At 33.2% G+C, this 63947-nt stretch overlaps 3 protein-coding genes across 6 annotated transcripts; all 3 read right to left on the reverse strand.

The window, feature by feature from the left end:
- Nucleotides 1-14715: 14715 nt before the first annotated feature.
- Nucleotides 14716-17955, reverse strand: LOC133668692 (uncharacterized). The gene is made up of 3 exons (XM_062088644.1): nt 16838-17955; nt 16624-16742; nt 14716-15096 (listed from the first exon to the last, which is right to left on the reverse strand). Exons 1-3 carry the CDS (start codon nt 17916-17918, stop codon nt 14881-14883), a joined length of 1416 nt encoding a protein of 471 aa, XP_061944628.1. The 5' UTR covers nt 17919-17955; the 3' UTR covers nt 14716-14880.
- Nucleotides 17956-21491: 3536 nt separating this feature from the next.
- On the reverse strand, nt 21492-25923 carry LOC133667971 (uncharacterized). The gene is made up of 7 exons (XM_062087690.1): nt 25557-25923; nt 25343-25433; nt 25113-25228; nt 24842-24901; nt 24694-24759; nt 21807-22007; nt 21492-21715 (listed from the first exon to the last, which is right to left on the reverse strand). The coding sequence occupies exons 1-6, from the start codon at nt 25611-25613 to the stop codon at nt 21816-21818; spliced, it is 582 nt and encodes a 193-aa protein (XP_061943674.1). The 5' UTR covers nt 25614-25923; the 3' UTR covers nt 21492-21715; nt 21807-21815.
- A 5959-nt stretch (nt 25924-31882) lies between these two features.
- Nucleotides 31883-47893, reverse strand: LOC133668408 (protein EXPORTIN 1A-like). 4 transcript variants are annotated; one of them, XM_062088226.1, is made up of 32 exons: nt 47446-47884; nt 47023-47139; nt 45439-45531; nt 45250-45321; nt 44837-44944; nt 44658-44740; nt 43677-43815; nt 43449-43517; nt 43290-43367; nt 43103-43165; nt 42972-43016; nt 42249-42356; nt 42017-42115; nt 41179-41382; nt 40533-40592; nt 39776-39886; nt 38861-38958; nt 38418-38526; nt 38134-38199; nt 37944-38042; nt 37770-37850; nt 37032-37121; nt 36061-36146; nt 35875-35955; nt 35613-35795; nt 35033-35099; nt 34127-34237; nt 33745-33852; nt 33521-33658; nt 33308-33445; nt 33106-33210; nt 31883-32461 (listed from the first exon to the last, which is right to left on the reverse strand). In XM_062088226.1, the coding sequence occupies exons 1-32, from the start codon at nt 47557-47559 to the stop codon at nt 32339-32341; spliced, it is 3246 nt and encodes a 1081-aa protein (XP_061944210.1). In that variant the 5' UTR covers nt 47560-47884; the 3' UTR covers nt 31883-32338. The 4 variants fall into 4 exon arrangements, with proteins under 4 accessions (XP_061944210.1, XP_061944208.1, XP_061944209.1 ...); XM_062088224.1 differs by having other exon boundaries at nt 41179-41406; XM_062088225.1 differs by having other exon boundaries at nt 42014-42115.
- Between the last annotated feature and the right edge of the window lie 16054 nt (nt 47894-63947).

Here is a 63947-nt window from a genome sequence, read left to right on the forward strand (position 1 = left end):
AAGTTATAAACCGTCAGTATGACCGGCCAACAAGAATAAGGAACAGCAAATGACCCGAATGGGTTGAATCTGTCTGTACACAACCTAAGACGCACGTTCCTTGATTCAGCTGAAAAGTGAGGATGCATACTGTTAAAGTGTTTCCAGGCTTCACCGTCAGAAGGATGAACCATCACTCCATCAACCGCATGGTGTGATTGGTGCCATGTCATGTGCTCAGTAGTCCTTGGTGGCATGAATAACCTCTGCAGTCTAGGTGTGATTGAGAAGTATCTAAGTTTTTTATATGCCACGAGAGTCTTCCCTCTACCAGTTCTGGGTTTGTAACGGGAATGCCCGCATGTCATGCACTCGGTCATCTCAGTATTTTCAAGGTAGTATAACATGCATAAGTTAGGGCATATATCAATTTTCTGGTATCCTAAACCAATGGGGTTTCATCATGGACTTGGCAGCATAAAAGTTCTCTTTCAGCCTGTTCCTTTCAGGTAAAATGCTTTTCGCCCATTCAATAATCTTGTCATAACCGGCCTCACTCAACCCGTGATCTGACTTGATGGTGAACACCTGTGCTACGACTGATAATTTACTGTGGTTCGTGCTACCATCCCATAATGGTTCGTCAGAATCTCTCAACAGATCAAAAAACCTTGTTGTATCTGCATTAGGTTCTTCTTCTACGATTGGACATTCCTTGACATTACCTTCAGTCATTCTCATTGCATCCATAACCATATTCCTGTAAGGATTATTGTTCTCATTTCCAACTTCATGCATGTTGCTAGCACTAAAAGTTGACCCAACCACCTGTTCTTCTATACTCTCATCAAGAACAAATAGTTCTTCGTGAGCATACCAACACAGGTAATCCTCCATGAACCCTTTGGTTAGAAGATGCATCGTTACAACATCTTGATGCAGAAACTTTAAATTTTTACACTTCCTGCATGGACACCTAATACCGCCATCAGTAAAATTTCTCGGAATAGATGTTGCGAAATTAATAAAACCCTGGACACCGTTACAATAATCCATCCTCTGCAATCTTTGGGGTGAGTCCCGATACATCTATGAACAATCATCCATGACTTCTATTGAACCTCTATAAAACATAAAAAAATATTGGTTTTCCTCGACATTATCCAACAAACTAAAACAACACTTATGTTAAATATTCATTATCAATTATCAACTATCAACGTTCATACATACAAATTTATACATATATAAATTTACAGAAATCACAACTTCGAAATAGAATTGATAACAATTAAACAAGACTCGTTAAACAAGCTATTAATTATTTATTTCATCACAACACATTTAATTCGGTGTAATTCAAACAAAATTTCAACAATTTACAAACAAATATGATTTGACAAAATCTAAAACAAACTATAACAACTACAAAATTATACATTCATACTACAAGTTTCTTTGACAAATAACAATTAAACAAGTACAAACGTTAACAAAATACATATACTAAAACAATAAAATTCACATTTAAATATTAAAACTAAAAAGGATAGATTTACTTACAAAAAAATGATAAAATCTACAAGAAACGGATAGTGTGACCACGTACAAGATATAAAAAACTTGAGTGCTTGTGTTGAGAATAGTGGAGAGTTGGGATGGGTGGTTGGCTGCAGTTTAGGAGGGGAGAGGTGTGATGGGAAAGAAGAAGAAGGAGAAACAGAGAAAGATAGTGTCGGCAGATGGGTGGGTATATAATGGTTTTTTCCGATGGAATCACCAATAGAATGAATCCGTCGGTGATTCCATCAGTGACAGTGTCACGTCACTGTACGACTATCTCAGTTTAAATCCCTCGGTCATTCCATCGGTAACATCGTCTGATGTCACCATGCCGTTGTATATTTCCAGACAAACTACATACCCCGTCGGAGAAACGGGCTGACAGATTTGATCCGTCGGTATATACTGATAGATTTTGAGACGGAATTATTTCTATCGGTAATTATTATCGACGGAAAAGTCTGTCGGTAATTCCGTTGGTTTTCTCCAGTTTTCTGGTAGTGGCCAGCAAATAGGTTTCGTGAAGAAACGAGTTCAAATTACATTTCGAAGCATCTAAACCGATATCCAAGTTTTTATTTTAGTAATTTAGCTCCTCTAAGTCAGAGCTTGAAGATTTCATGCAAGGCTATTTCTCTTTTTTTGGGAAAATAGTTATTGAAGTACTTAAATGTAAACTGCCAACTTAAGGAAGGACTATTTTGTAAAATAGAGACTAGGGTTTCTTAGCATATAAAAAGAAAGAGAGAAGGGGCTGGTAGCCAGCAGAAAAGAGGAAGAGCAGAAGGAGGCAGCAACCAATAGAGAATAAACACAAATTCTCTCATCTACAAACCCAAAAATCATGCTCTCTTCAATCTTTAGAAGTAGTTGTTCAATAATTATGCAAGGCTAAGCTCTTTTCTTGGTTGTAAGAACGCAAAAACCTTCGGATTTCAAGAACCGTGAGATTTATTCTTCCTTCTATTTTCAGTTTATGTTATGAATGAGTATGATTGTTTTCCTATGCATATTTCCTATGATTGTTATTGATGATTGCTAAAACGGACTCTAAGTTATTTTTGTGAACAATCTATTGCTAAGTTTAATATCAAAACTGAAGTTGTTATATATGAACTTGTGAAGCAACTAAGCTTGATAATTGTGGCGGAACTACGTTATTGAACTTAGGGAGAAAATTTGAACAAAATGACACAAGCTGCGGATAACTTGTATGTTAATCTTGATGAAATTATCTAGTTCTTAAAGCTACCATTAAATTGAATCATTAATGCGGACACTTTGATTGTTTGTTGGTTAGGATTAGTTATACGGTGGATCTAATAATTAATTAACATTAAGAAAAGATAAATTTTCAGAACATAAACTGTAATTTTCATTTCAAGGATCGGTTCTAATTTCCATAGGTGGATGTGTGCTTGCGACCAAGATTTGTTTTCTTGATAAGTTTCGGTTTTAATTGATTTTGTTTGCTAGTTTAATTGCTGCCATAGTTTAGATAATCACAAACCAAATCCCCCCAATTATATAACGTACAACATATAAATCTGACTTGAAACTTCCTCATGGGTTCGACCCCTTACTTGCTCTATATTATCTTGTGTGTTGTGTTTGAAGCTAGGGTAACTAATTTGTGCGAACGTGACATCGCAACAAATTTTGGCGCGTTCAAGGTTCAAGGTTCAAGACTTACCTATTAGGCGTTCAAGCATTTGATCCATGAATGGTAATGGGAAATGATCTTTGCGTGTAGCAAGATTTAGCTTTTTGTAATCAACACACATTCTCCATCCACTCGAGATGCGAGTAGGAATGAGCTCATCATTTTTGTTTTTCACCAACGTGATTCCGGTCTTTTTAGGCACCACATGGATTGGCGCCATCCATTTACTATCCGTGATGGGATAAATGACTCTTGCATCTAACAGTTTCAAAATTTCAGCTTTCACTACCTCCATCATAGACGGGTTCAACCTCCTTTGCATTTCCCTTGTTGATTTCACATTGTCTTTCAATAGTATGTGATGTATACACATTGAGGGACTAATGCCCTTGATGTCAGTTAAAGTCCATCCAATGGTCGTCTTGTGATCACACAGTAACTTCACAAGTTTTTCCTCTTGCGTATTTGTCAAACATGTTGCTATAATAACAGGAAGTGTATTGTTGTCGCCAATGAATACATCAAATTATCGGGCAAAGGTTTCAATTCTAACTCGGGGGCCTGTAAAATAGATGGCAAAAGCTTTTTATGTGAAAGTACTAAATCAACAAAGACATTACCATGGGGAACAGTTTGCAAAGATTGCAAAGCCAATGCTCATTCGTGCACGTTTTGGGGAACACATATGTGCCTCTCCATCTCTTCTATCTCGGTAAAATCATAGCCATAGCTCAAAGCTATGCTTAATCCATCCTCACATTCAAAATCAAAAAATTGTTGCACACACTTATCAACGTGGTCATAGCATGTGATAAAATAAACATTGCTATAAGAATATTTCATTGCATCATGAAAATTAAATTCAATCTTTTCATCTCCTACTTCCATAGACAAAGTATCCTTACCATAATCAATTTTTGTATTGACAGTTTTTAAGAATGGTCTCCCAAACAATATAGGAGTGCTGTTTGATGAATCACATGAATCATGTTCCATATCAAGAATATAAAAGTCGCATGGAATGACCAAACTATCAATCTTGACTAGGACATCTTCTATAACACCAAGTGGGTAAACAAAACTATGATCCGTAAGTTGTATTACAATGCTAGTTTTATTCAAAGGCTCAAGACTAAGAAAATCATAAACATGTTTGGGCATAACACTAATAGATGCACCTAAATCGCACAAGGCCCTTTTGAAACTAGCATTACCAATAACACATGGGATAGTAAACACACCTGGGTCTTTTTGCTTCAAAGGCATATTCTTTTGAACAACAGCAGATACAACTTCACCCATACTTATCATTTCATGACCTTTCAGTTTGAAAGCTCTTTTAGTAGTACACAACTTCTTCAAGAATTTGGCATACTTAGGAATTTGCTTGATAGCATCAAACAAAGGAATGATGAGTTCTACTTTCTTGAAAACCTCTAAAATCTCTTTTTCTTTATCCTCTTTCTTTGACCTAGAAGAACTCACAGGAAAGGGTGCAATTAAGTGAGGACTTACCTTTAGAGTGTTGGTCGTGGTTTTAATTTGTAAAAGAGAAGGATGTTCCTTCTTTATACTCAATTCAGTTTCTATCTCTTCTTCTTCCTCCATCTCAATTTGTTTCGACCTTTTCTCTTCAAGTTCTTTCCCACTTCGCAGTATGATCACATTAACGTTCTCTTTTGGATTCAATGTTTGGGAGGGTAATTTTCCATTCATTTGTGCTTCCAATTTCCCCACACGTGAAGCTACTTGCCCCATTTACTTCTCCAAGTTGTGAATACTTGACCTTGTTTCCTGTTGAAAAGACATGACATTTTATTGCAAGGTCACAGTGTTAGAAGCCAAAGTTTTCATCATCTCACGAAGATCATCATTGGATGATGACCCTATAACATTGGAATTTATGAATGGACGGAGTTGTCTTGCTTGATAATTCTGTTGGGGATGGAATTGTCGGCCTTGATTGCCTTGTTGAGGTGGGTTCCCATAGCGTAAGTTGGGATGATCTCTCCATCCAGGATTGTAAGTGTTGGAAAATGGATCATATTTATGTTGGGGCTGTCTGTTAAATGCTCCATCAATTGCATTAACATGTTCAATGTAATCTTCTTGCATTGTTGGGCATATATCTGAAGCATGTTCTTGTAAGGAGCATATGCTACAAACTTTCACCTGTTGTACATTGCCACAAGCCAAAGAACGCACAAGAGAAGTAAGATCATTAACTTTATTCTCAAGGTTAGAAATACTTACCTCATTTACTTGTTTGTTTGCGAAGTCTCCACGAGTGCCAAATTGTTTTGAGTTGGCTGCCATGTTTGAGATCAATTGGCGTGCAGCCTTGGGTGTCTTATCTACCAATGCCCCTCCACTTGCAGCATCAATGATACTACGGTCAGTAGGCATTAATCCTTCATAGAAATATTGAATGAGTAGCTGATTGGGTATTTGGTGATGAGGGCATTGAATACACAATTGCTCAAATCTTTCTCAATACTCGGAAAGTGTCTCTCCATGAGATTGCCAAATCCCACATATTTCTTTCCTTATATTAGCAACTCGAGATGCTGGGAAATACTTCTCAAGGAAGATCTTCTTCATGTCATTCCAAGTTCCAATTGAACCTGGGAGAATGGAGAAAAGCCATGCCTTTGCTGCCCCTTTTAAAGAGAAAGGGAAAGCTTTCAACTTAACCTGTTCTTCATCAACTCCATTCGGTTTCATGCCAACACAAACCATAAAGAACTCTTTGAGATGAGTATGAGGATCTTCTCCTGCAAGACCATTAAATGTTGGTAGCAAATGTATAAAACCAGATTTGAGCTCAAAGTTTACATTATTGTCGATGTTTATGCACAATTGCTGATTTTCCATATTAGGAGCAGCAAGTTCCTTAAGTGTTTGTTGTCGTATAACAACCATAGTGTTAAAACGAGCTTCCTTTCATAACCTGTGTAAAGTTTTTTCTATTTCGAGATCCAACTGCACTTGACTTTGATTAGTAGAACGGGTTACTGGCATAAATCACTAAGAAAACTCAAAGAAACCAACCATACAAAAGATCGAAAACAATGTAAATTGTACGAAAATCCTACGCTAGAAAACTAAAACTCCCTAAAAACCCTAGAAAATAGCAAAATTTGGCCTCGATAGGATGAGGCTAGTGGTACCACTAGTCCTGTTTAGAACGTCGTTTCCCTTCAGCAAACAAAAGGCCGATACCTAATTCCACCAAAAAATCTGTTTTGAATAGTATCGCTGCCGTAAGTGAATTGTACCGCAGCAAGCAAAAATTCTGTTTTTTTCCCAGAAAAAGAAATAACAATCACAGCAAATAAAAATATTAGCACAAGAATCAACTAAAATTACTTCCCCGACAACGACGCCAAAATTTGTTTCTATGTCGCGGTCGCACAGATTAATTACCCTAGCTTCAAACACAACACACAAGATAGTATAGAGCAAGCAAGAGGTCGATCCCACGAGGAAGGTTCAAGAGGTTAGGGTTAGTTATACATCGGATCCGTCAACTAACCAATGTTAAGAAGAGATAAATATTTAGAATATAAATTGATGTTTCGTTTCCATGATCAGTTCTGATTTCTATAGGTAGATGTGTGCTTGTAACTAAGGTTTGTTCTCTTGATAATTTTCTAATTTTATTAAATTTTGTTTGATAGTTTTCCGTTTTCTTTTGCTTTAGCCTATATAACTTCCACACCCTCCCCCAAATTGCATATCATCTAGCATAAAAATCTGACTTGAACCTTCCTCATGGGATCGACCCCTTACTTGCTCTATACTATCTGTGTGTTATGTTTAAAGCTAGGGTAATTAATTTGTGTGACCGCGACATCGCAACATTCTTAGATTGGGTGCTTAATACTGATTTGGAGCTCCCAACGGTTGAGACACTATGGGCCGCCCGCAAGTTCTCGGCCGTAATGTTGGAGAGCCCGTACACCAGATTTTTATCGGGTCCACCGGATGATCCTACACAAATCCGGATCAAAATCTAGATGAGTCGAAGGATCGTCCCTATATCTCTCCCTCAATCGGCTATTATAGGTCTCCTGAAAATGAAAAAAGAAATCATCTTATTCAATTCAATAAAAATAATAACTTATGAAATAAAATGGTTGAACAAACATACCACAAAGTGTTGAGCACGATTGTCAATGAATTGTTGCGCTCCCTTTTGGCGGTCTTGATTCTGCACGTGCGTCTCAACAAACAACTCCATTGGGCTCGGCTCACGTCCAAGAGATGTAGCCTGTAAGGAAAAAAATTAATTAAGTAACAACAAATTATTTAACAATATATTTTATTTAAATTAATCTTACCATCCGTTTCGCATGTGCAGCAAACAAAACGGAGTCGCCGATGTGCGTTGCCACAAAGTGTTGAGCATGGTTGTCAATGAACTGTTGCTTCCCCTTTTGGTGATCTTGATTTCGCACGTGCGTCTCAACAAACAACTCTATTGGGCTCGGCTCATGTCCAAGAGACGTAGCCTGTAAGGAAAAAAATTAATTAAGTAACAACAAATTATTTAACAATATATTTCATTTAGATTAATCTTGCCATCTATTTTGCATGTGCAACAAACAAAACGGAGCTGTCGATGTGCGTTGCCACAAAGTGTTGAGCACGGTTGTCAACGAACTGTTGCTCCCCCTTTTGGCGGTTTTGATTCTGCACGTGCGTTTCAACAAACAACTCCATTGGGCTCGGCTCACGTCCAAGAGACGTAGCTTATAAGGAAAAAAATTAATTAAGTAACAACAAATTATTTAACAATAAATTTTATTTAAATTAATCTTACCATCCGTTTCGCATGTGCAGCAAACAAAACAGAGTCGTTGATGTGCGTTGCCACCGAGCCATGAATTGGCCTGTTCCGGTTGCTAGCACCAGACTATGAGCGTCGTATGAACCGCTCAGATGTCACGTGTGCAAGATATTGCGGCCATATATCTTTTGGGATGTATAGCGGTTTGAAATCCCTCCAAACCGCCACGTCATTCCATCCTTTGAGATTGTTATCTCTCGTGTTTTTTTTTGTTTTTTTTGTGCTTCATACCAAAAATCACCCAACCTACTTCTATAGCGAGAAATTAGATTTTGAAACATCAATTTTTTTCAAAAAAAATATTGTATTGTTTTCAATGTTACCTAGTTGCCACATGAATTTTCCACACCCTCCTCACAATAATGTCATGCGCACTGTCCTAGTTGAATTTGTCCTGTGTATAAATAATTAATTTTAAATAAAAATAATAATTTATTTACAATTATATCAATCATTTATTAGAAATAAGCTGGAAATTAGAAATTAACATCAACCTCAAATCTGTCAAACCATCATCGATTTAAGGTATCCATTCCGGATGTCTGGATACCTGACTCCATTGAAATAATGGAATCTCCATCGATGATTTAAACGCCATATTACTCGGGTGACCTCAATGTTTATGAACCTAAAAATAAATTAAATTATGTTATAATTAAGAAAAACTAAAATCGAAACAAACTTACATTAAAAGGTCACCCTTCCACTGTGTCTTGTACTTGTAGGTGAATTCATTCCGCTACGAAGGCACGCTGCCTCTGAGCTGTGAAACCGCGCTGTAAGAGGCAGCATCGGCTAATGGCGCAAGTGCCTCTTCTTGATTGACACTTAAAGATATGTCATCCTCGTTGCTAGAAGAACTAGTTGCGACCATATATGAGCGACGAACTATTGATTTCGTTCTATGTATCTACACAATTTTATATGAATAATTATATAATTAAATTTGATTGTTAAAAAAAATTTCGGTAGCACCTCCTCTATACTGGAGACTACCCAAACTTTTCAAACCTACAAATATTGACAATAGCAACAACCAATTGAAAACAAGAAAACCCAAAAACTCCTACTAAAATAAAATTAACAATAGCATAACTAGCCAAACTAGTTAACCAACACCATATAGCTAAATCAAATTAGCCACATTCTACAAACCAAAAATGCTTATCATAACCATCTCCTACTTGATTTCATCAATCCATCAAAATTCCCCAAAACATGCCTTTTGTAACTAACTCTTCCTAAACTATCCTCAAAAGGACACCTCGCAATCACAAAGCTCAATTCCATAATAAAAAAATCAACAAAATTTACAACACAACACCTAAACATGATAAATTCAACAAAGGAACATTTTACAAAATAAACAATGAACAAAACATAAACACAAACAAAACCTACAATTCCTCTAATACAAGCATTCTAATTTATGAATGGTGCTACTCCAAACAATTGCAAACAAATCAACATATCCAAAAAACATATTCTAACAATGAACAAAAAACAACACTCAACTTCTTTGCGTCAACATCAATAAGACTATCATAAAAAACATGAAAATTTGAATTATCTTCCAAGTCAATCGAAGGAGCAACTTGATATGGTTTAACCAACTCACTAACATGAAAGACTTCATCTCGCACACTTGTGTCTTTGTTCTCATCCTGAACAACCTCGACACGACCCCTAAGTTTTGTTTTTATAACAAATAACCAATCAACTCTTGATCGATTCTTTCTAAAGGAAGGGGTGTATGTGTAATAAACTTGTTGACATTGCTTTGTGAAAAAAAAAGACTTTGTTTACGTTGCGGAGTCTAGCTTTTGAGTTGATTTCGACCAGACCGTAGTGAGGATCAACTCTGATTCCTCTGTCAGTCGTGTCATACCAATAACATTTGAATAAAAACACTCTATTATGCTCGCTATGATATTGCAGTTCGACGACCTCTTCTAATCTACCATAGTATTCAACTTCTAACTCATTACTAGTCGATCCCTTAACACAAACACCATTGTTGTATGTTTTTCTTCCATGCCTGTATTCTTTAGTATGGAACACATATCCATTGACGAAATACCCGTTGTAGCACTTAACTTTTCTTTCAAGGCTCAGGCTTAGTGAAGACAATGACTTAGCAACACTCCTTTCCATTTGATAAACCTTGTATGTAATGTACTGCAATGAACAGTAAACGTGAATTTTATAATGACAAGCATACAATAATTTTGCAAGTGATAATGAGTTTGTGATAATACTGACATGTGTTTTGAACCACGTGATAAATTGTTCATCTAATAATTGAAAGATCTAGGATTCGGTCAGCTGTGAGTTATTGGACAACAAATATTGTCGACGTTACCTACAAGTGATAATGAGTTTATGATATTACAATAAATAAATAGTATATTATTAACAAAGTTTAATTAGTAGTACATATATATACTTACTGAATAAAAGGTCTCAGCTCATCATAGTTAAATAGAACATAATTGTGTTCTTGTCTGAACTCTATTTCTGACAAATATCTTCCCCTTATGACATTTTTAGGTGTGGGTTGTCCAGGATTGGAGAATATTGACAAGTTTTCACTGGAAGGCACTTCATCACCATCATCATGTCGTGGAACACAATTGATTCTCGTTCTCAGATGAGGTTCAAAATAGTACGAGATAAATATTGATATCTCCTCAACAATATAGGCCTCAAATATCGAAGCCTCAACACGCATCTTGTTCTTAACCTTTTTCTTGAGGTTGAATAAGTACCTGCATTAAATTAATCAAATATTTTCAATTAAAAAAATAAAGAAAATACTTTTATATATGAATTACATTGCAACTATAATATCTAACCGTTTGAATGGGTACATCCATTTATACTGGACCGATCATCCAACTTTTGTCTCGAATAGTAGATGTATGGGGAGATGCTCCATTGAGTCAAAAAATGATGGAGGGAATATCATCTCCAGTTTGTATAGTGTCTCGATGATATTTGTTTCAAGACTCTCAATATGATCAACATTCAACTTGGTGGAGCATATATCTCTAAAGAAATGACTGATCTCCATGAGTGCATCTTATATCCCTTTTGGCAACAAATCACGATAAGCTAATGAGATGAGTGTTTGCATAAACACGTGGCAGTCATGATTCTTCATTCTATACAATCTGCATTCCTTCATATTAACCAACCTTGATATGTTTGAGGCATGTCCATCAGGGAAACGTAGACTCTTAAGCTATTTGTAGACTAGTAGTTGTGCGTTTTTCTCTAACATGAAGCTTGCTCTTGGTTTTGCGACCCGTGACCTATCACAAACCAACTCTATATTTTTACGGTTATAGAACAAAGCTATATCCAATCTAGCCTTGATGTTGTCCTTTGTCTTCCCCTTCACATCCATGACGGTGTTGAAAATGTTCTCAAACACGTTCTTTTCTATGTGCATGACGTCAAGGTTATGGCAGAGGAGATTGGTCTTCCAATAAGGAAGCTCCCAAAAGATACTTCGCTTTACCCAATTGTGGGTCAAACCAAAACCAGGAAACTTCTGCTTACCTAATTGAAGATCAAACACAATGTCACCGTACTATGATACAACATCATGCAATTCTTCACCAGAAAAACACGGGGATGCAACATCCTTTTCAACTCTACCAACAAAGAAATCCTTTCTGTTTTTTCTGTACTTGTAATTCGATGGTAAGAAACGACGGTGACAATAAAAAAAAGAAGCTTTACCTCCGTTTGTTAGCGTGAATGCCTTGTTTTCCATGCAGTATGGACATGCTAGTTTTCCATGCGTGCTCCAATCAAAAAGCATTCCATATGCTGGAAAATCAGTGATAGTCCACATCAAAGCCGCCCTCATAACAAAATTTTATTTCCTCGATATATTATAAGTCAAAGCTCTAGAGGACCACAACTGCGTCAACTCATCAATCAACGGTCGAAGACAAACATCTATATTCCAGCCCAGGCTGCTCGAACCGGGTATGATAGTAGATAAAAACATGAACTCCGGCCTCATACACATTCCTGGTGGCAAGTTATAAACTATGAGTATGACTAGCCAACAAGAATAAGGAGCAACAAATGACCTGAATGGGTTGAATCTATTTGTACACAACCCAAGATGCATGTTCCTTGATTCAGCTAAAAAGTAATGATGCACACTGTTAAAGTGTTTCCACGCTTCGCTGTCAGAATGCACCATCACTCCATCAACCGTGTCATGTGATTGGTGCCATGTCATATGCTCAGCAGTCCTTGATAACATGAATAACCTTTGCAATCTAGGTGTGATTGGGAAGTATCTAAGTTTTTCATATCCCACTAGAGTCTTTTCCCTGCCAGTTCTGGGTTTGTAACGGGAATGCCCATATGTCATGCACTCGGTCAGCTCAGCATTTTCAAGGTAGTATAACATGCAGAAGTTAGGACACATGTCAATTTTCTGGTATCCTAAATCGATGAGTTTCATCATGGACTTCACAACATAGAAGTTCTCTTTCAACCTGTTCCCTTAAGGTAAAATGTTTCTCGCTCATTCAATAATTTTGTCATATCCGGCCTCACTCAACCCGTGATTTAACTTGATGGTGAACATCTGTGCTACGACTGATAATTTACTGTGGTTCGTGCAGCCATCCCATAATGGTTCGTCAGAATCTTTCAACAAATCAAAAAACCTAGCTGCATCTGCATTAGGTTCTTCTTCTATGATTGGACATTGACTGACATTACCTTGATTCATTCTCATTGCATTCATAATCATATTCTAATAAGGATTAGTGTTGTCATTTGCAACTTCATGCACGTTGCTAGCACTAGAAGTTGACCCAACCACTTTTTCTCCCATGCTTTTATTACGAACAAATACTTATCCGTGTGCATACCAACACCGGTAATTCTCCATAAACCCTTTGTGTAGAAGATGCATCATTACAACATCTAGATACAGATACTTTTTATTTTGACACTTTTTTGCATAGACACCTAATATCGCCTCCAGTAAAATTTCTGGGAATAGATGTTGTGAAATTAATAAAACCTTGAACCCCGTTATAATAATCCATCCTCCGCAATCCTTGTGGTGAATCTCGATACATCCATGAACGATCATCCATGACTTCTATCGAATCTTTATAAAATTATGATGACAACATGTATTAATTAACTATGTTAGGTAAATAAATTTGCAAAAATATTGGTTTACCTCGAGATTATCCAACAAACTAATTACAACTTCTCATAAATATTAAATATTCATTATCAATTATCAACGTCTATACAAATTTATACATATAAATTTACAGAAATTACAACTCCGCAATAGCATTGATAAAAATTAAAACGGGCCCGTTAAACAAGCTATTAATTATTTCACCACAACACATGTAATTCAGTAATTCAACAAAGTTTCAACAATTTACAAACAAATACAATTTTACAAAAACTAAAACAAACCATAACAAGTACAAAATTATACATTCATATACTACAAGTTTGTTTGAGAAATAACAATAAAACATGTACATATACTAACAAAATACATATACTAAAAAACCAATAAAATTGACATTTAAATGTTAAAATTAAAAAAGATAGAATTACTTAAAAAAAATAATAAAAATCCACAATAAATCAAAACACAGATATTGTGACCACAAAACTTAAAGAAATATGACTTGTGTTGAGAAGAGGGAGATGTTTTTTTTTAGGGGGGTGGTTGTTTGCAGTTTGGGAAGGGAGAGTTGGAATGGGAAAGAAGAAGGAGAAATTAAGGATGAGAGGGTCGACAGAGTGGTGATATATTAACTTTTGCCGATGGAATCACCGACGGACTACTTCTGTCAAAGATTTCATCGGCAATTCTGACAGTGAATCGGTCATGTCACTGTATGAAGATCCGGGTTTGAATTCCTCGGTGATTCCGTCAGTAAAATCGCCTGCAAAAACTTCCACGTCAACGAACCGTCTTTTTTTTTAATTCTGAATATTCCATCTGTAATTCCGTCAGTAGATACTGATCGAAGTATTTCGTCGGTATATACCAACTGAATTACAGACGGAAAAGATTCTGTCGGTAATTATGACCGCAAAATATCGATAGAATTATTCCGTCAGTAATGCCGTTGGTATTAAGCGAATTTCTAGTAGTGAATCACCATCATTGATAAAACTAATTAATCAAATATATTTAAACTATGTTGAGCAAGTGACATTAGTGTTGTTACCCGTTAGTCTACGCTTTGATTGTTTTTTTAAATCTAGATTTTACAAAATAAAGAATAAATGGATATGATTTAAAGCATATTAAAAATGAAAAAAAAATATTAATTACCTTATATTTTTGTCCCACCTAACACAAATTATTAAAATTGAGAAAAAAATAAATTCAAAATAAAGATAATAACTTGAAGAATTGGGAAAATAATGATAATTTATGCATAGCTCACATGAAACAACTTTGATTAAATATCCTCTAACATCTCCTTTTTACTTCTCTCAATCCCGTGCCATTATTCACCTCAAACACATATTTAGCATGGAGGTATAATCTTCAACTAAAATAAGAAAATAAGGACTATATTTTATTTTGTCAGTGGACGTGGAAGCGCTAGAATCGCCAATCAATTGAATGCACGTCTTCTCAAGATTTCCTGACAATAGCTCTAAACACGTACATGATTTGCAAGATTCACAGGCTGCAAAATCTGCAGCTTCTCTTCAGGGAAGCAAATATCCATAACATCGCACGAACATAATCAGAGACATTGTTAGGACAGAAACATAGGATAAACTAACTGCAGTTCTACTTCACTCCAACAATGGTCATAAGAAATTTAAGCTTGTCGTTGACCTCCGCCAGATCGGAAGGATCCCTGAATGAGGCGGGTGGTTCCACTCCGGTGAAAACATACAGTGCCTTGAGCTCCTCAATACACGTTCCTCGCACAGAAGCTTTGTACCCCACTATTGTGCGTACTGCACGAATTTGTTTCCATATCTTGTCCTCACTGTACAACACCTGCAATCAATTTGGATTTTATACAATTCAGTTTGACAAAATATGCTGGGAGTTTTATTTCTGAGATTTCACCAACTTTGACGTTAGGTACTTGGTGAGTCGGAAAGCTGACCCTTTTCCAGAGCTCTATCATTTCTAACACTCAAAACCAGGACCAGAACATAGACATTGGTGAATATGATCATCAATTTAAACATTTATGCAAAGTGAGGTTTTAGAGGTAATCACCTAGCAAAATTTCAGTAGCCATCTCATACAAGATTTAACTTTGTATGGAGGATACTGTTCAAATTCTCAATCTTGCTTTAGCCAAAACGGGAAAACTCATGGCAGAATGCAATGCAATGTATGCAACAATACTTTCACTAAATTTTACACTGTCACAGAGACGCCACTTGGACTAAGCGAACTTTTAGAGGCTTCGAGCTCCAAAAGGATTATGCAACAAAAACCCAAATGGTTGCCTAATAAAGCTTGGGTTGAACTTCCATAAAACCTCATTAGAAAGAAAACCAAGAGAAAGGCCGACTTCTCACTGATATGAGATACCAATAAAAATAGTTTCCAAAGTGTTTTTTTTTTTTTTTTTGCTCATTTGGTAAGAAATGAAGCTGAAGTCTAAGAACAGAAAACCTCAAACAGGGCAAGATAGCCCCAACAACATCTACAACATATGGAATCAAATTAAGAGATAATTGATCACATAAACCAGAACATTTAGCACTAATAATTGCTCTCGCAAGAGTTGTTGAATCCATCTCTCAACTTAACTCTTCTAATCTATGTTATGAGGCCATCTATAACATAAGATAATCTTCCCATAACTTTAATTGATGAATAAACCCTCCACTAAACCATTCAACCCAAAGTTGTCAATGCCATTTTAGGAGTATTTTCATCTAAACCAAGTCACTTCAGCCTTCCATTCTGGAATTAATGTTGTAGTATGTAAAATATTTCTTTATATATCCATGACTCAGCTTGTAAATATAGTATTATTAAATTAATACATTTTTAGAAAATATATAACCAAATATATGAAATAGTGTAAAATAGTTGTCAAATACTTCATAGATCCATGAAAAATACTATGGTTCTAATTCAGCTAAAACCTGATCTTGTAACTAGTGCCAAATCTATCTGTGAGGTAGTTAATGCAATTCCAGCTCAAAATTAAAGATAGGCAGACATCACAGAACATGTAAATGCAATTCCACCTCATAATTACTTAAGTTTGCTTAATTCCAAAAGGGAAAGAAGATTACAGATATATTAGTCGTTTTGTGTTAGTGGGGGAAACCTAGGCCTTTCCATTCAAAACTTGGTTTGTCATCCAGAAATAACAGAATAAAAAAGAAAGAAAGTAGAAAGAGCAGTAAAATAACTCGATAATAATGAACATAGCAGCTTAATCAACCCTTCAAACAAATCTCATGCATAAAGAAGATTAACCAACAACACATTTTGGCATGCATGGGAGTCTCATATTTGTTTTAGTTGTTTATGGCAATCCATAGCAAGTCATACCTTAACATTACCAGCAGCCAAATGGATGTCATTTTCAGAAGTAATTCCAGTGCATTTGGAGTCATCCACCGTTGTTGGAAGAGTAACCTCATAAGCTTTGTAACTTAATTGCTCACTCCCTGCAGATGAAACAATGGACTAAATTGAAGAACGCTAGTTACAGATTGAATTTCTCACAGTGCAACAACTATTACTACAGCATAAATTAATTTACCTTCAGGAATTCGGTAATCTGCGTAAGAACACTGAGGACCGACTGCTTGTTTATCATCAAACAAGTCCAAACCACTTTCATCGGCAATTTCTCTTGCATCCTCGTTTGGAGGAGTCACAACTAGTTCCTTCTCTCTAATCAGTTGAAGGTTTTGTTTAACATAGGCAACATTCCCTTGCGCTCCTCCCTTGGTACTGTCACCAAAATCCTTCTTCTCTAACAACCCTCTGACATCTTGAATTGGTTGCTTCTCCATGAGGACATCGGATACCATCTCTATCACCCGTTCCTTATCTTCGTCCTTGTCATGATCCTGAGATAAATTTACAGCCAAACTCCTCGCTAATTCATATGGTGCTTCCTCTTTTTTTCGAAGATTACTGCCACTTCCCTCATCTCCCTCATTAATTACAATCATGACTTGGGACGCCCCAACTATTGCTTCCCTGCCTTGTTCTATGACTGGTTTTTCTTCCTCGGCTTGTTGGACTTTTGATGGAGGTTTATGATCTTGATCTTCAACATCTTCCTCATATCCATTTTCATCCACAAGAGTTGCGTTATTTTTATCATCCAATGGACGTTTCTCATCCTTCCAAAATCTTTGGGGCACTTCATAGTCGTTTTCTTTGTCAAAAATCATCTCACCCCTGGCACTGTTGACTTCCACTGATAATTTTGGTTCTCCTTCCTTTCCCATATCAATAATATCTCCTCCAAACTGATCAGCGCATGCGTCGTCTTCTCTATAATCATCGACAATGATATTTTTATTTGTTCCATAATATTCCAGGGAAAGGTGAGAAGATGCTGGAAGAAGTTTAGACATAAGCTGCTCGGTGAGAGAATAGCTTGCCAAGAAAAGCCCGTATGGGACAGAACAAGCAAAGCCAATTGCTGAGACAACAACAAATGGAAGAAGAATCACAGGTGCTGAAGATATCACAAAACCTGTGACCAAAATCATCTTTCCCACCGACAATCCTTTGTTCAATATCCAGCTAACATTTCCACACCTATTATTTTCTTCTGATCGTTTCATCATCTCATCCCACTCCATCTCCGTGTCTGGTTCTTCCATTATACTACCGACGAATTAACAAGAGATGGCAATTGGACCAGCTATATATACGTAATTAATTAATATGATCGGAACACTAATATTCTTTGATTGATGGATAAGCACTGACCTGCAGGTGTAGCCGTACGAGGAGGGGTTTGAGCGGCGAACGGACAGAAGCAAGTGCGATTGAGACTACTCTCGCATCGATATGGTTTTAAAAACTTCGTCAGTGAAGGGATTCTCTACTTTTGCATGCAGGGGAGGTTTTGTTTGACACGCGTTAGAGATTCAAATATACAGGTGTTAGATTCAAGCTCAGACCTGGCACCGTGCATGGTCATAATTCACATGTGGAACATAATATGATTTATAGGGTTAATTTCAGCATTTCAACGGGATTCTATCCTGACAGCTGACGACATTCCCACCGTCTGGCTTTTTACTGTTGTAGTATTGATTTCAAATTCATATTCTGTATTTATCCCTTGGATAGTTGGATTTATAATATACACCGTTGTTTCACAATTTAGGTAACCCGTTCTGGAGGATGCTATTGTTTTTTTTTGTTTTTTTAAATATTAAAATATATATTTTTTATTTTTAATACTAACATTTCAAAATAAATAAAAAAAATTAAAAAAAATATTAATTGAATTTTGTTTTTAATCATTCCAATTTCATTTCCAAACTAACATCCAAATAGAACTCGAGGTTGAAACTATAACTTTAGATGCTTAGCCTAAAGTTTAAGAAACACAACTTTATAAATATGGTAGGAGACATCATGTATTAATGTGATATGAACTTCTTAATGAAGTTGGAAATGATGAGTTACTCGTATTTAATAAGCTTACTAAATATATAGAAACAATATCTAATGTTGATTTTATGAAATTGTTTAAGGCTATAAAATTTGTAATAGATTCCAAGTGTATCAAATAAATAAGGGTTTTGGTTGATTCACATGAAGGAATAAAACTTATTAAATGTAATTAAGTGGATCTTTTAAAAAATAACTAATAGAGGTGGTGATGTATAAAGGCACAAATCCAAATTGGTTGCCAAATGTTATAGAAAAAGATATGAGGTTGAATTTGATGAAACCTTCTCTTTAGTAGTTATGCTAAGTTCCATATGAATTTTGCTTGTTGTACCTATATATCAATGATTATGAAATTTAGCAAATGAATGTCACAATTGCATTCCTAAATATAAATATTCACAAAGATAGATATATATATATATATATATATATATATATATATATGACATACTTGAAGGTTTTGAATCTAAAGAATTTGCTAATAAAATATACAAGCTGCAATTTATGGCCTCAAGTAAGCTTCAAAGAGATGAAATATTCAAAAATCAATGCATGATGTCTCTAAAGTTCAAAGAGATGTCTGGATATAGACACATATTCAAAAATCAAAGCATGTTAACAGATAGATCCTCTATATCAAAACAAAACAAAACAGACTTGAAAATTGATAGTATATTGCTCACTGATAAACAACTTCTTATCAAAGTCTCTTATTTCAATCTCCATCATTCTGAATGAAGAGCTCATCCATATAACCAACATGTCTCAAATTGAGCAGGATCCAACGATGGATGGAGGAAAAAATCGTTGGCGACCGTAACTAACCTACAAGCAATATTCACAAATATAAATAAAGCCTCAATGTAATGACCAAACTAAAATCAAAATCATAGGGGCAAATATGACTAAAACTAGAAATCATAAGGGGTGAATATGACCAAACATCAAAACTATAAGGCTAAACATGACCAATAATTGTATGTATAAGGAAAACGATCACCAAAGCAAAACCGTAGGGATAAAAGTGATAAGAAAAAATCCAAACCAAAAGGATGTACCATGTATTTAACCCTTTGGTTAAATAATTTTTAATTTATAAACATTATTCATGATATTGAAGTATAACAACATTTCAAAGTTACCGTTGACTATATGTTAATAATGTTATAATTCTATATTGATATCATTTCTTGAATTAAACAACTATATTGAATATGCTCATGTCTAAAATATTTTTTGGCTCAAAATCTAAAATGTTGATTCAAAACTTTATAGAGTATTCTTGATATTAAAGTTTTTAGAGATTCTTTTTTTATCAAAGATAAAAGTTCAACAAGATAGTCTAGGCTATTAAACAAGCATTATAGATTTATATATGAAAAAGTTATTATAGGCTAGTTTTAAGGTCAAGAAATCCTAAGAAATCAAATTAGATTCAATAAGCCATAAAATTTATCTAAGTGATTGATGGACCTCTATGCCCAATCCAAAAATATGATTTAATGCTTCATATAGTAGTCTTGATGGAATAGCCATTAAAGGTTTATTTCAAGGTTAAAATAGCAGTTAAAGATCTTAGCCCATAAGAGATAAAAAGAATTATAACTTTGATAAGCCAGGATTTAATATGAACATCCAAATAAAGCTAACAAGTATAATCCAAATGTTGATTTAGAGATCAATAAAAAAGTATTGATGGTAAAGTTCTTAAAGACTATTTTTTAGGTCAAGAAAGATGCCTAAAACCTGTATGGGGAATATGGTAGCAATTGTTTTTCAAAGTATTTTTTATTTAGAAATATATCAAAATAATATTTTTTATTTTTTAAAAATTATTTTTTATAGCACCATATCAAAATGATCTAAAAACACTAAAAATATATTAATTTAAAGCAAAGAAAAAACATAAAAAAATATTTTTTAAAAAAATATTTTTAAAATACAAAAACAAACAAAGCAATCAATTTTAAAATAAAGAAGGAAGACTTGCCTGCCAAGAAAAGCCTTCATATCCTTTTTCTCGGTTTGAGAGACCAGTTCTTTTTCAACATGTACTTTCAAGTCACTTTCTGCAACTAATCCAAACTTGAGTTGAAGTCTTTTTGTTGTGGTATAGGAAGAAAGGCTTCAATTGAAGGATTTGGGTTATGGAAAAATGGTTTGCAAGTTTGGTGTGGCTATTGTCTTTTAAAGTATGGATTTTTATCCCTACTTGAAAACGATGATGTGTTTGAAGATTCAAGACCCTAGTTAGAAAATTTTGAATTTCTTGTTGGGAGCCTAGGCCCTCGCTAGCCATCTCCCGGCTCCGCCCGGGTAATTGGTTTTTGTTTTGGATTCAACAAGTCATAATGATCTAGATGTCCAATTGAGATCTGTAAGTCAATGTGTTTGTAATAATACCCTGTTTGTATAGAAATGTTTGAAAAAGGAAGCTAAAGATGGGATCAAAGTCCTTCATCCTTGTTTAGTTTACTAATAAAAGCAAAGGAAAAGATGGATTTTGTTGGGAGAGTTCAAACCTCCAAATAATTAAAAATCTTAGCAGTCCAAATTGAGGTGTTTAAAGTATTAAGATTATTAAATGACACATATATTCTTTACTTTTAAATAAATAAAATACCCTCTTTTTCACTCTTTAAGGATGTTCTTGTGATTCAATAATTAATCTCATTTTTCTAACCCTATTATCCCCTTCCTTTCCCTATCTTTACGTGTTTTTTATAGCCCTACCCTTCTTCCATCCAAATACAATACAGCAAGAGACCGAATCAAAAGCAATCTACTTTATAAGATGGGCACCCCAAAGCATATAAAGATCCCGTTCAGACTCTGTATTTCCATATACACGGGAGGAAGTCAAGGCCAAAGGTAAGCGACCTAATAAATCCACATGCTTTAGGCAACCTACAAATGATTAGTTCAGGACTTCCCCAGAAGCAACGGCCTACTCTCCAGCTTCATCGAGATGAACTTGAGGCTTCCAACAAACCTGCGAAAGGAAGTAAATAAAAATTAAGTGACAAATTTGGCACGATGCTGCTTCCAGAATCCTAACGGTAAATGGGAAATAAATAAATTACCTTGGAATGTTAGAATGATGAGGTGCCCACTGAAGAGTATCCTGCAGCTCTCATCTCTTTAAAAGTTCCAGATAACCAGTCCAGGCCCTCATAAAGTCCATCTCCCCTGAGAGCGCAAGTCCCCTGTATGTGCCATTTTCTGTTCTGGAGTTCGAAAAGACCTAGTCCTTCGCATACTTCCATCGGGGTCATTGCTCCTTTCTGAACAAGAAAAATGGAGTCCAACATATCACTATAGCTATAACCATTGAACAACCATGCAATAAAAATCAACATGTATTTGCATTTCGATGCAACACTCTCATTGAATTCTTATGCATGCTTACGGCAAATCTATTAACAATGATACAACTAGCAAACAACAACTAGAGTGAGGTATAAATACAGCAAAGGCTGCGGTGTTGTGGTCATCAACACGAAGCAACTAGCAAAGGACAAAAAAATGGACCTCAACATATAGAAAGCACTTGCTCCTCTCAGCCTCCTCTAGTTTGTCCTCCTTATATTGGAGAGTTTTTGCCCTTCACTTCATCTGTTCATGCATAAAATTGATTGATATTGTTTGCTCGAATTAATGAATGTTCTAATTCCAATTTTAAACTATTTAGCCATTGAGAAAATAGAATCATTATTATGCATTTGTTCATCAGATGTCACTCTCTGGGATGTTGGGGTATGAGTGGCATTGGCAAAACAAACATCACTGGAGCAGTGTTTGATCGGATCTCTACTCAATTTGATGGTTCCTGCTTCCTTGCCAATGTTAGAGAACAATTGGGAAATCATGAAATACTTCATTTACTGAAATAACTTCTTCTAATGTATTGACCAACACCATCATGAGACTCAGAAAGAACTTGCAGAAAAAATGGAAACAGCAACCTGCTGTGCTTTCATTCAAATGTCCATGTGCTCTTAGCAAATCAAAACAGAAGGCCCTGGGGTGGGGGAAAGGGAAGGAGATTGAAAGACATGAAAACAGGCCCTGAAGTATCTAAATACTGTTTCAGACAGATGGATGCCTCCTTTCCATTAAAAGCATAGCAGATTTAATAAATCAGCCCTTTTAAAGAAGCTTCATTTCACCTTGCAAATTTCTAAAGTCCAAAATCCAAGTGCCAAGAACTCTTCGGCAAGCACATGAGATGTAAGAGCCTTGATGCATGACATAAGAAGCAAGTCTGAGAAGGCATAATTACTACTCACATCTAGTGCAGTTGATAAACTTAGAAAGCAGTCTGGCAGTCAAGTATTTTAATCAAATCCCTACTAGACAAAGTTAATAGCTTGATGTATGAATTTTACTCAAAATTAGTGAGGCTTCACCAAGTGATTCTCTTGTTTAAAAGAACAAGAGATTGATCTGAACAGAAGTTTTAAAACCTATATATTTCCAGAATAAGCAAAGTTTTTCAAATTTCTAGCTGCAGCTTGCCAAATATCTAAGTTCAGCATCAAGTTCAGATGCATCTTTTCTGACCAAAAGAGTCTTAATATTATCCTGATGTTTCAACACTGTTCTCAAGGTATCATATCCGGGTTTGATACCTTTTCTTTCTTTTCTTTTTTGTTTTTTTTGCGATGTTGTTAAAATTAGAAGGAAAAAAAAGGATTGCCTTATCTACCTTTCTAATACAGATATCATCCAGAATAAGTATGAGGAAATAAATACCATCTAAAAAATTTACCAAATGCAAATACTATTTTACAGCCAAAAAGAAAAGATTTATCATTATCACTGCAATGAATTCAAACAGTACAGAACAGTCCTTGTTCAAAACTCTCGGAAAGTTTATTATGCAGAAAAGACTATATTTCAGGTATCATACATCTTAATTCATATTTCATCTTTCATTAGCCTCACATTTTTAGAAGCACGTAGCTCAAAGGATTGTCACCTTGAGAAATATACAGATGTCAGCACAAAAGTTAGAGATCCATTCATGCAGATATGTTGAAATTAGGGTTGTCACAAACCTCCTCCCTATTCCCCCATGTTGATGAGGTTACAATTGCATAGGGGTGCAGTAAGACAAATTTTATGGGATAGGATAATTTCCCTTTTCTCTGTATGACGTCATGATTCAGGTTCTTTTGGGTGAGTAGTGTTAGCTGATTCTGCTTTTTTGCTTTTACATTTTAGAGGATGTCTTATTATCTAACATGATTTTGTAATTCTTTTAGTCCGTTAATATAACTTCCTTTAATCTTAAAAATATTCAGGTAGCAGCTCATTTATTTTATTTGAGTAATGAGAAAACAAAAGTAGGTGAATTTGCCTAGATTATAGTTTATCCAATAAATTACTGATGTGGGTAATGAACAAAGCTGGAAACAGAACGAGGCTTTTTTATATGAAACAAAATAACTGATAACCTGCCCTACAAATAAAATAAGGAAATTAACAATTCATATACAAGTTCATCAAGCAAGAAACCAAACATGAATACCAAATTGCATTGCATGGTTTCAGTCAATGCAAATATAGAGAATCGCCGGATAAATGATTAGCACAACAGGCTCCAGAAGTCAGTCACAGCAAAGGGGCAGCTTAGATATGAATAGACATGGTGATTAATCATTGTAGCAGGTAAAATGAGTGCGTGCGTCTGTGTGTTTTAGTCTTTTGAATTATGATTATAAACTTGTACTGGGATTCTATATCCTCTCTGCGCTACATCTAAATCAGAAAGACAAAATCTTCTCTGTGATGTTGTTCTACTTTGCAAGATTGGGACTTGGGAGGGTCAGATAGTTTGTATCTGTGCAGGACATTGACTTGGATATTTCAATTCGTATGCAGCTCATCAGAATCACTTAAGGAGTACTCGTTTAATGAGTTTTATATGTGTGGGAAAGCACATCAAATACCATTAATAGAGCTTACCATGTCCTGTTTGTTGGCAAACACCAAGATGATACTGTTGAGCATAAATGGATCTTTGACGATGGTCTGAAAGAAAAGGTGGTGGTCAACTTAGAACTCTTTCTAACATTAGCATGGTAAAACCTGCATACCTTTCTGAATACACAACCTGAAATTCTGCCTTAGCTCTTCCAATTCTCTCCCGGTCCAACGAATCAACAACATATATCTGCATAGAGAAATATACTTACTAGTTACTACTGAAAACAAGGTACAACCAGTTGTACTATTACAAGACCCTTCAGCTTCAAGACAAAGCCTATGAATTGCACAGACGTATATGTGGATCAATGCAAAGCGAAAATCGAGATTTAGAAAGAAACAATGGATTGCAAGAAGCACAACCGGGCAAAATAAGAAACGCAGACAACAACCATTACCAGCCCATCGGTGTTATTGAAGTAATGCCTCCAGAGCGGCCTTAGTTTCTCTTGTCCACCAACATCCCAAACGGTGAACACCACATTCTTATACTGAACTTTCTCCACGTTGAACCCTGTGGGAGAAAGGAGGGATAAGCATACCTATATAATACTGAAGCGCTGCTCCTCCGATCAATGGAAGCATACCAATAATACAAGGAAAGATGTTGCAAGGAAAAAAGACCAACCAATTGTAGGGACAGTGGATAACACTTCTCCAATGTGCAACTTGTAAAGTATGGTAGTTTTACCGGCTGCATCGAGTCCGAGCATGACAACCTAAGTCAGCTCCAAACAATTTTGGATTGCCGAGTTTCAAGAATACAGTCAAAATCTCTTGAAATTCACTTCTCATGCGAAATTAATTTGAATAAAGCAAAAGGATATGCCAGAGAAGAGTACCCGCATCTCGGTATTGCCGAAAAAGGTGTCGAAGAGCTTGCGAAAGGCTTGACCCATCCCCTCTCAATGATGATGATCTTCCCAGGTGTTCCTCAATTCTATCACTTACTGTTCAGTATTTCTTGTGTGATCTAAATCTAACAGAGTTCTGTTTCTCTCTTCTTGTTCATACTCTTGTTTCTCGCCAAACAGAGAGAATGATGACACGACACAGATGATCGCACGGCATGGCCTCTGCTTTTCTTCTCTTTTCTTTCCGTCCATATGGAATTTCATTTATTCATTTTCTTCTCTCTAATTGGTCTGTTTAGGCCAAATTTCGTCACTGTCAATTTCCACTTTATTTCGTCGCTACCCTTGTATTTTCCAAAAGTTCCTCATGTTGCCTCTGGCTTGCTTTTTGTATTTGCTCTTAACATTTCTTTTGTACAAGGTGAGAAATCTATTTATTTGCACCTTTATCTTAAAAAAAAAAAAAAAAAAAACAGAGAGAAAGACACAAAATTCAAAAGATTTCCCTTCTTGAAAAATCTAAAGGTTTAGGGATGAGTTATTACAAGAATAATTCATAATTCATACAACTTATGAGCTCATCCATTTCATGGCAGTGATGCGTGTTAGAATTTCAATTATACTGCAATATTCATTACTCTAATTGTTAAATACTCTTGTTTCGCATAGAACTTGAACGATGATTAATAATGTAAACATTAATCTTTTGGTTGATGTTTGATCTCAACTATTTTCACTAATTTACAAGGTGAATAACTATTTTTTTTTTAGATTAATGTGGGTATCCGGATCAGCTTGTGTGTACCTCGACTGATCCCACGGGTTCTGAAGTTAACGACCATATAAGCCTCTAGTAGCCCTGAGGTTTGTGAGATTTGAACTGGTGGAATAACTACTATTCTTAATCAAATTATAGGTGGTTGCTTATTTTAGATATAAAAAATACCCTTCATAATCCTTCTTTAAATTGATCAACAAATCAACCATTTATAATGTGGTAAATTTAGCATTGTATCATTAAAATATTGACCATGTTTTACTTCCTAACATGTTATCAAACTAAGAAACTTTAAAATAAAATGTTGTTTGGCTTGGAAGGACGTTTAGGATTGTAAGAATTGTTACATTAAGTTTTTATCTTAATAATTAATCAATTAACACCTAGATCTTCATCTTTTTATCCAAAAATCTCCAATTTATTTTTGCAAAAAAAAAGTGATTTTTAGAAAACATAAGTTTACTTCTTCAATAAAAATAACATTTTCCAGTTCTTCTCAACCAAAATAATCCCTAATCACTTGTTGTAAAAAATGCATTGATTGCATCCCTAAAGAAAATGGAGAAGTCATAAAAAGTGCCCTAGAAAGAATGAATGAGGAACATCCTAGCCTTTACAAAGAAGAAATTATCCCAAAAAGAGATAGCCTCTTTCCTTTTAATATCAACAAAGAAAAGCTTCAACTTTAGGGTGACCGCATCAACTTAAATATCTAGAAGAAGTTGATTCCAATATGTCCTTATGCTGCCATCATTGACTACATCAACTAGCTAAGAAGAGTTCAACATCATTTTAGTAAGGAATGGAAACTCTCCCTTTTCTGGTCATTCAAACAATGTCTTCATCTTCAAGTATGGCATGTAGATCATTACTTTGTATAATTTGTCCATGATATGAGGTCTATACCTAAGGGTGAATAAATATCATCCTAAGATAATTTAGTAATCGCAAGTCTAAAAATCACTTACACAATCGTCTCGTAAGCTTTTTCAAAGACACAAGTGATATATCTATATTGAATTCTCATACGAGTCATTTTAATATACATGTTATTTGATAAACACCTATTTATTGTTCTAAATATCGTTCATATCTTAGTTTGTGAGAACAACTGTTTTTTTTTATAAAAAAAAAAACATGATATATATATATATATCAACAGCTATAAGTAATATTCAGTTTTAATAAAGCATTGCTTAGGACTATTTAGAAACAATACTTTGATGCGATAGGAATCTCATAATTATAATAAATTTATAATTTTCTTTGCAAAGTATTTTTTATCTCATGAACTTTATGTTTACTTTATATTTATTAATAAAATATTTGATGAAAATTAAATATAAATAAGTTTTTATTAATAAATTAAATATATTTATAAAAATAAAATTAATATCACGTATAACCAATCAATTAGCTAGACTATATACACTAATATAACTCGAGGACCACATGCTTTTTAGACATACCTATAAGGAATGCAAGTTAGGAGTGAATAACACCCCTTCATGGAGAAGGTCCATCTTGTCATGTAAGTAAAGAAAGAAATTAAAAAAAAAATCAAAATACTTTGAGTCACAATTAAATAGAGAGAAATTGTAAAGAAACTTTTCAACTAAATACTTTGAGTCACAACTGACTTAGGTTTATTGTAAAATCTTTTTGTTAAATTAATAAATAGAAAGCTCATATCATCATTTTTAGTTTAAAATGCATGTTGAATATTTTTTGGTAAGATATAAAAAAGGAAAAATCAAGAAACTCATCTTTTATCCTAAATCAACCCAATCCTTCAAATTGTTCAAAAGTTTATAATTGTATAGGAGCTCACTTATATATTTTGTGATTTTTTTTAATTAAGCTTTTTTCTTGATAAATTTATAAAATCAAATGATACAATAGCTTTCTTAAAAAATAAAGAATAATTAAAATTTTAAATTTAATAAGATTCAAGAAAATAAATATATTATATATTTAAACAAAATTATTGCCTCTTGATTATAGTGTTAGGATAGAATTTTCTAAATTCAAATTCAATCAATAATAAAAAGAAATTTAAAAACTAATACTAAGTTGGAAAAAAAACTATAAAATTTATACAAAATTTAGATTAAATTTTTTAATAAGCATGAGATCTATTAATATTTATGTTCAAATATACATAATTATAATGATTATGATAACACAGAGACAACATTATAATGAAATAATTAAATTACTAAACAATTGTTTACATATAAATAACTAAAATTATATTATCCTCGAAATATGGAACATACAGGTAGTTTTATATAGTAAAACAGTAGCATTGTCCTTGAATTTTCTACCCTCCTTCGCACCATGTGGATTCTCAAGTTCTAACATGTATAAAGAAAAACCTGAATTGTGCTTCCATGTGTTCTAGTGTTATTTTTTTAACAATCACTAATTAATAATTAGATATTTTAATTTCTTATGGGAATATAATTAATATTTTAAAAGTAACTGATAACTTACTTATTTATACTAAAAATAAACATTAACGTGTCAACTAGATAAAAAAATAGTAATTATCCATGATTAAATATATATATATATATATATATATATATAAAGAAGTTAAAATTGACCATAAATAGTAAAATTAGACAAGTTTAAAGAATCCCAATTGATCAGGAAAACTGAAAAGCAATTAATTAAATAACTAGAAGTGATGATCAATAATAATAATAATAATAAAATCAATCATAGGAGCATGAGTTCACATAAATTACCAAAATGTTGACTCCTACTTGGAGTGGTAGTCCTTGACAGGTTAAATTAACCAAGTGGTATATCTTACTTAGGACTAAATTATTATCAACAAATAAGAAGTTTAATAGATGCTTTAAACTATAATTAAATCATTGGAAGGTGGTTGTGGCGTGGCAGGTAAAAAGTAACTTTTAATGTTATTTGAGTGTTAAAATAGAGTAATACTCCAATGTTTTTTTTTTTTTTTGAAAAACTAGAACATCATGTTAAAATGAAATATGTCTCTATCCAGAAAATAGGAAAATTAGTTTTCCAGTTTTTCAAATTTGTACTGAGTTTGGAAAACACAATTTATAGGTTCTTCACAATTTTACAATACAAGTTTTCCACTGTTTTTCAAATGAAGAATAAACATGAACAATGAATTTTTTTAATATATATAAGCACTTTTTAGAAATGTAAAAAATAATTTGTTTATATATATATATTTTTATATCACTTACTGTCATAAATTTAATTTTTATTATAAATCTAATATAAACAAATCTTTTTAGTTAAAAATATAATTATTTCATGGTAGTTTTTAATTTTGCATAAAATAAAAATAAATATTAAATAATTAGATTATCACAAATACAAAATATTAATGAGTACTATATTATATTATAAATTATGATTTTGTTTTTTTATGAAAAGTAGTTATAATCTTTGGTGTATTTTAGTGAAAAAATTAGTTTTTACTTTTAACAAATGAATACATTTTCCAATTTTTCATTGGAAAATGAAAAGTAAGGAAAAGAAAAAGAAAAAAGAAAATAGATTTTTTTACTGTTAAACAAACACACCCAAAACATCTTAACCATTGGTTTTTTTAAAAAAACCACATTATAGAAAGAACAAAAAAAACAAATAACATGGGGTTTTCAGTGTAGACTTATGTCACTATAATTATAGACATAAAGCATTATAGATTATAAAAATACTTCTTCTTTTTTCATCTCTAAACTTTTTTTCTTGATTTTGCCCTTATAGAACCAAATTGATGGACAATTTAAGTGAATTTGTTGAGAGGGGGCAAAATTAAAAGGCATAGGATCAAAATGAAAAAATGGGAAAAATAGATGGCGACTTCAGAATTGACATGAAAAGTTCACTTTAGTCTTCCAACTTTACAAATTATAGATTTTTTGTCATTTCAGTTTTAAACAATTCCATTTCAATCCACAACTTTATTTTTTTTATTTTTTAATACATGATTTGAGAGGGAAGAAAGATTGTTGCCGGATTCTAGTTGAAAAGAGAGAAAATCTCAATTAACATTAATTTATGCCAAGAAATAGGTTTCGATCTTAGTGTCAATGAGTTTTATTTTATGAAAAGTTTCACTAGGGTATTCTTTTGAGCTAAGGTGTTCTTTTGCATTCTCATCGTCCGAGAACATAGATTTGAGCTTGAAATTTTATTTTTTATTTTAGGTTGATTTTAGGTTTTTTGATCAATTTTATGGTTATTTAAGATCATAAATAGATTTATCAAGATCTCTATGGTTTTTTCTAAGTGTGTTAGGTCAATATAGATTGAAAATTAAATTTTTTAGCACAAAATATCCCTGTCTCGATTTTTTAGAAACCTTCTGATCACTATATTATAGGATTACAAACAACATGTTATCTTTTAAAGATAAGAAATAAAAGGTAGAAGACACACCCTCTACCCTCTAATATAAATAATTTAAGAGGCATGATTTGTTTTGTTTTCTTTGATATTAACACATAAAAATAATGTAAAAATACTAAAGAAGTAATTTTAAACAAAAATAATTTAAAATTTCAACAAATAGAGTTTTGACCTCATTACCAAATACCTCTATATTCACATCCTGTCATAGGCTAAAAGGAAAAATGGAAAAACCCAACACTTCTTTTTTAAAAAGAAAAAAAAAAGGAAAAGGGAGGTTGAAATCAAATGAATGATGGAATTTCAGTGTAAATCTTAGTCTATTCCTATACGGCCCGGAGATTCAAGAGGTTTGTCACGAACAATTTCAACGACAAAGGCAGGTCATTTTAAGGGTTATAGAGGTTTGGATTGTCGTAAATTGATAATGAATAAAAGGAATTACAAACAGATGGTGATTTTAAGGGAGCGCACCTAGTTTAAGATTTGAGAGATGTAGAGCCTAATTGAAAACACAGTCCAAATAACAGTCCTTCAAATTTAAATTTTTATTGTTATTTTTTTTATATTTTCGTTTCATTTTAATATATTAATATCAAAAATAATTTTTTTAAAATAAAAAATAATATTATTTTCATACTTTTCTAAACAAAAAAAATATATTTTAAACCATGATCATAGCTTCTTTTTACGAAAAAATCTGTCACGGCAGAGGATTTGTGGCCATTGGTCTCAAAATCAGGGATGGAGTGTTCAATAGCTAATTAGATAAAACTCTTTCACAAGACAGGAGGAAAACGAGGGAGAACATTAGAGCCACCAAACAGAGAACTCGCAAATGAGTTCCGCCAATTTTGTTAGTTCCTAAGATCCGACGTCGGATAATAAAATGCAAGCAATTCTAAAGAAGCAAGAATTAAGTTTTGGGTCTGAATTTACATAGAGTTCGAGAAACAATTCAAAGAAAAAAAACATCCTCGTTACCATCCATCCACTGACAAGGAACACATTTTTACGTTTAAAGGCCCTTCGTAATGAATGACGGCAGCAGGATGGATGACGGCAGCATTTTTCACATCGCAATCGAGCAAGGTAAGAAGCCATATATCAAAACACAATCACAGTATACTTTTGAAGAAGTCGGGAACTATAAATAAAAATCTCGAAAACAGAATTCCCAACAAAACAATTCCTGCACAACTCGCCAACATTAGCATGCACTAGGATGAATCAATCAACAATTCACGAGTCATTTAAACAGTTTGATCCCATCCATCATCGTGAGAAGTCTCAAGCTGGATTCACAAACCGTAAAATGACTCAACATATTCCTACATCAGCCCCTAAATATTCTACACCCAGCATAGCTACTAGATATATAGGCACTATAGCCAGCTGCCAAACCTCCAAAGCAAGGCACCTTTGTGATGTACCTGGTTCAACACAAGGGAAAACTTCGGAGAATCAAGGGAAAAAAATGCTGTACCTGTTCATATCCACTGCCAGGTAAACAAATCAAGACGCCCACAGCAACTCCCCGAGTTGTATTCATGAAATTAGCTTCTGCTGCAAAAATAGCTCTCTAAGAATCTAACATCTCATCTTGTATTTCATTAGGGGCAATAAGCCCTGGAATGGAAAGCATTCTTTGTCGCTCCCTTTCCCTCTGAACAGCAGCCTCTTCTGCATAGAGATCTTTATTATCCTGCACAAACAACCAAGCATTCAGATTGTGTACTAGACCGATATCGGTGGCAGAGGGATGGATATGGATTGCCGGGAAATACTTTACCCTTTAGCCTGTTATTTTCTAAATGGATACCCATACCCGCTTAACCCTCATCCCACACATCAACTCAGATAAATTGTTTAACTAAGTTTGACAAATTCTACTATTAGACTTTCAGGGACTTAATTGCAAAAACATTTCTTACAGGGACTAGAGATATTTATTATATCAATTATGAGAGCAAAAAAGAATCCAAATAAGGACTAATTTGCAAGAAGAATAAAATATGGAGACAAAATAGATATTTCACGGGGCTAATATGAACATTTGCAAAAGTTCATTTTTTTTCTAAACTGTATTTTTAAATGAGTCAAATGGATGAACTCACCCAATCCATTTAAATTGCGGTGCTTTTGGGTCAATCCAAATAGTTACTCATTTAAATTTTATATCAGACACTTTCTGTAACCATGTCCCCTTTAAAATAGATAGGTGGGTGTGTAGGGGTTTGCTACCTCTAAACCATATAATTGCGCAGAGACAATCATGACCACTTGGTGCCCACAAACATCAACATCTTTTATACAATCCACTAATTTGTAGGAATAAGGAGTTTTTACCTGAGCAGAAAATTCCTTTGATTGCACGAGAAAGTCTCGAATGTGATTCTTGAATATGGACAGGTTGGTTTTTGACTCAAATAGTCCGTTAACAAATTGAGTGACCTGAAAAAGCCTTAATATTAGTGAGAACTCCAAAGGATGGCATTGGAGTAAAGACCATAACAATGAAACAGGGAAGAAGCTAAATAAATGATCTCACCTCAGATGCAGTCATGTTAGGGAATGATGTGCCCAGAAGTTTAATGGTGTACTCACGAACAAACATAGCATTATTCAAATATGGATAAGGGACTGTTGTAGTATCCCACAGAGGCTCTGACAAAGCACCACTCTCCGCCTGAAATGTTGCATCCTCATTAACCATGGTTGGTACAGCCTAAAACTAAGAAAAAGATAACTGCTACACACATACCGAGCAAAATAAGTGTTGTAGCACCAAAACATGCAACTTAAAACCAGGTTTGTGAAATGTATCTGTCAGTACAGCAAATATTTCCTGCTCAATTGTCAAAAAGTATGACCTGTAGAACTGATTACAGAACTCAGACGCCTGTCAAATTACACAGAAGAGTAAGCATCTCACATGGCATGATATTGATGATTGAACAGAATACGGGGGGTGGGGGGAGAACACACCTGAAAGTTCTTCAGCATCTCCAACAATAGGTTTAGACCAGTCTCAGCTATATTCCTCTCTGTATGACGGAATGCCCATATAATTGAATCCATCACAAGCTTCAGTTGCTGGTATTGAACATGAGACAGAAGACTTCAATTCAATGGGGAAAAAATTGTAAAAAGGCTGCCCCTCGAGTTTACCCTTTTTCTGGCTATTATAGTCCAACTTATCAGTCCACTCCTTCAATTATTTATCCACCTCTCTGATGTAGTTTAATGAAACAAAACTGAGTGCTTCTAAGTTCTAAGATCACATTGCAAGGCTAATCTCACAAATCACTATGGAACTGAGCAACACATTAGGATCAATAGAAGAAACAAAATAAATTCAAACACCAACCTCACTAGACAAACGAATCAAGGCAGGGAAACAATGTGCAGCGATGGCACGAAGTAATGAAAAGAACTTAAGGCGATGTTCTGGATAATCCTCGAAATTTTTGGTTATCATCTGCAGCACAGAACTACTCATCTCAGTTGAACAGCTTCTAATACACAATTCCAAAAAAAATTAGCTTTAATCTTATATATTGATCTTCAATGACATGTGAAATGCTATGCCATATATACCACAGCATGAACCGATGGACCTTTCCAAACAAGATATCAGGGGTAGAGAGGTATTTTCAGGGGGAAAGTGCTAAAATGTACATAGGGTTCCTATAAGCAGCAGCATTTGATGACATGGCATCCTCCTAACTCCTAAGATATAAGCATAGCGTAGGCATAGCTACATCAATCTCCAAAAAGAAACAGGAAAAAAAAGGAGCATCATGTCAAGTGAATATCAGCAGATTGAACATAGCATCTGAACTCTGAAACAAGGATCGTTGTACTGTTGCTATACTGACTTTCCAATCAGTATCTATATAATCTTAATGAAGCAAACGTGTTGCATAAACAAACCATAAATAAAGAGAAAATTGCAGGACCGACCAGCAAATATTATACAAGGATCTATTAGTGTTGGTTGCTTTTATACAACTATTGAAACACAATACGTGAACACTATGTGGAATTCAACATTCCATGCAAAAATAATAGTTTACTGGTTATCATTATTCCATCAACTATATTATCACTGGCCATTTCACAATTTCCTATTAAACATTAGGATATAATGCAGAAAATTGGTCCTCAAATGCTGTTGCAAGATGCAACGAAATGAAAGATGATGTGTTGACAGAAAATATCACATATCGAAGCCACATAAACGAGAACAACGATTTACAACCTCCATACTTACCTCCAATGTACACTGGAAAACAGCTTCAAATATTCGAGGTACATCTTCTATCATTGCAGCTTTGTACCTTCATCCAGGATAGAAAAATATCAGAAAGAGATATCTAACAGAAAGCATAATAATTAGGAATAGAGCATTTTGCAGTGGTCTATATTGCCTCCAAGCTGCAAGCGCAGCAGAGATTATGAATATCAAGACTGATACAACAACCAAGCCTCAATCCCAAACTAGTGGGTTGGCCAAGACTGAAAAATGAAAAGTAAAAAACCAATAATGTATTAATAAACAGTGATGATTAGAAGCATGTAATGCAAAAGTCTGCAACATAGGCAACTCTTACTCTATCCATTATGCATTTACAATTTGAAAACTAGAGAATCTAACCCTCACCATCCACCAATGACACTACTAACTAGATGTTTGAGATCGACATTTAGTTGAGTTAATATTAATTAGTCATGCTCTATGGAACAGATTGCAGATTTAAGTACTAAATGTTGGTAGTTTCAAGAAATACTGATCTGATCTTTCACCAAAATCATGCGCTGCAAGCAAAGAGCATTAAGAAAGTGCAACATACTTGTTTATAATTGTTGCAAAAAGTGACAAAACTTCTGATTCCCTAGCATCTGGCAAATTCCTAGCATAATCACCAAGAACAGGATCCATCATTGGGGGCACGAACTGCTTCCCAATTTGTGGTTGATCTTCGGCCTTGTCCAAAAATGTCTCGATGAGCTTAAGTGTCTCCCTCTTAACAGACCTGTTTAGTAAAATCACATTAAAAATCAGAGAAATTTTTAATTGTCCACATCTGAAACATGATCCAAATGATGACTCACCGCAAAAGTTTCACATAGGATGTTTTAGATGCATAAGGCCCTCCTTCTGCAATACTGCTTGATATAAGCTCACTGTACATTCTGCAAAAAAATAATAAGTGATTAACTAATAAGAGCCCACAACATCTCTGACAACCTCGAAGATGCTTCCAAAATAGCATTAGCAAATAACGGTGAAAAGCACACCTGTACACATTAAGCATGTCCAAAAATATAAGAGAAATTTGAGATAAAAAGTATGTCCCAAGAGAATTTGCAACACTTGTATTGGTCTGCAAACAAACAAGTCGACAAGATTAGATCATCACATAGCAGTAAAATTAATAGTGAAACACCCAACAAGATCATTAAAGATAGAAAAACATTCAACCCAGTTGAGTCAAGTTTTTACCAGGGTCAAAGGCTAGTGAAAACCCAGCCCTGTTTCACCTATGTTGGGTACAGGATCAAGTGAAGGTTCACCCACCCTATCTCCCAACCCATACCCAATATGATATTTTTAATATTTTTTATTTTTATTGTTGTGTTCATAAACCCTATAAAACAAACACAATTGTCCAACTACTTTTTTAACTCGATTGTACTATATAAATGGCAAAAATTCTTTTCTTTAATTTTCCTATATACATAATTATTATTACAATATTATATTGCAAAGCCTATGAAAAACAATCTAATAGTTGAAGTTTAATTTATAATTTTGAATACATGATACTAATGAAATGTTAATTAATGACTATTAATTAAAAATATGTAGAAATAGCATGCTGAAGTGCCTTTGTTTTATATATAACATCTTTCTTTCATGTAATAAGTTGGTATATGATGTACGTTGGGTAGTTGAAGCATACGGCATAAGTCATGGAACATAATTCAAGACTAAATACATTATTCTAACATAAAGAGAGCTTTCATGATTCATATAGTCATATTAATCATTGGTGATGTTCAATGACATAATTCTATATTTTAAAATTGTATCTAGTATTAATATTTTGAGAGTGACTCCAGAAAAATAAGATACCAAGTATGTCAAATTAGCAAACTATGATGTAAAGGAGAATCGTTGAGGTCATTTGAAACAACATACAATTAAAAACCCCACAGAGATATGGTTTGATTCCACATAACATCTCGTGACGAATAAAGAGCCATACCTGCAATATATTAAGCACAGTTCTGATCACTTCTTGATCTTTCAGAAAATCTACACTTTGATGTGCCTGTCCTATAATTTCAGCCCATTTCTGCAAAACAATAGTCTTATTAGCCTCTTAGCTCTTAAATTTAAAACGAGAATGAAAATACTAAAATAAAACTGATTCTGTATAGTCCCCATGTTTGAGACACGGCAAGTAAACTGAAGAGATACTACTCCTCTCTGACTGTATCCAGGCTTCAATTTTGTTTGGTCCTAAAATATGTCTAGTAAAAGAGTTCATCGTTCTACTCTCCAACAAAAACCATCACTAAAAACTACATCTCAAACATAATGGTTGCTCATAAAAAAGGGAACAGTTTTGAAAAGCATCAGAAGACACTTGATCTTCAAAAAAACCAAATGCCAATAAAATATCAAATTTTGATTGATTAAATGGTTGCAAAATATTAACGTAAAATTTGTTTCAATATTTTTGTGGCAAGATTTTAAATAGCAATCAAACTAAGAAAACAGGAGAAAAAGAAGGGTTGTAATTTAATAAGGAGCTTTCATATTATAGTGAGGGATTTATTATTGTATGTATAGGGCCCAATCATTAATCATAAGGTGGTAACAATCTAGCAAAACCTAGGGATCTATCTTTTTCTCAATAGAATTTATGCTTGAGCTACTTTAAACCATATAGATTTCTTTTACAAAATTGGGATGGAGAGGGGGAAGGGGGGGGAGAGACCTGGTTAGGGAGATCCATCAACCTCTGCATGTATTCATCTCTCTTCTGTAGATCAGATTCTGCTTGAATCATATGGCCAACCTGTAGCAAAAAAAAAAGAAAAAGAAAAACAAGGGTCATAAACTTCACAAATTGGTGTCAATAACTTAGTCCTCAGAAGTTATGGTGGCATACAGATTCATAAAATGTATGTATCTGATGTGGCTCGAGATCAGCAACAGTTGTTGGAAGGCCAGATAGAAGTTCAGATACAAATGGCTCACTTTCTCCAACCTAAAAACCAGATAAGCATCTTCTCAATGAATATTTGATGCATCACAATTACAACCCAGAAGGCTAAGTGCCTTTGGAAAATAGAGGTCACCTGCACAATAACAAATTTCCGCTTGCATTTCTGGACAATTTTCAAGAATGTGTCACAGGCCATGTCCTGGAAAATTTCAAGATGCATGTTACAGTCAAGCTATACAAGAAAAGGACCAGATATAACATATACAACACAACACTAAATTGTATAACTGCTAAGTACTCACAAAAACTCAGGAGCTTATGTAACACTAACACATGCGATACAAAAATGATGAAATGTCTCAGTATATGCAGCTTGTCTAGACAATAATATAAATATCATAGAGCAACAAAAATGACCTGAACTCCAGGATGAGTTTCATGCATAAATTCGAACAATTTATTGACAACAGTTTTCAGGAACTTCCAGTGAGCTCTGAGAAATCTTGGGTACTGGCCAACGACATACCTGCAATCAGAGCAAGTTTGAAACAAGAGAATATGAATTGTGCATACTTATACAACCATATCCCCAACAAATTTACTATAAGCTTCCAGCTATCAGTCTCAAAGGGCACATCCCTAGTAATAAAACAAGTATGAGTAGTCAATATTAAATAGACTGTAGAGAAGTTCTCTCTGTTACTCTATCCCTATTTGTTCCCTTCTTCTTTTTTTGTGGTGGAGAAACAATCAGAATGTAGAGAGCCCAAATTGGTAATAACTGTTAAGTGAAAAAGACCAGAGGCTTCTAACTCAGAAAAAGACGCTTTCAAACCCCTTTTGAAATTATAAATTCTTACATGATGTTACTCGCAATAACAGCTTTGTTATCCTTCCCTTTCGTGATTTCACATAAATTCAGCAAATCACGAATGACCATCACAAGAAATCGGTTTTCCTGCCGCAAAACAGAGATGTTGAAAATGTCAAGAAATGTATTATTGAGAAGCAAGTGATCTTGCAACAAATGAGTAAACATTAGCCAATTAAGAAATCCTTGAAATCTGAAATGGATGGGTTATATAAAAATACATCAATGAAGAATTGAGCTCCCCTTATCATCAAGTTGTTGGGTATTAAGACAAGTATAATATCAACCCATTTATAGGAAGTGGAAACTGGGAGAAAAGGTAAAAGAAGAGTTGACAAAGATACAGATCAGAGTAGAAAGAAAGATTCATCAACAAGGATGGAACTAAATTCTTAGAAAACCAAAACAAAAGTCACCAGTAAGTTTTTACATACTAAACTAAAATTTGAACAGCTAACCTGACATCCTAACAAGTTAATAAACTAATTGCAAAAATTAACTTTATGAGCATGGAAATGGAGCACCCTCTTTCATACATATGACATCCCAAAACATCAGGAAATGGACAAAAGACAATTGGTTTCCATTGAAGAATTTAACAAGTCATGAAATGATTTAAGATCCTCTAATATCGCAAGAAAGTGAAAACAGAGTTCTTTTGACATTTACCAGTATATCATCATCAAGAAGTTATTAGCAAATAAGAAATTAGAATTCCATCACTTTCCTATCAGGTCTGGGATAGAAAACAATGCATGCTCATGCCAGAAAATTTTCATTTGTGCGCCCTCCAAAATTTTATAGAAAAACACAGATCAAACGTGAATAGATAAACTTTCCTATTTCATTTGTAAGAGGATATTTCAGCAAACTAAGGCTCCATCGGTCCAGAAAAGGTAGTTACCTGTTCCTCCATCATGGAACCAGAAATGGATCCAATTGCCCAGCATAAAGTGTTTAAGTTGTTCCAGTTCCAATCTTCACCACTCAGTTGTTTACTTAATTTCTTCAACATCTGTGTTGCACCAAAAAGGGAAGGCAGCAACATCCATTTTAAGATATCAAACTCCATCACGCAAAAGAGAAGCAAACTAAGCACCAACATACATTCACTAGAGATATATTCATTCTTTCATCTGTCTTGTTTAATATTCATAATAGAGAGATTAAGAGGCAAAAAGCTAAAGCAAGGAACCCAATATGATCATGAAAGTTAGCAATAAACTAGCAACAAATAAACAGGAAAAACCATGGCAGAAGAGAATGCGGGCAATCAAAAAACATAATAGCAAAGAAAGTTGTCTTCTTACAAAGCAAGGCACTTCAAAAGGTTAACCAATATACACAGTGAATATTTTAACAAATCAAAGCTCTAAAGAAAGATAAACAAAGAAAGGAAGTGACTTAGACAAATCTTTTTTGTCGATAACCTCAGACCAATCAATCGAATATTGATTACTTAGTTAGTTTGAAGGTTTTATTGAATCATCATGGTTCTAGTATGAATCTGAGGTTTTCAATCAATTTATAGGATCTTAAAATGCATTTATTAATCGCACATATGGATCTACAGCTATAGACTACAAACAAGATAAGTGATAACTGCAAGGACAAAATTCCTAGAATAAATTATAGTAAATGAGTTCAGTGACGGCTCTTACCTGCTTTTCAGTATCCTCGTGATCAAGATGTGACAAATAGATTAATGTTTCTCTCATAATCTGCATAATTGCATTCAAATTAACCATTGAAACTGGTAACATAAAATATCCAGAAACAGAGACCTAATTCCAATGCATTAATCCTAATAAGACATTAGATCTCCAAATCAAAAACATACTGATATTGAAAAGCAGTTTGAATTTGACATCCAGCCCATTAACAGATAATGGGCCTAGCCTTGGTCAGTGTTAAAGCAAGTGTTAGAACTAACAACTATATATACTTTGAACTCCAGTATTCAAAAAATTCAAAGTACAACAGAAAATGATGCACATTATATAAAACTAACAGTATTTACATCAGTACAAATATAAACCAACCTTTCTCCACATGTAAAATGAAGCTAAGCCTACAAATAATGCCATATGCCCCTCAAGTACCTTAATTATCCATGGTTTAATCACAGAGATCAGAGTTTCATTTTGAAAAATTCAAACCAATCACCAGTATAATCGACATGCTATTCGAGCTAGCATGAGGCCCTAAAGAAGCATAAATTGATTTCACAAAAATACTCCATATCCATATTCAAAGGCCAATATGAAATGATTACACAAAAGCTTCAGCCAAGTAAGGATATATCACCTTATATTGAACAAGAACATCATTGTCCTTCAAGGTTTCACGAACAATATTACCATTTTCATCTTCAACTATCAGAACCTCCTCGGGTTTAGCCATACGACAGATCATAAGCATTCTCAATTTGGACATTGGAGCAGCATAAAGCTGCCTCCTCTGCAAAATTTGTGACCCTAAACCATCAACCATGCCGTGTAGCAAAGGCATCTGCAGATTCCGAGAATTCAGAGTCTGGAATAATTAATCTCCATTCAAATAATGGAAGTACTCTAAAATAATGAAACAAGAAACTTGTAGCCACTCCATGCCAAAGAAAATGCAAAATTTCTAATATTTGCACATGAATGTGTCTATGTAAAATGATAAAACAATGAACTACAAGAAGCAGATAAGATTGGCCACCAATACAAGAAGAATGCAAGACCTAAAACAAAAAACACAACAAAGATTTCAATGAGCTAAAACATTGTCACGCTTCTCATTGGATATTTAACCACACTTTTTAAGTAAACAATTTTTTTCTCAAATGGGAAAAAGTGTTTTGAGAAAGGGAGGAGAAATACATAGCAAAGGATATCCAGCAAGAAAAAAAAAAAGGACAATCCAATCTCTCCATTAAAGAGACTCCTAGAAAAATTACAGCTACTGCAGTGTTGTCTGGATCATGGTGTATCACAAGCAAGAGATGCAAAGGGATTTAATCCTATGTATTGTTCTAAAGCAACAAAAAACAGAAGTCACAATTAGTATAAAGAAGAAAATAATGCAGCAAAATGACGCATTAGCTGACCACCACATTAATCCACTTTACAACCACCATCTGGTAATAAATACATTCTACCTGCAATCCCATCATGTTTACAGTGGCTGCAGGAGTGTCCAAATTATGGTGTGGCTCAAAAAGCTCCAAAACCAAAGAGTTCCAATAGTCCAGGCAAACCTGCAAATCATACAAGGCAGCAAAATTAGTCATGTTATAGGATTTAGAATTACAAAATAATTCACATATATATACGTACATTCTACACATACATAGAGAAAGATGAGGAAAGTGAGAGAAGGAAAATAACCACCTTAAAAACCTCAGTGTCATCAACAAATGAGATATTAATTAGATACTCAAGACCCATTAGCAGAGCAGATATATTCTCCTGAGAAGACTCCAGCACCCGAATATGAGACTGCAAAGAGATGAAGGTATCTGTAACATCATTTTTCAACAAAGAAAAACATGCAATCTTGCGACAATGCCAAGAGGCCTCGGTGCAAAAAAACAGAGACAGCACAAATATCTCATACCAGACAGAAAAATTCTACTAGATGGAACTAATTTTCACATTCACCATGATCTGAAATTGCAGTCATCAACAGTAAAGCTCAAAACATTCCAACATTAAAAAGCACTGAGCCCATAGACAATATTAATTTGTTTTTTTTAAATGAGAGCACATTGATTTTTTTTGGCTTGCTCTATGAAACGCAACAGAGATCACTCAATTCAACAGAACAGCAGTTGGAAACCATTTGGAATCATTTATATGCCCAACTTGTCTTATCTTGTCCATATTCTCTGTGAGAGGTTCAGAAACTATATATCTTGTAAATTTAACCTTACACAAGCAGAAGTCTTCCACTGACTCATTGTCCATTTATTCCATTCTATTCAAAACAAAACACATTGCTAACCAGCACTGAAATCTAAGAGTAATTATATCTAACATAAGTGTATTAAAACTAGGTTAATCCCTCAAGAATTTATTAGAAGAATTATTAGCTCGCTGAGAAATGAATATTACCTTGTAAAACGAAGTGAAAAACAGTGCAAGATTCTGAATGAATGCCTAAACATGCAACAAAAGAGTATAGCAAATTAGTGTTGGGCATTAATCCTTAATAGAACAGAATGCATTTTATTGCCAACACAGACTTGTTCTTCACTAGATCCATTTGCATAAGCCTCTGGGATCTTGGTGGTTGATGGAAGAATGGCCTGGAAAAGGATAGCAAGAAGAAAGAAGAAATAACAGTAGCTTAGAAACAGAATTATATAAATTCATAAGCATATTCCAATTGTGTCGGAGTTCCCATATCTGAACTACAATGCTCCACTGTACCTGTAACTGGACCATGAAAAAATTATACATCTTAATGTACTGCATGTTATAGAAATCCCCAAAATTAAGAGCCGCGACCTGTAAATTTCAGAAAAAAAAAACAATCAACACGTAATGGTTCAAGAGAAAACATTTTCTTTCAAAACATTAACAGCATACCTCTGTCAAACACTGAAGGGTAAGGTTCCGATAAGATGGCATGGGAAAAAATTTCAGAAGTGTTTCAAGCTGTAAGGCATAGCAGGAAGAAAACATGTGATGTAAGCACATACCATGAGAGCATCCCTTAACAACTATAATAACTAATGCAAGTTGACACCTAAAGTCAATTGTTACTGTACCAAAAACTATTTCTGTCTGAAAGCTATTTGATAAGATTTTACATACCAGGGGAGATTCAAAAATATAGCCCAGGGGAATCCAAGAAAGAAAAGCATGCAAGGTGGACAATGTTGCTTGAATAAGCTCGGTTCTTTGGGAGGCTGATAGGACATATAAGCATAACTCATGGATGAGTTGAAACTCACTGTAAACAACAAAAGACAACTCTTGGTGAAACACATACATAGCATCAAAAAAGCAGATGGTATGATAACGGAGAAGAGGTTTAGAAGTATTGCTGCAGTTGCATATAACATAACATGTCAGATGAAGTCCAGGCAACACTAGCACCAAGAATAGTGAGGTGGCAGAATCTAAAGAATCATTACGGAGTTAAATTATTGACAACATATTTGCCAATAAGCTAACAAACAAGATTCAAGAAGGAAAACAAAACACAAAAATCAAATAAGTAGCTAGAATCCCTACAGATCTCAGCAGCTCTTGTTGCCAATATTAACTGCCTTGGTGCGCACACACATGCACACATATAAACATATAAAGAAGCTTAGAGGGAGCCTTTTGTTTAGGGCAGACATGTGGAATAAGAACCATCTCCCTTTGGTTTGGCATATAGAATATTTAAGTGTTCATTGTATTCTATTTTCTTGGAATTATGATTAAAAAAATTGACAGAGATGCTTAGTGGGAGTTTTTTAAGTAGAGAATTTCAATTATATGTCCTTCAGCGTTATATTACAATGTATAGTTCATTAAAAGGTTTTTCACATAAAAAAATAATGTCTCATTGAATTATTGACGCCGTGATTTATAAAATTTTTACAATAGTTTCCATTAGAAAATATCCATGGATTTTAGTTCTGCTAAGTGATAGATTTCTGAAACTTGTACGTGATGACCCAATTGAAAAACAAACCGCACAAGAGCAACTAGTTTTATATTTGACTGTGTCCAGTAACTTAACAATTCCACACACAAATAGACAACCCTACTACCATCTAGAAATGTAAAGCCCAAAGCAGTCACCTGTTTAATGATTGTTTAAGCTCTTTGATCTTCTGTTGAGTCATCTCTCCTCGTGAGAAATCAAAAACTTCTTCACTTAGAAGCTGACAGAATAGCTTACATTAGCTACATATGGAAAAACCGAGAATCTTTCAAATGTGTGTACACACACACACACATATATACAGAGAGAGACTTACTTTCAATATAACCATGCAATTCTCACATATAGTTTCACTAGTTTTTGCCGCTGCAACAAGATCAGGAATAAAGCTTCGCCACCTAGCTGGCCACTCATGCTTGAGAATCTACATGGGATCAGTACCATAATTATTCATGTTATAATATATGTTCGAATAAAACAAACTAAAACTTACATTAATTGACACAAAATATAAAAAGAATTCTTAAAATTTCAATCTAAAAAACAACTGAGACAAACATTTCTTGAATTCAATGATAACTGGAAAGATAACACTTGAGAGATTAATTATAAATAAAAAGCAATCCCACCATAAGTGTTTCCGATTGTCATAGATATAATGCATCACACAAGATAGGATATCCAAAAAACCAAAACTAACTCGTCCATGGATTCTTATTCAAATCATACCTGGACCAAAGTAACATTGAGCTTGTTTACATACAGCCTTTCCATTCGAAAAGACGCCTCGTTACTTGAAAGCTATTTAAGAGATCCAAAATGGTTAAATTATATAACAGGTAAAGGGAAGTTCAAGATATGAAAGAAAATTAGCGAAGCTCACTTCCCTCCAAACCCACAACTTTTAGAAGTAGCTACCTGTACAATGACTTCTGAAATATAATTTTTCATTCCATCTCGTTGTTCAACAGGCAATGCATTCCATCTATATTTTATAACACCCTCTAGGACCTGCACAAAAATTAAAAAATGTCCAAAAACAGCTGCTCAGTCACTGATTCTCCAATGAACTAAATCATCAGCCAGTTAATTGCCCATGCCACAAAAGTAAATCCATCTGTCCACTTCTTGGACAAGACTTACAGAAAAAACACAGCAAGTAATCTCTTGTAAAATCATCACCAAGATGGGAGTAAACAAAAATTAATAAATAAACAACTCCATAATGTATGTGTTCATTGCATAAATTACGGAACTCTCCGTTCATGTGAAAAGGGTAGCTGTAGACTTATTTTAGAAAAGAGGAAAAAGAAGAGTCGAGGCAAAATGAACATATATTCTCCCTAACTTCTATTGCAGAGGAAGGAAAAACGTTATTTAATGTCAGACTTGAGCCTTGATTAACATCATTAATTTGTGCCTTCTCCCTTGAGAGTAATGAGCTTCCTATACATTTTCTAGACATCACCTTTGCAGTCTATCAGCTTCCTGTATATTTTGAAGACATCAGCCTTTAAATCCTTCATTTTATTAATGCAACCAATAAAATACTCCTGTGGGTTAATGCCAAAATAAAAGATTATTCATATATTTCTTTTCTTTACTTCTAGCCATACTGAAACAATTTCATATTGTAGTAGATCATCTGATGTGTAAGCAATGGACGAACATCCATAATTCAGACCCTGAGAAGGCATAAAGACTCATCTACAAACATTTTATCAAGTCCACGCTCTGCATAGTCCATTCACCCTCTGATAGGGTATACGAGGCCACCCTCCTATACCCTTGCATGGTCTTGGTGCATATACTAGCACCACACCCTTGCATGGCCTTGGTGCATATACCCACACCTGGGCATATATCCAGGAATGCAATGCCATTGACAATGGCCTTGAAATGTTTTTATTCCCATGACATGTCGGAAAGATTTTTCATCATCATGCAAATGGCTAAAAGAACCTTCTACTCAATTCATATAAGCATGTATAACAATCAAGCAAGTGCAATTTCTTTGGAGGAATGATTGAAATGAGAACAGGATTAGGCCCAAATCTCAAGGTAGCAAATGACTCTCTTCTTCAATTGCCACACTGAGCCGCACAAGTCTCTTTCATATGATTGGAAACATCATTTCCTATTACTGCAATGCTGGATTAAAGATTGATAATACTGCATAAGTGAGTTTTTATTGGGAAGTGCCATTAGGCTCTTTACCTGGATCTCAAAACCTGGTATAAAAGAAAAGACTAGCCTTTGTAAAACACAAAATACCATAATATTTGATGAATCACAACAGATGAATGTCGCAGTCAACTAGATTAAACAAGTTTGTGCGTGTGTTTTCTAGAGCTTTCAGAATTGATGCCTACAGCTAGATGTCAAATTATGACTATAAGCATCTGCAACAACCATAAATGATGACTTGCTTCATAGCTTCGAGGGGGGGATCATCCTAAGTAATAAAAAAAAAGTATCTTAATGGACTATGTGACAACTAACCTGCAAGGCAAAGAACTTGGTGTTTAGGTTCTTTGTATTTTGTAGAATGTGCACCACTTGAAGCCACATATCTGGATTGCTTTGCAAGTCCTGCAAAATGCGATCGGCAGCTGCCCTCTGTAAACAATAAAAAAAACAAGATGCCCAATTAGAAGACGTCCAGTAAACAATGGGAAACCCTTTTAACCCCCAGTGCAATAGACGCTCAGAAAAACAATAAAAATTATATTGCCAGATTTCAAATTCACCCATATCTGAAATAAAATCTAATAAACTTACATTCAATAATAATAATAATATATTACTGCCTCACTGCTAACAAATAGTAATCAAACACTCTTAATAAACCCTAACCCTTGGATTGAAGAAGAGTGGAATTGTTATATAAGCTTAGCATTTGAAATGGAATAAAGAAAGCCTGACCTCTTCTTTAGATCCAGTGCCATAGAAGGCAGCAACAGTAGCATCAAGTAAAGGAACATCAATCGCCTGACTTAAATCCCTAAATTTCTCTGCCGCCATAACCAAAGAAGTCATTGCTACTGATTTTAAACCCACACTTCCCTAGCTGCTTCCACTACTACTACCACCAAACCCTAAGAGAGAGATTAAACGAAAAGGCGAAGCTTCTAGAGAGAGAAAAAAAAAAGAGAAAGAAGGGAGCGGGGAAGGGTTTTATGTTTGTTGTCGTGAGCAAACAGTTTAGAGAGAGAAATCAGAGAGAGAAGGAATAACTTATATTTATATATACGCACGAAAGACTGCTTGAATTTTAAGCAGAGAGGGAGAGTGATAGCCTTTGAATTCTTGGCCTTTTTTTCCTCATTTAATTCACTAATTCATCACGTTACGGTACGAGGAGCGGGGGTGTGATTTGGCCTTCTTTGGCTGGTTTTAATGAAATAGGGTTTTCTTTGTGAATATTGGATTTTTTTATTTATGGAGTTAATTTCAAATTATTTCTATCATGTTTCTCCTAAGGTTCCGCCTAAAGTTTTAATTGTACATTAATGTTTCCCAATATTTGAACCCAGCTAATGGAAAACAGCTTTTTCGATCTCTAGATTTTTAAAATTTCATAAAATATAATTAGATAAAATTAGATTTTTTTAATCTAAATGATATCACGTGCATTATTTGTATTTAAAAAAATAAAATAAAAATGTAAATTTATCTTTTTAATTTTAAAATTTTATGTTATTAGAAGGATCATCTACTGACAAACCAACATATTCGATAAAACCAACATGATGTGATATAAATTTTAACTAATTAAATTAAATTATCATAATAGTTTTTTTTCTAAAAAGTAGAAAGTGCATTAAACACATTAACACTTATACTACTTTACTAGTCATATTTGGAAAGAAAACGAGTAAATTAGTATTATTTAATTATTTTCATAACTACATAATCTTTGTTTGCCTCTATGCATTGAATTTTTATCTTTTTGCTTTTGAATAAGCTCCATGTTTAGTTTAAGTTTAGTTATCACGTGATAAGAAAGAAGTTTTAAGCTAAATGTAATTGAATTGCTTTTATCATAGAATGATGCTATAATAGTTTCAATACCAAAAGATCGATTAAAAATTTTATTGGATGAGATTTTGAGGAAGTGATTAAAAGTGTGGTTATGGTTGCTTTTCAAAGTGTTTTTCACTCAGAAAAGTATGTCAATAATATTTTTTATTTTTTAAAAATTTATTTTTGAAATCAGCACATCAAAATAATTTGAAAATATCAAAAACATATTAATTCAAAGTAAAAAAAAATTTCTAATTTTTTCGAAAGTGCTTTTGAAAAGCACTTCCAAACGCCCTCTAAGTAAAGATGTTTAAGGATTTAATTAATGAACTTCTTTAAAATATATGAACTAAAATAGACTTTAAAAAATATCAAAGAATAAAGAACAAGTCTTGATTAATTTGATTTATATTAAAAAAAACTTGTAAAAAGCGTCAAAATTAAAATAAAAAGATTCAAATCTGTCAATTTTTACTTTTTACTATTGTTTTGGCCATAACTGGAGCTATAAAATGAATTTTAATGTGATTCTAATTGCATTGGAAAGTAGACATCTATATATTTCCAATGACAAATGGTAAACCTTCTAATTCATCAAGACTAGGGATAACTATTCGTTTGAAGTTGGACTTTAATTTTACCAACAAATTACAAAATTCAACTTTGGTGTTGTTTTAATTAGTTCGGTTATTATTTATTTATCTTTTATTTTATTATATGGCCTGAAAAATTTAAAGGTTATGTGGGTTAGGTTTTATTTTATTATTTTAGTTATTATTGGCTTTTAATATGTTAAAGTTTATTTATCAAGTTTAGATCTATTACATCAAATTAGGGTTAACTTTCTACTATATAAATCAACTATTAATATTATTTTGGGATTGATGAATTTTTATCTAAGGTTGCTACATATTGTATGCCTTTTTTTTCTTTTCATGTAGTTGAGTGATTCTGATACTAAATTCTTGAATGAACTTGCAAACTCTTCAAAAGATTGATCAACTTTATTATGATTTGTACTTCTCGTTAACGTCTCGTTATAGACGTAGGGTGGGGTCATCAATTGCATATAACTTTGGTTCTTCAAGATAAAATTCATATTGGATTAAGTTGCAAACATTTCTTCAAACCTCAAATTAGCAATTCAAAAGACAATTATGCATCATAGAATGTTTTATTTTAATTAAAAAAATATTTTAAAAATAATGGTTGTAATGAATTTAACTAATTGTTATCCTCATTGAAAACTCTCCTCCCTTCTCAACTAATTTGTGTCAAATACAAGTAAAGATTGTGAAAAATTATCCCTCTCCTAACCCTCATTCCAAACATATCTAACAACTAGTCGAACTTAGAAATATACTAACAACTTACTAATTGTTATCCCAGGGCATCAAAGAGAAGGGTGAATTAATTGTTCTTAGAAACAAAGTACAACTTGTTCATTATTTCAATCCATACACATAAACATAATGCAAGAACAAATAAAAGTACAAATATTAAGGAAGATATATATATATATATATATATATATATATATATATATATATATATATATATATATATATATATGCATAAAATTTTATATTTGTTTGGCATTAACTGCCTATTTCACTCTTTAAAGGATCAATTAGGGTTTCTACTATTACTCATGGCCTTTTTCGTGGATGATTCCTTACTTTTTACAACTAAATCCTTTTTCAAGGCTCAAGATTCAAACAATCACTCTCAGGTCGTCACTAAAACTCTCTTTAAAATCTAAATGGTTTTAAGTACCACTTATATATTTAACAATTGATTTCATTAAAGAAATACAAATGCACAACCCATTAATCACTCAAGATAAGATACAATGTAAGATCTTGAATATTTTGATTGCATCAAATAGTAATGAAGTATGAGTTTCTGTTTTAGATGATGGCTAAGTAAAGAACTAAAAATGTTTTTGGATAATAGTGGCATCTAGCATACTAGATGGTCTTTCTATTTAAATGAAAATTTTGCTTATTTGGCTACCACGTGTCCAATTGAGAGAAGGGTTGATTTTTCAAAGTTTTATCTTAGTTTATAGTAGATTTGGAATTTATAATGGATGTAAGGAAAAATATGGGGTCGTATCTTTCAAAGACAAAATTCAATAACGAGAAATGGTCCATAACTACTCTTAATGTAATCTTAAGAATATAAAGATTTCAACCATCTAGGTAGTAGTCCAATGGTAAGAGTTTGGGACCAAGAGGTTTGCTCCCTCTGTGGTCTCAAGTTCGAGCCTTGTGGTTGCTCATATGATGGCCATTGGAGGCTTATATGGTCATTAACTTAAGAGCCCGTGGGATTAGTTGAGGTGCACGCAAGCTGGCCCGGACACCCATGTTAAACTAAAAAAAAAAAGAATATAAAGATTCCATGTTAAAAACCTTCAAGAAAAATCTATTCCAACAAATTAGGATAAGTTGTGTTATGGCATACACAGTGTCATGATGGCAAATTTGACTTCTGGATCAAGGAAGGGTTCTGAATGTGTTGGAATAAATTATAAAAATATGATTTGAAGGGTTTAGGAGTTGCCACTTAATATTATAGTCATTACAAAACCCAATGATCTACGAGGATCTGGGTAAAAAGCTAGTTGTGCATGGAAAAAATATATTATCCCTAGCATACCTTACCTATAGTAAGTTGCATTATTAATTGTTTGGTTTTTTTTTAAGTTATGTTTCTATTCATTGGTTGTCTAAAGTTCATGAAGGGTCCTCCTCAGTAAGGAGATCCTTATCTTATTTGGCTAAAACCTAATCATTCTCAAGTCCAAAAATTATATAAAATACATATCCTAAATTTAAACAGAATGATTTTTGTGATGTTTTTTGAAAATTTAGCCCAATTCTAATAGATAATTACAAACTTGTTATGATACAGTTAATTAAATTATTATTTTTTATTTTTTCAAGTATGACAAAATGTAATTTTTATTTTTTATAAAATATGCATGAAAATTTTAGAATTTGGTCGAATGCACACAAATAAAAACATATTTTTGTATTTTTCAAATAAGAAATTTTTTATTTTTTTATTTTTCTGAAATTTTAAAGAAAAAGCAGGTATATTTAATATTGGATCAATATCTTACAATATAAGTTTACAACTCAAATATTAAATAAATTTATTGAAAATACATGCAAGAGAATCACAAATAATTTTAAAATAGTCCCTGAATATTTTCAGGATTTCTGGAAATTATTTGGGATCTATTTGGCATAAGCATAAAAAATGAAAAAAAATGAACATTGCCAGAAAATCAGTAAGGCGTGTTTGTCAAACATGTCCTTAACTAAAAATCAAAGGCTTAAAAAATATTTGAAGACGTTGTTTGACAAACACCTTAAGAACAAAATATTGTATTTTCTCTTTAATAAAAAATGAACATGCCAAACATTGCCTTATGCTAAATGGACTCAACCCAACAACGTGGACTAGGCTTCTTGGCCCAAGCCCAAAAACACCACTTAAAATAAAAAAAGGTAAGAATGAAGATCAAAAGTGAAAAAAAAATTGAATATGCTCAAGAACACGAGGATGACCCCATAAACTTGATCCCAATAACAGACCAGATTACATCAAATTGAGAACACAAACATGTATGAAAACAACCTTTAAACAATATTTTAGGGTTAGATCATCACAACAAGCACCAAATCTTCAATATTAATCAATTTTATACAAAAGACAAAATGAAATAACCAAATATTAAAAGCCATTAAATTAATGTTTTAAAGCCATAAAGACCCTAGATTAATTATTAACAAATATGCACACATATGTAAGAAACATCAATTGACCGAAAAGATATAGAAATCAATGACCTATGGCAAAGTTCAATGGATAAAGGCCAACCTAGAAATAATATCAAACCCAAAAATGCCCAATGAAAGCAAAACCCAGAAAAGAAGAATAAAGGACCTAAAAAACAGTCTCAACTTAGCAACCAAAACTTAAACATGTTCATAACAACTTGTTTAAACCATCAAAACAATAAGAATCAGAGAACCAAAGGCAAAATAGTAAGCAAAGACGAATAATGACAACAAGCAAAAATAGCATTTTCTTAGGCATAAACATTGTTCTACTATTAAACTCATTGTTTTGAAGCTTAAACAAATGCCTACAACTTCAACAAACCCAGTAAGCTAACCTAAACAACTTAAACCATAATAACTTCAAAACTCAAAACAATTTACCATGACTGTCATAACCTAATTTTAAGTTTCCCATAAAATTACCATTTTCTTTTGAAATGAAAAGCAACAAAAACAATTGATTGAATATAGAAAAAAAAAAAAAGAAGACTGGCAACTTGATAAGAGCAAGCTGAAAGGGGTTTCAAATGTATGGGGGAACCAAACTGGAATTTTAGACAAAATTAGAAGCCCAATTATACCCCATTATACGCTAGATTAAAGGACAATACAGATTCAAGGTCAAATTAAATGATTTGTTAGATGAATTTGCATAAAAAATAAGTCTAAGGGCTTAATTGGACTTTTAATAATCCAATTTGATTTAATCATGGACCTAATTAAAGGTTTAATTAAGTTTAAGAATTAATTTGGGTAAAATTAAATGATTTAATTGAGTGTAAGGACTTAATTAGACTTTTAATGGGTCAAATTAATTTTATTAAGGAGTTAATTGGTGAAAAAACTAAGTTTGAAAGTTTAATTTGGGCATAATTGATAAGATTAGAATTTTAAAAGACCAAATTTAATTTTTTTCAAACTCAATTGGGTGAAATCAAGGATGAAATTATAAGAAAAATAAAGTTTGGGTGTAAATTAAGAGCTAAATTGAAGAAATTTGGAGCCAATGACCAACTTGTAAAATGCGCGAGCCTTTAAAGATTAAAATCAGCGAAATCAGAGGCCAAATTGAAAAAAATTAAAAGTTAAATTGTCAATTGGGGATCAATTTACATAAATCAGAAACTAATGACCAAAAAGAAAAAGACACTAAATTCTAGGGTTAATGTTTGAGTTTTGCAAGGGTGAAATTATATGAAATTAAGAGTTATAAAATAATTACGAGTATAATTAAAATAACTCAAAAGATCGGGAACTAATTTTACTTTTAGTCAAATCTCAATATTAGAACCCTAATTAACCAAGGGTTATCAAAACAATGTTGTTTTATTTAAATAAAATAATTCATTTTGATCAAAACATTTCATTATGGTTCAAAACAACACCGTTTTGATCAATTCAAAAATAAAAAAAGTAAAAAGAGGGCCAGATGATAAGTGCAAATCTTCTTCTTCCTTAAAAAACTTAAGAAGACTTGTTTTGTTGCCACCTTCCAAGTTCGAAATCACCCTAATCTCTTCCTCGAATGAGACAATGAACATACCTCCTCACACCCTGCATGTTGTACTCCTATCTAGAGAAAATAAAAGCTCTTTTGTATCCTTGAAGATCCTGCTACAATAAGCCACCAGTCACGCTTGCTAGTGTACCCCCTTTATCAGCTTTGAAACACTACAAAGCCTAACCCTCAGGCTTAATGAATGGCTTGTATTGATTCTTCTACATCAATAAGAGAGAATGACCCAGCTTATGGCCCTTAAAAGATCTTAATTGCCCTTAAAAAACTTATGCAAAGGACTATGATAAAAAAAATGAATTTTATGTTCTTCATATTTCTTTTTAAGGTCAATATGTTTTCAGATATTTACTTTGTTTTTGGTTTGTTTTCAGGTTAAACTAAAGTTTTAGGCTTGGTTCATTGTCAAACCAATGATTTCAAGTCAAACCAATGATTTCAGGTCAACCAGATCAATTGGACTTTGGGTAAATTAAGTTAGGTTTTGTTTGTTTGGCAAGTATTTTGATAAAAAACTTTTTAGCTTAAAGGCGTGTTTGACAGCCATACTCTTAGGTCTATATTGACAGTTTCATTTAGAGGAAAAATGAGTTTTTTACCAACAGGAGTGGAAGTCTCGACTCTGGATGTTCTTCCTAACATTTAATGAAAGAAATCCTTATTAGTCAAACCAATAATGTTTCTCATTATCACAATGTATAATTCCAACTTAATCTTATATATATTTTTTCTTTCTACATATCAACATTCTAATAACGTCTTCAACATATTTTATGTGATTTCCATTTGTAACCCTAACCTTTGATTTATCATTCAATCTCATATCCTATTTATCATATCAATAGCTTTACATATCAATAGCAACAACTTTATCATAATTTATTCTTGTTCATAAATACATATAATTATTCTTCCATAACAATTACACAATATGAATACCTTAAATTTAACCTTTTTTATGACATACTTTTCTAGAATTTCATAGTTTTACATTTATATGTTATAGCATTCACACTCATTCCAATAATTTATACACACAAAACACACTCTCCTACACCTTCTATTAGTCTATCCCTCCATCATCTTCCATAAAAACCACACTTCCATTTCCTAAATTTTCTCTCCTTTGTGGCCGGCCAATTAAGATAGTTCTTCCTTCTAACCCATTATTTTCTCATCATCATCAATAAACACAAGAAATTTAACTCGTAAGACCAATTATTCTTTCTCGAATCTTTATATATTATCGTACCCCTCATTTACACATTTTATTTTGCATCTATAAGATTTTAGTTTTCCTTTAATATTTACAAATTATTAATTTCTGGAATAATTTTCCAAACAAATTTTCTTCCAACATAAAAGTTTTTGACTAGAGTTTTCCATTCGTACAAAAAAATCTCATCTATTTAATCACAAACGTATCATGAAAGTAAAAGGAATCTTTTCACATTAATATTAAATGTATATCTTAATCCTTACTATTAATTTTTTTTATTACTATAAATAATTTGGGGTTTACATTTTTCCTTTCTAACAAAAATTGCATCCACAGAATTTCAAAACAAAACCTCCCTCCCCCCTCCCTTTAATCCTCACCTATGTTAGAAAATAGCTCAAAGTTCTTCGTCCTTATTTCTGATTCTTTTTTCCCATGTTTCTTCTTTGATTCTAGAATTTATCCACAATACTTTTACCAAAGATACCTTATTGTTCCTTTACTCCTTTAAGCTTTTATTAAGAATCTTTACTAGCTTCATTCCTAAAATTAAATCTTCTTGAATCTCAATTGGCACTGGTGGTATAATGTGTGATGGAACTGATATATGGAATACATCACGTATCCTTGACAATTATGGAGGAAGTATCAATCGGTAAGCAACCGGCCCAACTCTTTCTGATATATTATAAGGATTTATGTACCATGGCGCTAATTTTCCTTTCACCCCAAAACATATGATATTTTTCCATGGAGCAACCTTTAAATATAATCGATCCCCTACTTGAAACCCCAAGTTCTTCTTCACTTATCTGTATAACTTTTATGTCTATCTTAAGCTTCCTTCATTTGTTTTTTAATCACCCTGATTTTATTGGTGGTTAATTAGACCAATTGTTGGCCCATCAATTCTCTTACCCACTTCATCCCAATACAGTAGGGGACATCACCTTCTTCCATATAAAGCTTCACAAGGAGTCATACCAATAGTTGTCTGATGACTATTATTATAGGTGAACTCCACCAATGACAAGTGATCTTCCTAGTGTTTTCCAAACTCTAAAATGCAGGATCTCAAAAAATCCTTTAATGTCTGGATTATTTTTTCATATTGTCTATTGATTCGTGGGTGAAACATTATACTTAATCTCAGAGTAGACCCCATAACTTACTACACACTTAGCCACAACCTTGGAGTAAATCATGGGTCCTATCAGAAACTATTGAAACCGGAACTCTATCAAGTCTAATAACTTTGTTTATACATAACTTGGCCAACTTACTTAAATGACATCATTACTCTTTTTACTTTTTGGTAATCCTGATACAAAATCCATTGTGATATCTTCCAATTTCCATTCTGAAATTAGAAAGGGTTATAATTATCTTGCGGGTTTTTAATGTTTCACCTTTACTTGCTACCACACTAGATATTTCGCTACAAATGTCACTATCTTTTTGTCCATCTTAAGCCACCAATGATATCCTTTCAAATCCCTATACATCTTGATGCTCTCCGGGTGAATTGTAAGTTTAGTCTCATAAGCCCCTTTTAAAACTTACTCCTTTAAAGCCATATCATTTTGTAAATACACATGTTTTCCTAGTCCTAATACTCCATTCCTCAAGGGTTGAAATGACGCTCTATACATGAAACTCCTTTTACTCTTCATTTTATCCATTTCCACATCATTTTACCAAGCTTCTAAAATCTTGTCCTAGAGGATTTGGTGTATCATGAAATGAGCCAATGACGACCCTTTAGAACTGACCCTTAGTTGAACTCCTATTTTCCTAAATTCCATCATTTCCATTCATCTCCTAACAGATATCCTGTCAATCACCGCCTTATTTTTTTTTTCTTAAAGCATCGGCAACAACACTAGCCTTTCTTGGATGGAAATCAATAATGCAATCATAATCTTTAATCAATTCCACCCATCTTTTATTTTTTGCATGTTCAACTTCTTTTGTGACATCAAGTACTTTAAACTTTTATTATCTGTAAAGATATATACTTGTGCCCCGTATAAATAATGTCTCTATATTCTAAGAGTAAAAACAATTGCTGCCAATTCTAGTTCATGCACTGGATTATTAACCTCATGTTATTTCAATTACAGAGAAGCATAGGCAACTACCTTGCCATGTTGCATTAATACACATCCCAAACCTTTTCCAGAAGCATCGTTGTAAACTACAAACCCTTCTTGACCTTATATAAGAGTTAACACTAGAGCCATCGTCAGTCTTTTCTTTAGCTCTTGAAAGTTATCCTCGCATTCACTAAACCATGCAAATTTGACTTATTTCCTGGTTAATCGAGTAATAGGAGAGGCTATGGTTGAAAACCTTTCTATAAATCTTTGGTAATATCTAGCCAAACCAAGAAAAGTTTGAATCTTTGTCATATTTGTTTACCTTTCCCATTGCATTACTACTTAAACCTTTTTAGGGTCTACCAAGATGCCCCTTTTCAAAATCATAAGGCCTAAAAACACCACCTTATTTAACCAAAATTCATATTTGTCATACTTTGCATACAATCCTACTTTTTTAAAATTTGTAACACCCTTCTTAAGTGTTGTTCATGTTCTATTAGAGACCTTGAATACACCAAAATATCATCAATAAACACAACAATAAATTGATCCAAAAAGGGTTAGAAAACTCAATTCATCAAGTCTATGAACATAGCAGGGGCATTTGTTAAGCTAAAAGGCATCACTAAGAACTCATAATGTCCATATCTAGTTCTAAAGGCAGTCTTCTACACATCTTGCTCCCATATTCTTAACTAGTGGTACCTTGATCTTAAATCAATTTTAAAGAACACTTGGGTTCCTTTTAATTGATCAAACAAATCATCAATATGAGGGGACAAGTATCTATTTTTTATAGTTACACTGTTTAATTGCCTGTAATTAATGCAAAGTCATAATGTCATCTTTCATGTTTACAAATAAGATAGAAGCTCCCCAAATGGTTTTATTGGGTCAAATAAACCCTTTCTCAAGCAACTCTTGTATTTACACCTTCACTTTTACTAACTCCAAAGAAGCCATCCTATAATGTGACTAGGATATAAACATGGTTCTTGGCAACACATATATCAACACCTCCACCTCTATTCCAAGTGGCAACCTTGGTAATTCATTAAAAAAAATCTAGAAACTCCCTTACTATAAAGATATGATCTAATTCTTTGTTCTATTTCTTTTTGTCAACTACATGTGCCAACCAAGCTATACATCCCTTGTTAAGTAATCTCCTCGCCTTCATTACTGATATTAAACTATTAGGTATCACACGCCTTTTACCATGGAAGCTTACCATTTCCCTATTAGATGCCCTAAGAGTAATGATCTTTGTATAGCACTTCATAGTAGCTTAATATAAATTCAACCAATTCATCCCTAAAATTATATCAAAATCAACTAACTTTAGAGGTATTAAATCTACATTGAACTCATAACCTTCTATTTGTACCCTACAAACTTTATAAACATCATCTACTTCCATAATTTCCCTTAACGGTGTACTAATGGCTAACCCCATTTCTAATTTGCTTTTTGATACATTTAATTCATCAATAAATTTACATGCCACAAAAAATGGGTAGCTCTAGGATCAAACAAAGCATATTCTTGGTGTACATTGATATCAATCATACATGCCACTACATTTGTCGAAGCTTTAACAACTTTTAGATCAAGATGATAAACTTTATTTTGGGTCCTAGCTCCATAATCTCGACTTTTGCCCCTACAAGCACTGGCTCCTAACTGTGTAGGTCTCATATGTTCTCTCTAGAGTTTATCTACGGTATGTGATTATTGTTGACTCTATACCTGAAATCTGTTAGGACAATTTCTTCTTAAATGACTAGCACTCCCATATAAGTAACAACCCTCTAAGTATTTGCACTTTTTCCATTAATGGCCCTCTTGTCGACAAACAAAACACCTCCTTGCAGTAACACTGCAATCGCCTAGGTGTGCTTGATTACATATGTCACAATATGGGTATTCGATTACATATGTCACAATATAGGTATTCGACTACTTCTCAAGGGTTAGTTCCTGAAAAACTCCCTCCTTTGTTAGTCCTAAAACCACTCCAACGCGCAAAGTATCCTCTTCTATTGGGCTAAGAGAACCTTCTAAAAGATCTATCTATGGAGATATTTACCTTTCTTGATGTACAGTGACTAAGCAGAATGATGTTCTCTACTTCCCCCTTTTTTAGGAAGAGGTGGTTTACCCATTCTAGTTGTGAACTCTTTCTTTTTCCTAGTATCTCCATTTCCTTGCCCAAACACCTCATACAACTCTTCTCCCCAAACTATTTCTAAAAAGTACAGATTCTATTAACTCCCATACTGTTCCTGACCGAAAGGTGATTGAACCTTTAACTCTTGTTTAAACTCATCCTCAAGTCGATCAATTCGATGTTGTTCAGTCGAAACCAAAGCAGGGGCAAATGTAGAGAGATCCTAAAATTGTCTTTTATATTCCAAAACTGTCATATTCTCATGACAAAGAGCTATAAACTTTTGTTCCTTCTTCCTTCTATATTGTTTAGAATAGTATCGGTGTTCAAATTCCTCCCTAAAATCTATCCAAGACAATACCTCTGTAGTTATTCGTTCTCTCACACCTGTCCACTAAGAATGTGCACTTTCATAAAGCAATTGTGCTACACAATTGACCCTTGCTTCCATTAGCATTGGGATCTATATAAGGGACTCCTCCATTTTCTGAACCAAATGCCCAATAATTTGTATCTTCATCTCCTAAAAAGGGCATACACCCCACCTCCCCCATACCTATCACCTAATGTATAAGGGTGAGAGTATTTCCTCTACTCGCAGATCTTGTAACTCTTGTTAATCCAACAAAAACAACCTTAGCAATCTTTTTCAAGGAAACAAAATCCTATGGTGGCATAGGCGCCATTAGTGATGTTATAATTGAGGGCTCTCTATGCTCAGAAGAGGGGTGGATAAAAGGAGAATAAGAGGTCATATCCACTAAGGGATCCTCTCTCTAAATTCCCTTTCCTCACGCGAGCCGACTTCTCCTTTATACTGGATTATGGTTAATCTAAGTCCCATAATAGGTGTGAACCATCTTGTCTTCATATAATCATTACTTTAATGTTAGTAATATCATATGATATTCTTTCCCAAATAGTCACCTTATCACAATATCCATATTTATGTGTTTATATTAATACTTATTCATATACCAAAGCTCTGATACCAATATGTAACACCCTTAATTTTTAATCTTATAAAATAAAATCCTTAATAATATCTTTTACCCAATCAATTTACTTACTTTCTTAAAAATTTGGGAGTTGCATTTGTTTTATTGATACCAAGTTATCAATATTTTATCAAGCACCTGCACCCTAAACAATTTTTCACAACCCAATTAATTCAGAACAACCTTAAGTATGTCCAACACAACAATCTTTTATGTTTACCTTTCCTTTCAAACAATTTATTTTCACCAACATTCATCCAAAAGTGAAATATATTTAACAATACTAAGGGAGCATCATTTAATATTTACCATTCACATCAGTTACACAAAACGACATATAATTATTATAGTTCGAAAGGGAATATAAATATTTAATTCAAAATACAACAAAATAAAGTTTCACAAAATGAAGCATTACCTAACCAAAATATACTAATTAGCTAAAATAAGGTAATGGTTAATGTGGCCCAACAAAATATGAGGGTCCTATAGAAAAAAGAAAAAAAGAAAAACACCTTTCATATGAGAACATGTTCAAAATATAACTTAACTTGTACCAAGCTTCAACATAATAATACATCATTATGTTTTAACTTTATTTCAAGCAAATCACATATAAATTTATCATTCTTCCTAAAAAAAACAAGCCAATAACATATTCTCTATCACTTATATATATATATATATATATATATATATATATATATATATATATATTTGAAAATTCATTCAAAAACCTTAACATTTCAATAAGGCTCTTTGCTCGCAATTTAGTCTACTCTTAATTTATTAATTATAAAATTTATCCCTATGTCCATACTTGATCACCACCACTTATAAGAACAATTTAACCCTTTACTTGCCATTTTTATACTTCTTTATTCCTAAATTTCTAGTTTCGAGGACAACTAACTGATCTTCCATACCCTTAATCTTCAGCTTCTTAATTTATTGAAATATTAAGTTAATTCATTTAGCCCTTAGTTTTTTGAATACATAGACAACTAGGTTATATTTTTCATGCCCTAAATCTCTGACTTTATGGGAGATTAACTTAATTATCTAACCCTTAGTTTTCTGAGTACATGGACAACTAAGTTATATTTTCATGCTCTTAATCTCGGACTTCACAAGAGATTAAGTTATTATTAGCCCTTAGTTTTCTGAATATATGGATAACTAAGTTATATTTTCCATAACCTTAATCTCTGATTTCACGGGAGATTAAGTTAATTATCTAGCACTTAGTTTTCTGAATACACAGACAACTAAATTATATTTTTCATGCCTTTAATCTTTCACTTCATGAGAGATTAAGTGAATTATCTAGCCCTAAGTTTTCTAAATACACAGACAACAAAGTTATATTTTTCATGCCTTAATCTCCGACTTCACAAGAGATTAAGTTAATTATCTAACCCTTAGTTTTCTGAATACAAGGAAAACTAAGTTATATTTACCATGCCCTTAATCTCCGACTTCATGTGAGATTAAGTTAATTTATCATTTGATGAAAGGAATTTCCTTTTTTCATCACATTCATAACGCAATAATTTCCTTTATATTTACTATACTCCTGTCATTTTCACACATTACATGGTTCCATATACATATTTCAATTCTCTTCCTTTCCATGATTCAACAATCTATGGAAATCAATTTAACAATTGAATTTAATAGTTTAAAAGTGATAAACACCTACCTGTCGCTTCTGGTGCACAAACTTCTTTCATCGAAGTCCCGACTTCGGATGTTCCTCCTAACATTTAATGGAAGACATCTAAATCTTAGACATGAACTCATCAAAGTTACAAACCTAAATCCTAGAAAATCAACAAGTGACATTCCTTATAGCTCAAGACCTTTAAATCTTTAATGTGTAGATTTCAATAGAATGGTTCCCAAGCGATATTATCAAAATAATTCAACTAGCATTCCTCAAACTATTAAAGTTGAAGAAAAAATAGATCCTCCTATGATGTCACCCATTCAAAGAGAAATGCAGTACACAATTCAATTAAATGTAATTTAAAAGGAATTTTAAATTAATAAAAAGAAATTAAGAGATAATTTTTATTTAATAAAAAAATAACAAACTAAGAAATTAGTTTTTCAAAACTTATAATCAAGAACAAAGAAATTAAATTAAAAAAAAATTATGAAATCTTAATAAGATACAAGCCTATACACTATTTTTTACTTGTTTATAAACCTATCCATTTTAACTGAAACAAGAAAATGTTCAGACTACCTCCAAACAAATTCAGCTTACTACAACCAATAATCAAATAAGTTCAACTCATCATCCTCTTAGGGAAACCAAAATGAAATTATGGCAGACCCTTTTAAGTCTATTATAGAAAATATCAATAATCATTTTTCCCAAAAATATATTAAGTCAATATAGTTATAAAATAATTACACCAATCAAATTTTACATACAATAACCTAACAATTATAGTCCATACAATCCAATATGGCATCTTTTTCTTCCCATAAGGGATGAAGAGCCTAACCATCAATTTTCATTTCAAAACTTCCACTATTTCAAATCCATTCTTCATGCCTAAACAAATACCAAAAGATCAAATAATTAAACAATCCTGATTAGACAACCTCATTTCAATAATTACTCGAAAACTTGATTCATTAGATTTTAAAAACCTATCAAAAAACTATTTATCATAAATCAAGGTGAAAATGCTCAAAGTATAATTAAAGATCTTGCTAAGCAATTTCAATAGGATATTGTCATTAATAAAATTAGAAATCTTTGTCAAACCAATATAAAAAACCCAAAATCAAACACTATCACAACATACCAATATTTTCTAATATTTAAATAAAAGACCTGCCTCATCAAACCCAAGCTCATTGTTATGGTGAAAGTATTTATAAATAGAATATAAATGGGTATAACAAACATAATATCATTAATAAACTTCAACAAATGATAATGGCAGTCACTACCTACGAATTCAAAAATCAATCTGACAAGAAAATAGCTCAAACTATAATCTCTAGTTTTACAAGCCAACTCAAAGGTGGTGAGATCATTATCTTGCCAAAAAAAAGATAGAGAGCTTGTATTAAATGATGTCAAAATGGAAAATAAAAATACCTCAACACATGTCATATGTCATAGTAAGAAATATTATCTCAACCCTTATATTCGCCGTCACCAAACACTTTATAAGAGACCCATAATAGTTTCAAGAAAAATCATTTGAAATCCTTTAAAATTTAACATGTCCTGGATATCAAGGTTTTAGATGGTATAAGGATACATTCCTTTCAAAAGATTTTGTTAGAAAAGATTGTCAACACCTATTTGGAAATAAAGATTTCTATCCGGACTTCCAACACTATTTATATTAAAGTTTAGATCAAGAATAAAAAATATATATAACAGGCCAGTACCTTATAAAATGTTATGATATAGAGACCTTATAACTTATATCAATAATAAAGGATTGTCACTCTACACCGATCTCGAGCTTAAAACAAAAATAAAAAGTCAACTTCATGAAAGTAGAAAA

This window comes from Populus nigra, chromosome 11 (genome assembly GCF_951802175.1).
Source record: "Populus nigra chromosome 11, ddPopNigr1.1, whole genome shotgun sequence".
In the NCBI taxonomy this organism is placed as follows: domain Eukaryota; kingdom Viridiplantae; phylum Streptophyta; class Magnoliopsida; order Malpighiales; family Salicaceae; genus Populus; species Populus nigra.

What these genes read in the sequence shown, in the direction of transcription:
- LOC133668692 (XM_062088644.1), bottom strand. Translation starts at nt 17,918, where the DNA reads ATGGAAGAACCAGACACGGAGATGGAGTGGGATGAGATGATGAAACGA. An exon ending in AGATTACCGAATTCCTGAAG is followed by an intron (nt 16,743 to 16,837) that starts GTAAATTAATTT and finishes TTTCATCTGCAG; the next exon opens with GGAGTGAGCAATTAAGTTAC. An exon ending in TGGCTGCTGGTAATGTTAAG is followed by an intron (nt 15,097 to 16,623) that starts GTATGACTTGCT and finishes AATTGATTGCAG; the next exon opens with GTGTTGTACAGTGAGGACAA.
- LOC133667971 (XM_062087690.1), bottom strand. Translation starts at nt 25,613, where the DNA reads ATGGGTCAAGCCTTTCGCAAGCTCTTCGACACCTTTTTCGGCAATACC. An exon ending in TCAATAACACCGATGGGCTG is followed by an intron (nt 24,902 to 25,112) that starts GTAATGGTTGTT and finishes TTCTCTATGCAG; the next exon opens with ATATATGTTGTTGATTCGTT. An exon ending in GAGCTAAGGCAGAATTTCAG is followed by an intron (nt 24,760 to 24,841) that starts GTTGTGTATTCA and finishes CTTTTCTTTCAG; the next exon opens with ACCATCGTCAAAGATCCATT.
- LOC133668408 (XM_062088224.1), bottom strand. Translation starts at nt 47,559, where the DNA reads ATGACTTCTTTGGTTATGGCGGCAGAGAAATTTAGGGATTTAAGTCAG. An exon ending in GGAAATTTGTTATTGTGCAG is followed by an intron (nt 38,043 to 38,133) that starts GTGACCTCTATT and finishes TCTGGTTTTTAG; the next exon opens with GTTGGAGAAAGTGAGCCATT. An exon ending in TTTTCCAGTGTACATTGGAG is followed by an intron (nt 34,238 to 35,032) that starts GTAAGTATGGAG and finishes TCTGTGCTGCAG; the next exon opens with ATGATAACCAAAAATTTCGA.